The 72,089-nt window shown below is 38.6% G+C and overlaps 1 protein-coding gene across 1 annotated transcript; it reads right to left on the bottom strand.

The window, feature by feature from the left end:
• Positions 1 to 39,616: 39,616 nt before the first annotated feature.
• On the bottom strand, positions 39,617 to 53,370 carry slco4a1 (solute carrier organic anion transporter family, member 4A1). Its single transcript, XM_053317657.1, has 11 exons — positions 52,524 to 53,370; positions 50,498 to 50,588; positions 50,072 to 50,193; positions 49,161 to 49,272; positions 48,446 to 48,600; positions 46,577 to 46,841; positions 44,520 to 44,682; positions 42,714 to 42,889; positions 41,379 to 41,443; positions 41,094 to 41,242; positions 39,617 to 39,787 (listed from the first exon to the last, which is right to left on the bottom strand). The coding sequence occupies exons 1-11, from the start codon at positions 53,368 to 53,370 to the stop codon at positions 39,617 to 39,619; spliced, it is 2,316 nt and encodes a 771-aa protein (XP_053173632.1).
• Positions 53,371 to 72,089: the final 18,719 nt, after the last annotated feature.

Genomic DNA, 72,089 nt, shown 5'->3' with positions numbered 1-72,089 from the left:
GTGATGAACATACCAAAGTTGTACAGATACATACACAAGGGTTGTCATTTAAAAATAAATACTTCCACACATGGCTCGTTAAATGTTTTGATGTCATGATTGTCTGCTCAGGATGATTCTGCTTGCTATTGTCCTCTGCTTTAACAAAGCATCGATATATTAACGTTAGCTTAGTTTACTGCTAGGTCAATAAGGCAAGCTAGTGAAGTTTTAGGCCGCCCTCTGCTGGATCACAAGGATAACTACTTCAAATTGTCTGTCAGCCTGCAGCATATATTTCAAACAGCTTGAATATGAACTTTACATCCCACGTTCAAAGAATGTTGAATTTCAAATAAAAAGTGACAGCCCTAACACACACACACAAATATTATGTTTTTGTTAGTAATAGTTATTATTCTTTAAGATTCTTTGTAATATGGTGCATTGTTTACTCATAAAATGTTACTCATCAGTTTTGACTAGGAACAACAGATATGTTGGAAGTGATGGAGGACTAAATCCACAGTCCTCCTTCCATGTAAACATGTATTTAAAAGTTTATCTGAAGCTAAAAAGAAGCTTCAGTCATCCAAATGAGTACTACGTACACGTATCAAAGCTGTAGAATCTTGTCTGTGAGAATGACCAATACCTCTCACTTTTTACAGATAGATAGATACTTTATTGATCAGAACAGCTTGAATGCTTGTCATATATCTTTAAGTATGTGGAACTGGTCAGAACATGTCAGTTTTTAAATCTATTTTCCCACCCTCACTCAGTGTTTTAAAGACATAATTCTTTAAGTTAATTTGGGAAATGTTAATCATTTTACTGTTTTTTGTAATGTTGCTGTTTTATCTCTGTTGTCTTTTGGTCCTCTTCTTTTTTTTGTTCTTGCGATCTTTATTGTCTCTACTCTTTTATCCAGGTGTCTCCATTGATCTGTATATTTTTAGATGGTGAAAATCAGTTTCTGTGGAGCGGGCTGGTGGCTGTAAGTTAACACCCAGGTGTCTATTCAAGGTAAAGAGGTTAAATATGAATACACTGGATTTCCTGCAGATGAAAGCACCATTCACAACAGTTCCCCTCTCACTTTTAAGTTGGAGCAAAATATCGCACATCGACAATCTACTTAAAAGAGCTCAGGTTTCCAGGGAACAAAGACCTTTTGGGTAAGAGGAAGTCATGTGGACACAGATGGCTTATTTAAAAAAGGAAGCAAATTATGTTTTTTTGAGAAATCAGTGAGTTCATAACCGATGGTGATTGACAAATCAAGTCCTGGGTCAAAGAACAGGAAACAGATGTCTTTATGTCAGCAAATTCTAAGTCACAGGGTTTGTCATGTTAACCTGTAGGATGTAACGATATATAAGTTGGATTTGTCGGCAGTTTAGGAGTTTAGATTTGGGGGAAAATGAGTTTTATATTATAGTATTCACTAGGCTCTGTCTCCTAACATTACCTGTTTTTTTGTCTGTTCAATCATTCATTTCAACCCAATTTTCAGTTGAAAGTTTAACAGATTTATGTACATTTTATAGTTTGTGTTTCAATTTCTATTGAAATGTGTCAGTCCTGCTGTGATAATGGTTTTTGTTTTGTTTTAGGTTTTATTCTAGATCATCTGCTTCATCAGTGATAGTGAAAACAGGTGTGCTGCATTTGGTGCTCTATTCAAGCTGAAAGGAGGAAAAAAAACTGTTAAATTTGGTACTTGGTGTTTGTGCCTGTAGATGAATTATAACAGTTAATATTAACTGAGGAGTCCTGAATGATTTTTTATAGTCTTTCTGTATTCTTTAGAAATCTTTGCATAGGTCAGTCCAGTTAGGTAAGGCTGGGAAGGTTAACAAATTACATCACTAAGGTGCGTTTCCTTCCACCTCTTTTTTATTTACACTCTTTTTTTGTTGCATTTATAGAAAGTGGAATGGAAAAACAGATTTTTTTTATTTAAAGAATATTGTGAACACTGCACTGGACTTAATACACTAAACACACATGAATGTCATATTTCCATCATATTCTATGCATTTTTATTACTGTTTGAATTTTGACTGGTGCTCCTTTAATTACATAATTCTCTGGAAATTTAGTTAAAAATATGCTACATTTGGATGGAAACCTGGATTGGATAGAACTGCTGCACAGGCTTCACTGTTTTCGCTGATTTCTTTTTTTTCATCAGCTTTCAGTTATTTTTGTTTTTGTTGAATTTCCTGGGGTTCATTTTTGCCACTGTTTCATTTAAAACTATTAAAAAAGGTTCAACTTTGAATAATAAGTTCTGATACTATACATAAAAGTTTAATTATGTAGTTAGAAATTATTAAACTGATATCTACCCCTTCTGGCTCATTGGGGGGGGGGGGGGGGGGGGGGAATCCAGAGTTTATGAATATGTGCAAATTTTTTTTTATTTCAAAAGTTTAACTGCTGGAGACAAGATGTCTCCTTCTTCATGGCTCCAAACTAGTTATGCTGTCAGAAATCTTGCTCAAATGTACACACATACTCAGATTTCTGGTGAGTCTTTCCACTTTTAGATGAATGTGAACGAACTCTACATATACAGTATTCTGCACATTGAGTGGAAGAGGACTTGAGTATTTTTGTTAATAAATTCCACCTTTTTACTAACTCCTGCATGCAGACCTTTTTCTTTAACATCCCCTTCAAAATTCTGCAGTACTAAGCAACATCTTCTGCCTTTTCTCATGCAGTCAATAACACAAAATTATGCAATCAGCTCAGACAGAACAGACTTTATTCATTGCCTTCAAGGCAAGTCGACAGGCAGGCTGTCAGAGAAGTTTCTCTCACACTGAAATGTACTGCACTGATGCTCCCTGAGATTCTTCAGTGTGAAGACTTCAGAGGCTTGAACTTACATTCATATAACTCTATTACTGTCAGGGTTTTTTCCCCCATTATTGGAGGTAGTCATACTGAGCCATGAGGTGGTGCAACTCGACTGTTGAAGAGGGGAAACAACATGCAGTATGACAGCGGGCAGCACAGCTACCTTCTGCTGTGAGTCTGGAGTGGAGTCGCAGCTAAAGTGGAACATAACATATGAGTCACAACAATAAAGTATAGATACAGAGAAAGTCCAGTTTGAGTGCTTACATTGTGGTACCATGGACATTCCAGCGGCTAATATTATTACGGAATTGTTATTGTATTATTTTGTGTCATTATCTTGGTCCCTCCACCATTATTTTTCGGCTATTATTATTTCAAACACTTTGTGTCACTTTTAAACAAGAGAAAACCTGATTTCACCTTAGTACGTTTGTTGAGCGATATTCATTTTCTCCAATAGAGTGCAGTAGCAGCTTTGTTACATTAGTGACTGGCACTGTAATCCTTTGTTGAAGGAAATTAACCATTCAGGCATTGAAGACTTTCAAAGTAGCAGCAGCAACAGAGAATATTCATTTTACACTATATTGGTTGTATTTTTAGGCGAGACAAGTGCACAAGCGCCAAATATAGCTTTGTTAAGTTTATTCACATTTTACGCGTGAGGAACAGTTGAAGATAAGGAAGCTAACAAAGGCTATAGCTTTAACCGTTAATGTTAGCATGCTAACGTTAGTGACCTGACCTGATCATTGTTTTGTTCTTGTGTAAGCCGATGTATAGAAAAATGCTTGTTTCAGTCCATATTATCAGTAAATAGTGATGTAGTTAGTGAACAGCCTGCACATTTCATTTTGTATTATCATTCATTCCTTTCATATGTATTTACATTGACAGTTTTATTCACATTGAGTTATTTTCAGCTGTTATATGTTTACGGTAGAAGGAAGTTAGTAGCTAAAGTCAGAGTAGCAGCCACGGGAGACAATACGACTGTCTTTTTGTTGTTTTTGTCGGTACAATAAAATCATCTGGCACCTGGATGAAAAGTATCTTCGTTCAAATCCATTCATCAATTTACTTTTTCAATTTTATTCATTTAATTTTCAAGTAAAAAGGCTAAAACAACTCCTAGATGTCTTATGACCTTTTGGCAGAAATGCTGCGGTTTTTAGCGGCAGCCTGAACCTGAAAATAAGATGAGCTGCATTAACATATGAAAATGTTCAGTACAGTTAATGTATCTGACATGTGCAGTGTTTATATATTGAAGGCCCTGAGTCAGAACTATAAACTGAGCAGATTAAAATGGATACAAATCAAGTTTTAGATTTCAGTTCTTAAATTGATATAATCAGTTGATGCATTGACCACATTAACCACCGTTGACCTGCAGTTTGTTTGTTAATTTAACCAGTGTTCAGCTACAAATGAGAAATAGCTAAGTTTTCATTACCCTTTCCTTATGAAAAAGAGTGAGGGAAGATAAAAGAAAGATAGATTTTTTGGCGACAGATTTTAAGGAATCCCGGTATCTTGTTGAGCACGAACCAGAACCAGCTATGTGTATTGTTGTGGTGTTATGGTGGTGTTTCTCCTCCATTATCTCCTCACAGTTAGAGGAGACACCATGCCACACAAATAAATGACCCTGGAGATGAACCACTTTCTACTCTGCTGATCTGTCAGACACACAATACACCAAAAATCATTTCTCCCTTTTATTCTACCTATTTCAAGCATTTCACGTATTTCTGGACTGGAGCCTAAATGATGCTGTGAAGGTGGATTGAATCCTCCTCATGATAATGGTCAGCTTTGTTAGCAGACAAGGACATGTAGCTTTCAAGAATACCCACCTGGAGTGCTATACATGTGCAATTGAAAACAATGTTTCTTGTCTGGGTTTGTGCAGAAGATCTTGCTCCTAAGAAATTTCTTTTTTTATCAGTGACAACTGTGTGAATGGCCCCCTATTCATATGGATTTCCTCCTGCAGTCAATCTAACAGGCAGATCAGATAGCTCAAAGGCTCTACCAGGAGTGAGTGGGTTACATCGGTATTGACTGGTGAGCTGTCAAGGGTCTTTTCCTGCTTTCTGTGTGCTAGGATGAGATCAATTCCTGTGTGCTCCTGAATGAGAGTGAAGATAATGAATGGATATATGTGCACTCTGGTTTGATGTGTTTCCTGACTTAAATAAAAAAAACAGATCACATTTGTACTGATTTAAAATTGGAGCTGGTTAGAAAACGTGAATGCTGTGTTTAAAGAGAACAATCTAGATCAGGAAACTCGAGTCCTTCAACATCAGTAAGGAGCTTTATTGGATTTATTGAATGAAATTAGTTTTGTGGCCAGTGTGTTGATTTGTGCCGGTGTAATAAACAGGTGTAATATAATTGGTGTGACTCTTTGTGGTGTGCACAATGATGTATGTGCTAAGTGTGATTTCACATCCATCTGCAGTTACAAAGTGCTTCACAGGGCAATAAAACTGAACAGATTACATAAGAGTGGAGACAGCAAGAATAACTACACAGAACAGTGCTGAGATAGATCAAGAATAAATTAATATTGAACAGAATAATGCAAAGATCTAATTAAAATAAAATCAATTAAAAACAATACTGTAAACTCCTTTAAAAAGTGGTATATATATATATATACATATACACACACACACACACACACACACACACACACACACACACACACACCATTAATATATTACAAGAATGCCTAAAAAAGTCAGACAATCTAATGTGCATTCCAGAGTTTGAGGGCCCTGATGGCAAATGCCTGACTCACTCTGGTCACAAAGGATCTAAGAACAATTTCAATCAGGAGAGACAAGTAATAGAAAGATATTTATTGTGAATATATGAGAGAACAAAGTCTTAGTAAATGGACAAAGTCTTTAGTGCTTGAACTCCATGAGGAATCATCCTGGAACGGCCGCAAAAATATATAGATCCCCCATGAAGTCCAGACCCTGGTGGTGGTGATTGCTGATGAGTCTAATGCGAAGATGGCAGGATGGAACATGGACTGCAGATCCTGTGGTGAATGGCAGAGATGGGGAGGTACAGGCTCATAGAATGTTAAGACGTCTGTTATATATTCTGGGGCCAGGTCAAGTTTGACTTTAAAAGTAAGTAGTAAAATGTTTAATTAAATTCTAAAATGCAAAGGGAGCTAGTGCAATGAGACTAAAACAGGTGTAATGTGGTCCCTTTTCAAATAACCGATTCAAAGCCTGGCAGCTGAATTTTGAAACAGTTGAAAGTGTGACAGCTGCTTCTGCCTAAGACAAGAGTACAGAGAGTTGAGAGTTATAAAAAATAAAAAGGATCTATGACTTTCTCCAAAGTATTTTATAGGGCAAAAGAGTTCTCATTTTGGTTCTCAATTGTTGTTTCGACAACCCTCTTGACTTGTTCCTCAAAAGTGAGGTTTGAGTCAAATATAACACCTGAATTTCTAGCAGAGTGTGGTTACATAGGGAGCTAGAGGTCCCTGCTGGTGTTTGAGTTTGAGCTGCTCAGTTGTGGAATGTGGACTAGTTAGTAGAATCTCTGTTTTTATTATTTTTAAGCAGCAGGTAGTTTTGATGCATCTAATCAAGGCTGATACTGTGAGAAAGAACAAGGTCCAAAGGGTATGACCGTTGGAGTGTTGGGGCACATTAATGGCTTCTGGAAGATGGAGTTGATAGTAAGAGGATCTGAGGGACAACAAATGTGAATATTAAAATCACCAAGTATCACAACTGTGTCATATTTATGTATGATTAAAGATTTGTGATCACCATAGACAATAATAGAACAGTTAAAATAATTCCTATATATGACAGCTATCTGAGGATCTGGGTTTTATTAAAGAATTGAAAGTTTGGGGGTGTGGATTCAGTGACAGGGATGACACCTTCAGTAAGCCAGCCACCTTCAGCAGAAAGAAAATCAATTTTGTTTGAACTAATAATGTCATGTCGGATAAGGATTTGTTTGAGAGGGAACTTGTAGTGAGTAGACCAAAGATGGCACCACCATGTATATAAGAACCATTTATAAGTTTCTGATAGTTCTGTGATTATGCTTCACTACATTTTGGTCAGATAAAAGATTAGTATGAATGGTGTCTTTCCTGTTTTGTAGGATTCCATCTATTCTGTACAAGTCAGTTCTGGTAACGAGGAGTGAGAGAGAGTGGAGACACACTGCTGCCTCTAGTACATGTATACCTAATAATTTTCTTATTCAGTAGCATCTGTGCTGCTGAAAACATCCCACCAGACCAAGTCACCACTGTAGCAACACATTTTGGGGACATATGACTAAAGATATGGTTTTAACTATAGTTGTTTGGTGTAACGTTCCTTTATTAGTTCCACGATGGGGAAATTTACAATAACATACAAATATATAATCCTAACCCTAGTTTTAGCATTAAGTTCTAGGACCATCCAGGTTTGGCTTTCTGCCACTATGACTGAGATTTTAAAACAAAAAATAAAAAGATCAGTCTGACAGTCTGCAATTGGACTGTCTAGAAGTGTGTGAATAGTAATATCCCTCAGGCTATGTGTCACAGAGAGTGGAGCAGGAGGACCCAAATGCAGAAACTGAAACGAAACCAGGGCTGCAGAATGAAGTCTTTATTCCTGGGATGTGCATACAAGCAAAAGTACACAGCTGAACAGAAAACCAAGACTTAAATACTAACTGAACTAATGAGGGAATGAGGAACAGGTGCTGAGACAAGGGCAGGCTGGGAGTTGATACTTACTGGAAACCAAGAGAACACAGTCCACAATCAAAAGAGTCCAAAACTATGATACCATGTGTTAAAATGAAAATATATGTCATGTGTAATAGGAGCATTGATTTTTATAATTCAATGACAAATGAAATGAAATGACAAAATGATTCCAATGCGTAATAGATAATGATGGTTTATTATCTTGACTGGAGGAATATAAGAAGTCAGGTGAGAAGGTCAGAGCAAAATGTGTTGGAGGTGCAGCGAGGCTCAGGGTACCCTCCTCCATTTCCTGAGTGATTACATCATCAACCATTGTGTGGCAGGGTGTTACACTAAATGCAGGATGGCTTTAAACAGCTAATATCCAGAAACCCTGGAGTTACACTACTATACTGCATGATGCATTACAATTAAAAAGGAATGAGACAGTGTTACGTATGGGAATTGTTGCAGTGGTTACTGAAACAATTATTACTATAATTCTGTCATGTATTGTATTATTAATGACACATTGCCATCTTAACATACAGAACTGACCCAACTAATTATTTGTATTGTATGTTGAACACTGTGGAAAACAAGATGTGTAATGATAATACAGCAGAGAGTGATTGACAGTGACATGGAGAAGTCTTGATAAATTTAATCACCTCCCCCTGGAACAAACTGGACTTATGAACAGCACTTTATACATGATCACTGAACTCTATGCTCTTTGTTGATGGTTTGATCCTTGGCACTGGTCGCACTTTATTGTTAAATGTAGGCAACTTTTTCTTTTTGTAAACCACACATCTTTTTTCCTTACAGTGAGTCCCCAGGATATATTGTATGTAATGATATGGCAGCTTTACGTTAGCGTGAATCCCTTTATGGCATTAAGTCTGTAAAAGAATGAATATGAAGTGTTCCCATATATGTACTGGGTTTACATGCACATAACAATATTACAACTTTTTCATTTGCTCATAAAAAGTGCGGGTTCACTGTGTTACACAAAACATGAAAAACCCCATAAAAAGACAGAAACTGATAAATAATAACACAACTCTACAGATCTACAGATGTAAGACACCAAATGCCCCCCCCTTCCCCAGAGTGTAGGGGTCCATGACAGGGAATTCATAATCTGTAGTTTAAAGACTAGATTGAGCAAGCAGAATTTTGTTGCAAGATCTGACGTTGAGTGCAGTTACATATGAGCACACAAGGTCACAAATGTATGATTCAGCATGCTCCTTAGCTGACGTACAGTACATCTCTGTATTGATGTACTACACATCAGGAGCAGCAGCAGAAATACCACTTGATGCCTCATTTCACTCAGCGTCACATCCTGTAGCTGTTATGTTTGATCTGTAATTGTACAAAGTACATACTGTGAAAGCTTTTCAGTATATTTTTACCTGATATGTTCTCTACCCAGGGACATATAGTTTCTTTTTCTATTCCCAGCTGTGTCAGGAGTTGTTTGCCCACTGTACTGATGACTCTCAGATAAATACAGAGCAGCTTATTGTTGTAGAACACTTAACAGATGATGAGCGTCAATGCAACTGGGTGCGCTATAGTATCTGTCACAACAGTGAGAGGGAAGCAGTCTGCTACTGCACAACAACTGTCAGAGCTGCCTTTGATTTTTGGCGCTCTTCTTTTTACAATTGGTAACACGTTCTTTGTACAATTTCTCTGTACTTACTAGAGTTATATTAGAGTTCACTTTTTAAAAACTTTTTTTTGTTTTTTTACAGCTCGGCATGGCAGTTAATCTGACATCTAAAATTCACTAATGTAAACACAGCACTTAAAGGATCAATGTGTAGCATTTAGTGGCATCTAGTGGTAAGTTTGCAGATTGCAGTCAACCCTCATTTACCATACTGTACATGGTAATGGTAATCTGGAAATGATTAAGTCTAGCATAATAACACTGAATAAATATGTGATATACGTGCACACATACCTATCATAGGTTTTTTTTTTAAATATAGCTGAATGGTAAAAGCCAGAAGTAGTAATTAATGAAGAGCCATTTCGGTGCACTGAGCCAAATGATCTGACTCACTCAAAAGAGCTGGAATTCCCATCACTCCAAGAAGGACATCAGATCATGTGACTGGTGGTCATAAACCTCCTCTGTAGGGTTGAAGAATGGTGAATGAGGTCGAAGGAAAAGGTAACACCATCCTTGAATAAACCAAAGTGTGACTGGAACCAGGAAATGATAGGAGGCCCTCAGTATTGTGTGTCCCAATTCCCCTGAGGTTTGGTGCTGGTTGAGTTTGAGTGAAAAAAACAGCTGATGACCTTTGAAAGATGTCATTGAATGCATTTTTGCGTCAAAGCAATGAAAAATGATATACACACCACAGTTTAGTCCACATTGACCTCAGTTGCACTGACTGCATTCAGTTTTTAAAAAGTGAACTCAGTATTGAGAAATTATTTTGAGTGCAATTGTAGACAAGACAGCAGCACCTTATAGAGACAATCAAGATGCTGCAACCACAGAATGTGCGTATATATATCCATTAACTCATCCAGTAACAGTGGACCACTAGGGGCTACATACAGTGCTTCTCCAAAAAGGGAATTGTATATGAGCAGGAACAATTTAGCTTGGACATCTGCTCTGTGAAAGAAAACTTCTTTTTTTCATACTTTGAAGTTTTTCCCTATCTTTGAAGTTCTCACTTTCAGTTTTAGTCTTTACTTGCTGAGTGCATATAAAGTAGTCCGTGGTGTTGTTTCCTGAAGCATGCATGCTGTCTTTGTTCTCTGGCAGATCTTCTGAGGATAACAAAAAACTTGTTGTCTTCCCCCTGGTATCTCTAAATGTCTGAAGTTGTGCGAGCTCTGTGTATTAGCTGGCCCACACATTTATACTTTCTGAGAAGAAATGTCTCTTTCTTTTTTACCTTTTAGGTATTAATCTCTGATATTGTCTATGTTAAATGTTTGGTTATCATGTCACTCTTTGTTCCAGTCAATCTAGACTCATCACCGACTCTTTGCTCTCTCAAATGCCAGGTGTTAGAAGTGTTAATGTCAAACGCAGAACAAAAATGTGGTGACTCAGAGCTTAACACACTGTAGCTTCATAAAACTTGAAGAAGAAATCATGTTTCTCAATCTGACAACCCACAACAATACGAAACACACTGATATACTGAAAACACAACTAAATATGTAAGCGTGCTGTAAATACTAACAACACAGACAAATACAGAACAAGCAAATATTGCCATGTGCTTTTTCATTGGGAGATGTTGTGTCTGGGACAGTGGATCGAGGAGAAGCCATTGAGAAGAAGTGCTTCAACATTCAGCTCTAGAGGTCTTTAAGAGTCTAGAATTGTGGACCTGATCCAAAGCACACCCGTGGAAAACCTACACAGACCTGACATGCATGGATTCATTTTCACAAAAGAGAAACCTGATCAGAGGAGGACCTGATCCTGGACCAGAACAGAGAAAGAATATAAACACTGACATGATACCAAGGTGAATCGCTATCAATTAATTTTATTAATTAAGAAGCAACCATTGTGTGAAAGAGCAGTAAAGTAATATAATAATAACAATAATTGTAGTAATGCCATAAGATTGAATGTAAAGTCATAGAACTGAAAATAATTAGTATTTTCCTCCAGCGTATTTCCTTCAATTCCCTTGTCAGAACTTTTTTCTTCTTTGTCGACAAGGCCTTTAAAACAGGAGCAAACAGCTGATATGCCTGTTGGTTTGATCTCCTTCTTCTCCTTTCATGTTGTTTCTCATGTCGACAAAGAACACCTCCATTCTCAGACCTCCGTCCTCTCACCTTGAAACATACAGTTTTCTCCTGTAGTGATTGATGTGCATATGGGGTCCATTCAGATCCACTAAGGCACTGACCTGATATACAGACCAAGATCTGCCTCAGTAAGAGGAGTCCAGCATTGAATCTAGGTTCCTCAAAACCAAGTGGACCCATGAAGACTTCTATGCAGTACCATGTTCTACCTGACACTAATACCACAAGAATTACAGGTGCATGAAGTAAAACAAGCCTAACAGAAACATTGTTTTTGGAGCAAGAGTCTAAATGGACTAAGACTAAGGGCCCCATTTTATCAATCTATAGCGCACGGCTTAAAGCGCATGGCTCAAAGCGCCTTCAGGGCGTGTCCAAATCCACTTTTGCTATTTTTTGTCAATTGTCAATTTTGGTCAGTAGTGCAATCACTTTCCACTTTGCCCCTGACCACACCTCATTTTGAGATCAACACGCCTATGTGCGCACAGACAGGTGCAAGTGCATTTGCTATTTAGACAATGTGGGCGCATGGCGAGAAAATGATAACTGCTTCGGGGCAAACTAATAAAGACACGTGTTACATCTGCCATCCACTGTGCGCTGACTGCAAGTTGGGGCCCTAAGTCTTGGAAGACGGGAGGAATTCTGCAGACTGAATCAAATTTAGCAGCTTGTTCTCACCACCAAGGACCCGCACAAGATAAGAGTTTGGATTAACATTTCCTGCCTTGCAGTAACGGAGGGATTAGTTCTCGTTTGTTTGCAGATTGTAGAAAGTCATATAACCATGAATGACATACTTCAGGTAGGTGGGTATTACAGCTGACATTCTGTGGATGAACGTAAGTGACTTTAACGTAATAGGAACAGCAACGAGGGGGAGAGATGTGAGCTGGTGGAAAACTACACATGCTAATATGCAGAAATGCACTAAAAATACATATAAAACAGTACATATAAAAACACGCTGCAAATACAAGCAAACACTGCAAATCTCAAAGACGGACTTACACAAGCAAACACTCAAAACAATAGCAAATACAAAAGATATAACCAAATACACAAAAACACAAGAAAAATACATGTTTAGTGATCCCTAATGTGAGAAAACCTTTGGGTTATTGCCATGGTTTACAGCTCATAAAGTTAAGTCAATTACCAGTTAATGGAGTTTGAAATTGAACAATGTAAGTTTATTATAGTTTAAACATTTGACATATCCACTTTCTGTCTGCACAATACAATTTCCTTCAGTTTAATATATCCATTCCTAGCATTCTTAAAGATTTGACGTTCTATCTGTACATTTCCACAAATTACAGTTTTCCAGTAATGGGCTCCGAGCTCAGACGACACACTTCACTTCACTTTTGATAAACCATTCTCTCTCATCATAAACATGCAGAGAGAAACATATTCATACTTGAGCTTCATTGTCAGAGCTTATATGAACGACTTCTCCACGACGGTCTCTCAACAACTCAATCATCCTTTCCCAGCACCCCCCCCCCCCCCCCCGAACCAAATCACTTGACATTCTATTATATTTCTCTGCCTCTCTTTCTCCAACTTCTACATAGTGAGTTTTCATTTGTCTTTTTGATTTCTGCCTGCTCCAAACACTCCATTTTCATCACATTGTTTTGTACCTTCTGATATTTTTCTTTCAATTTCTTCTTTTTTGAAAAACCACTCATTTTTCCTCATAACTATCAAACTCCCCTTTTCTTCTGACACTCTTAGCCTTGTTCAAGTGTGGCCAGGTTGCCAAAATATCCCATTCACACAAACCTGGTGTTGATTTGCTCCAAATAAGCAAGGCCTTCAAATTGGTCATGAGTTGATTGCTAGTGGAAGAGAGATGTTGCAGACAAAGGTAAATTCACTAAGAAAGACCACGCCAATTTAGAAATGCGTTTAAAGATTTATTGCAACAATAGTAGAAGGGTTAGGGATGAAGGGATGGGGTTGTAGAGTAAGGGATGAAGGAATGAGGTCAGAATCAGGGTGCCAACTGGGTGGATGGAGGCGTGGGATGCTGTACCGATCTCGTGATGGATATAGGGAGGAAACCCATGTGGGGTGAGTCTCTTGGTGTCTCTTCTTCCTGTCCTGGATGGAGACCCAATGGTTCCATAAGTCAAACTTAAGAGAGAGAATGCTAGAAAGGGTTTGGGAAGGAGGGATGTGAGAACTGAGACAAAGGTGTGACTTAAATACTACTTATACAGAAATAAGGGAAGTATGAGGCATGGTCTTTGTTCCCCAACTCAGTTATAAAACTTCATTACTGGACGTAGAAACAACTATAGGAGCAGAGCAAAAATAGTAGAACTAAGTATTTCAGTTGTATAGATATTAAATATAGAAGTGGTAATGGAAAAGTCTGGTTAATTTAAATGTGTTTTCAGGATTAGAAAAGGCCAAAGTATCGTTTTCTTGGCCTTTTTTAACTTTCTTTATGGTTATGGTTATACATTATAGCAATGAGGCTTTTAAGCATTCCTCAAGTGCACCCTACTGCCAAGCTGTCAGCATTGGTTAGCTGTGTAATGAGCAGGCTGACAGGTTGCTCTGGTTTCTCCCTTCTCTCTCCCTCGATCTCCATATAATCTATGCTGATTTCTACGTTCCTGGATGCTGCATCCCCTCCATTTAGAAGAACGGATTACGTGAAAGCTGGAGTACAAAATAAATTGAACAGGAGGCATTTATCAGTTTAGATAAATGTTTCATAACCTGTCCTTGATCATTCAATTTCATGGTTTCAAATTTGAATTGGTGTGTGTTACTGGTGTATCAAGAAGTGTTAAAGACCCTGGCATTCCCCTAAAGGCAGATTTGCTATAGTTTTCCTCGATGTAGAAAAGGTGACAGACAATAGACATAAATCTATAGAAAATGGTGCAAATGACAAAAGGACTGGGGAAAAGGGGAAATAGCTCACAGAAAAGTTATTAGTGGTCCACGGCAGTGAAGTGATCCTTCCAGTCAAATAGTCTGTTGGACAGAAGCTGCCCAGATGGGGAACTGTGTGAGATGATTCTTTTTTCCACAAAGGTGTCTGATGTGACTAGTGTCCCTCCTCAATGTTCCTATTCAAGCTCCCATCCAAAATGTAGTACACATTCTAACCAAACCTCCATGAAATAAAGAAAGGAATCTCTGCACAGATGAGTAGTGGCAGGTGCGTAGGAGGAAAGTATCACCAAAAAAATGAAAAAAGCTCCTGTGCACCATCTTGCGCACGTATGTTTGTAATATGATCTATAAAAATGTAATCAGTGGTCAAAAACACAACATAAGATGCATACATAATAACACAGACTCCATAAAGACCCTGTATCACAAGAAAACATTAATCTGAGATATTTGTTAATACCCAACTTTAGAATACACCAACTATGATGGGTATTTATCTTATAATATAGTATTCAACATGTCTGGCCTTTAATAAAGACATTCCATATCTTAAATAGTTTTAAAAGCAGCATCAGGTTTGTTGAAATGTACATTTAGTATTTTTGTTGGGTTTATGTCATTTAAAATGACATTTGAACCATTTTTTACCAAAAGTAAGTAATGTCAAATGGTGTAACCACAAAAGAATTATAAATATTAAATATTTGATCCACCTACAGTGTATTTAAGTGTACTTATACAAATAATTACTTCATTTTAAAAAATGTAAATGTTTCCTGATCTCCATGATTCCCCAGATTAAATGTAATATTTAGAACAATTGTATTCCATTTCCTTTATTTAATATAAAAAGTTATAATGTAAGCATGTATGTTACACATTTTTGACATAAAAAGAAACATCATTGACCCTTATATAAGTTAGGCTAATATATAAAGAGCATTACGAAACACAATTTTATTTTACTTATGAAGTTATGTATCTGCACAATTAAGAATAAAAACAAGTTATTGCACTATTTAGTTTTCCTCAAATGTTGGACAATATGTTCAAAAGCACTGAAAATACTTATCTGTTAATCACTGTGATGCCTCTTGGAAGCCTTTACACTTATGTTAAGCATCAGCAGGCGAGGGGGGAGAACAGCTTCCATCAAACATGCCATTTGTGGGTTGTTGTTATCATAATAATAGAAATGGAAATCATATATTTTTAAAGAAGAAAATGCTTTTCTTTCTGTTCCATTTACTTTAACCATTTCCGTCATGTTCATTAGTTTTACGAGGTGCAATGCAGCGTTCCCATTTCTTCAGAGCGGTTTCATTTTAGTGCAGTGCAAAAAAAAAGAAAAAAGGACATGTTAAAACACTTTCCCTTTGCTCTTTACCCCCATGTAGTTGCAAAATAACTTTAATTATATTACATGTGTTTGAAAGGGCTTATTAACAAAGAGGGTCAATGAGGTGATGGCTAAGAGAAATATTCCATTTGGCTAATCAGCCAGGTCATGACAAATCATCACAGCAGACACACTGCAACTATCTCACTTTTCACACTACTGAATTGAATAATAGTCTGTCCCTCTCAAATCATATTAATTGGGAGGAAAAGCAATATGCTGTCCCTTTGAACTCTTGCTCTTTGAACAGCACAGTCGTAATTATCCCCCCCCCCCCTTTTTTGTGCACTCAATTGTGAACATTGCCCTTCTATGTGGCTCTCTGACTCTCTCTTGCTAATCCTCATAATGTCCTCCAGGAGAAGCTTTCACTGCTGCCACTTCAATAATAAGAAACAATCATTTGTGTTGATTCACCAAAGATTCATAAAATTTGTGTGTGAGGAAATCTACACACATACTTCTACATACACTATATAGCTTCTACCTCTTCCTTTCCAGAACAGGTTTTCATCATAACTCTTCATCTCCTTCCTTATCTTCCTCATCATGCACCTCACTTGGCCCCCTACTGTTCTTTTCCGCTGCTCCTTTCCTTCATTCTTCCATTGTAAAGTTCAAATTGACCTTCAGTCCTCACACAGTGACAGTTCCTTCAGTAAGAGGGAACCCAGCAGGTGGTTGGTAGTTTCTTTGGAAGGTGACCATTGAGCACTTCAGGCCCTCTCTGAATAACTGCTACAGCTACCACGGTTTCCTTCTTTCATGGCACATATGTAGTTTGCAATTTCACATGCATTATGCATATTATATATGGTTCTGAAAAATAGATTCAGATGTGAATATGGACTGTTCTCTTTCTGAACCTTGGAAACAATCTTTAGTGCATTTTTTCCCATGTTCTCCCTTTGAGGGTTAATAGTATTTATCTACATTAGATTTCTTTTTAGATGCAACTGCTATTTAATATATCTGATTTGATTTATCTCATTATAAATATAGGTTAATGACATATTCATACATATGAGTGGAAAGCTACCAATCCATAATTCCGTTATGTTTAGGATTTATTTTCATAAAAAAATAAAAATCAAATCACAAAACTTTGGAATATACAAGAACACAAACTTAAATTATAACCATCTTACTATTTGTTACCCGTGCCTCTATCTCCACCTCCTTCCTTCTTCCACTCTGAATTGCAGATTTACCCCACCTTGTTTAGTTTTAGTTCCATGGGTTCAAAACCATGAAACACTAGTACCAATCCTAGTGGATAAAACAAGTGGATGTTTTATTTAAACATTATATTATAGAGTAGCTATACTCTGGCCTGGAGTAATGGTCTGTACCGTAGCAGCAGGCCAAACATGGAGTGTATTTATTTTTTGTAGAATTTTGTTTGTCAGCCAGTACCTGATGTTTTTAATTATTAGGGCTGTCAATCGATTAGAATATTTAATCAGGTTCAAGTTTTTATTACTCATTAATTCCAAACTACAGCCCGGGACAAGGCTCAAACACAACATATGTGCATTAATTGTGCGTTTTAAAAAAAAGCTGTTAAAATGAATTTGCTTTAACACATTAACGTGTTGACAGCCCTAGTCATTTTTATTATTTATAGACCTGCAATACCAAGGAGATTAACCCTGAAGAGTACGTCCTTCAAGGTTCAAGTGATCAAAGTGGCAATAGCATCATCTGACTGACTTCCTGTGTTGAAATAGATTATGTTGCCTGTTTAATAGACACTCATCATGAAACACTGACTGCGTCAATCTATCATGGTCTTCCTCACAGTTGTGGCCTGCTGGCAACAAACCATTCACTTGCTCTTAAAATAGCTCTGTATTAGTGTTATAGAATCCTAAAGTATCCACCCATTATGCTTTAAAGTTGTGGTTAAGGGCTGGTGTGTTTGTGTCAATGAGGCAGGGGTGCTGGATTATCTGCAGTCTGGTTGTGATGGTCTGCTCTGGGTTAAAAAAAAAGAAAGAAAAAGAAGAAAAGTCTAGGACCATGTTTTAGTCCCAGTGTGTCCCTGTTGTCAGCTGAAATGTTACTGTTGCTGGCAGATTTCATCAGCTAGCTGGCTAGCGTTAGCTCTGTGAGCTACTTGAAAATGCTGTCTCCAGCTGACTTTAACATTTCAAGCTGACTCCTGTAAGAATAAGAATCTTGTAAAAGTGGTCTGAAATATGCAGTTGTTGGCTTCATACCGACACTGTACTGTACTGATACACGGAAATAAAGAAACTCAACCTTTCCTTGCATTGTCGTGTGGAGCTAGTAAATCCAAGTATGGCAGGCATGTGAAAGAAAAATGCTAAATTAGAGTGATATTTTATTCTAAAATAATACTGTTTAGCTTCTTAGGGCCTCATTTTAACGATCTATAGCGCATGGCATGAATTGCATAGCGCAAGTGCCTTTGGGGCGTGTCCGAATCCACTTTTTCTATTTTAATGGCAGAAAAATGGTCAATGCGAGGGTGGGCGTAACATGCGGTAAACCAATCAGAGTGTCATCTCCCATTCCCTTCAAAAGCCAGGAACGCTGTCACTTTAGCGGATTGCTATTATAACGGCGCATTTACCAAGCAATGCGCTTTAATAATAAAACATGAGTTGCTTTTGCTTAAAAGTTGTCTGATGAGCTGCTAACTCACATTTAATTCATAAAAATGAAGTATATGGAGTTTTAACGACCAGTCTGATGAGTGTAGAGATGTGTGTGGTTATACTGCAGCAGCCTGGTGTCATCAGCTGATTTACATATCAGTCCTGCAGTATAACCAGCTGTGGATAAGAGACTCTGTAAGAATCGCCCACATTCTTTAACAGATCAATACAGATGTTTTAACCACAGATGTTTAGATGCTTTTCTTGTTGGTAAAATCACTGAGTGGAAGTGGACCAGCTTTCCTCTAGAAGCAGACGTGGTTCTGAGAAAAAGAGCAATAACTCACTTTGTGCTGCATATTTTCGAGTCTCCTCCCGCTTATTTACTTAGGAAGCTAGTGAGCTGTACATGCTGATATAGGCTCTTGATTTAGAGTAGATAAACACATTATTTAATCAATTATTCCTTGCTCACACCTGTGTTCTTTGTTTTGGAAGAGTTATTTAAAAAAAACAAGATCTTACAAAAACTCTTCTACAGTCTCATAAACACCATTGTGGCGTTTGACAGGTCTGCAGACTCTAGTTATGAAGCACAGCCGCTGTTCAAAAGGTTTAGCAAAAAAATCAGTTGTTCAGACTGCCTCAGATGTGAATTTGTGTGTTTGTCTAATCATTCAGGGGAAATAGCCTGGTGATTTAATTTCATAGAATGACAATGTCTTCTTTTTTTAGATCTACTCACTGTGAACTCGTCTTTGTTGTCACACCACTGTAATATTAATCTAAAACAAATACAGCAATCTTTCTGCTCTACGTGAGGTCTGCTGTCCTTTCTATGTTATAAATTACTAAACAAAGTCTTCAGGCAGAACTTTTTGCAGGCACTGAAAGACAGTGAATATACTTATTGCAGCACGACTGTTTGTGGATGAGGTTATGGAGTGAGGGTTTGGTCCAGAGGGAGTTCACTGATGTGTTTAAAATGTCACAAGCTGCTATGTGTGGATCCTCACAATATAATAACCTTTGCTTGTGCACTCCTGACAATTTGGACTGAAAACCAGCAGACTGAAAACCCAAACCTGAACAATATCATAGCTTCTTATTTTCTTATTAGAGAATGTACACATGTACAATTTGCTTGATATTATTGTTGTATTACCCTTATTTCTGTCTACAAATGAACACAGATGAGAGTCACAGTCAACATTATGACAAAATATTCATAGAAGACAAACATTTTTATCCATTTGGCATTCATCAGTGTCACTTATATCAATTATATCATCATTTGCGCATGTCAAACAAACATGTCAAACATTTAAAAAGGTGCAATGTATGACATTTGGTCCCACTAGATGTGGCACTAGAACATCTCGTGTTCCCAGCAAAGGGCAAAGCAGTTCTTTCATTACACAATCAATCATTCAAGTTGATTCACATGAATGATTCATTCCCAGAGCTGAGAGGAAGACAAACAGCTCAACCACATTTAAATGAGCCGCAGGTCAATTTTAAATAAACCTGTCTGTGTTTAACATGTTTGTTTCTTCATGTGAAGATAGTTTTAGCTTCTGGATTTAAAAGCAGCCAACAGCAGCAGATGCCAAGTCTCAGAGGAAATCTCTCTGTCTGTGTCCATGGGAGGAAAAGTTGTTGGCAGCCACAAAAAAAAACCAAATCCTCTTTGCGGTTCGTCTGTTCCTTCAGTTATCAGCTGCTAAAACTGAGCAGTGGAGCAGCGCTGCTCTGAGCAGCACCAAGGAGCAGCAGAGCAGCTCAGCAACAGCAGAGCTCCGGCTTCACTGCAATTTAGATTTTAAATCAAGATTTTAGCAGCTGATAACTGCAGTAACAGACGCTTTGAGAGTTACAGGATGAACCATGAAGAGTACTTCTGGTCTTTATAAGGCTGCCAGCAGCTTTTCCTCCTGTGGACGCAGACGGAAAGTTTTCCCGCAGCAGTCCAGTCTGAACCTCGGCATCTGTCGCGGTTAGCCGCTGAAGCTAAAACTCCTACATGTGAAAACCAAGTTAATCCCAAACAGGTTTATTTAAAAAATGACTTTTGCCACACTGTTTGTCTTCCTCTCAGTTGTGTGTTGGCTGTCACTGCAGAGGCTATACAGTTAGCCAGGTGTATCACGGTTTCAGACCGCCAGTAGCTCTTTATAGATGTGGGGAGGGTCAACAGTTTCACAGGGAGGGACTCACATTCACTAACATGCAAGCGAGGTCAGACCAGCTACACACGGAGCGGGAATGTGACTTCATTCTCTACTCAAGAAGCCATTACTCCACTATATCTATACATTGCACATTTTTCTGACATCTCATTGAGCTGAATGTTGTATATTGCAGCTTTAAGCGTAGGATAAATGTTTTCATGTCATGTGCTTGAGGAGAATTGTCACTGACTGGACACTGGACAACAGGTTATTTGTTTTCGCAGACAAAAACTTGAATGTCACGTGAAGTGAACGCAGTCCTATAGAAAAGAATAGGGCAAAAAAAGGTAACCATCTCACAATTTATGACCCCGAATTTGTGAGATGGCTATGTTTTGTACTGTGGACCAACGTTGGATTTTGCCAGGTGGTTGTTGTTGTCCGGATGTGTAACCCTCCTGTTGTCTTCCTGTCAATCATGCAAAACTGACCTAATCTAGTTTGACTGTTTAGCATAGGGTATAAAATAGACCTTTTTACCTAACTTCAGTCCAAATTATTACCACAGACCACTGGTTTAGAAATGATGGTCATTTAAATGATATTATGCCTTAATTTTGAGTTAACATCTGTTGTCCTCTGATCAATTTTGACCCGAGGACAACAGGCAACAATGTCAACTTTTTGAGATGATACTATGTCAGTGTTGTGTTTCCAGCTTCCAGTAAGTTGTCAAAGTAAATAAGTGGCCAAAAATATTAATTAAATTAGATTAAATGCAGGTTCAAACCATAACACAATATAATCTACTGGTCTGTAATTTCTATTCAAATGAATGCGTTTCCTGCTCTGTATCTGATGTCTATAGTATGAACTGTCTTTGAATCTTCCCCACTTCTTTTTTTCCACATACCCTGATACATTTAAAGTGGCCATAGCAGTACAAGCACAGGTGAAACTAATGTATCATTGATAACAATAGTTGTGAGTAATGACACATAGGGGTGGGAATTGATAAGATTTTATTGATATCAATGCCATTATCGATTCCCTTATCGATTCCTGTGGATTTTCTGTGTGGAAAAAGTAGGCCTTACAGGTTTTCAGTGTCAACAACACACATTTTATTGACTTATTATGCTTGAGAAGAGACTGACAATGTGTTAAAATAAATGAAAGTGTAAATGTTAAAACAAATATAAATCTGGATATAAAAATAATAATAAATAATAATCTGGATCCCAGATCTCTTACAGTATTAAGTAAATATGTATTTAAAATAAGTAATAATAAAAAATAACTGAATTCTTTCTAAATAAAAAATAATAATAATAAGTGCAGTGCTTAATGCAGTCCTTTAACTGAGGCTAAACCTGCAACTCAAGTCATGACATAAACAAATTATTTTTAGTGGGAAAAAAACAACCTTCTTCCTCCAAGCCGCGGCCGTCTGTCTTTTTACGCTAGCGGAAGTATTCCCATACAGCTGACTTGGTCCGTTCGGACGGGAGGAGAAGTTCGTGGAGCTCGCCTCCTTCAGCCATCATACAGCCTGCAGAGCTACCTGCTTGTAACAGCAACCGGAGGTGCGTGGGGGGAGGGGTACTTTACGCTGCAGCTGCACACGACCTGAGGGACCTCCGCTTTCTCTCTGAAGAGCTGTGAGCATCCTTCTTAGTGAAATGAAGCCACACTTTGGACCGCTTCTGTCTCTCCGCCATGGTGTCGCTTGCGCTGCTGATTGACTCTGGTGCAAGTGTGACGTCATTATTTTGCAAGGCACGTGAAAGAAAGGCATCAATAAGAGAATCGTTAAGCATAAAGGCAAATGATGTCGATGGATTGAACCAACTGGAACCGATTCTCGATTCCCACCCCTAGTGACAAGTAACCCACGTTTCACATAATATCTATAATATGCATATTCATTTTTTACCTAATTTCTTTTTCTGCAAACAAAAAATGCTGTATTAAACCACTACATATAATGGCTTTAATTAAGGTATTTGAGGTGTGGGCTGAATGTTGGTTTAAAGTAGCTTTTATCTATTATTTTGGTGATAATTAATAATCAAATGTTTGATTATTTACTAGCACTACTGCCCGTTATCTTAATTGGATGCTCCAGTGTTCCTTTGTTATTTAAGTCTACATTACACACTTTTCATACTGATTTTCTGAGGTGTGTTTGGTTGAGCCCATGTCTACAAAAGTCAATGAAATAGTACAGGACAGGAGTCATGTGTCATTACACTCAGCAGGTGGGTGAATCAAGGGCAGATTCTTGCTCACTCTCATCAATATATCAATCTCTTGTTGCAAAAATGACATATTTGAGGTTAACAGTGATGGTCCAGAACAAATTGGCGCACATTCATGGTCAACTCCGACTGAATTGTATTGATCGTGTTTAGCATCTTGGCTCTGACCCGTGCCACTCCCCACAACAAAACATCAATCTTAGAACTGCAGGGAGTGAGGATTGACAATAGTAACCTCCTCCTGGGAGAAGGTAGACTCAGAGCCTGCTGATGTGTAGGTGGCGTTTTTAAAATACTTTATAAACAGCAGCCATAGCAACAAGTGACAGCTTTCAGGTGAGTGTTGGAATGAGAAGCTGGTCATGATGGAGACAGCTATAATCTTTTAAATGTTGGTATTAGAGCTCAGTTTCTCCTGGAAGGCATTTGTAGTGTTGCGATTGATCTTTCAAAATAAAACAAATGAAAGACGCAAGCTTGAGAGAGAAGTTCAATGTTGTTAAAGTCTGTGTAAAGCAACAATAAATATGTGTTCTGAGTTTGACATCCCATATGGGGTAAATGCGGGCTATGTGGGTACTGAGTGGACATGGGCTTGAACTGGGGAAATTGTATGGGCCCGATGAAGTCACTATTAATTCAGACACATGGGCCCGATTTAAGGTCCATTCTGATCCCACTTAGACCCCATATGGGCAAACATATGGGGCCTACATGGGTCTCACCCAGTTGGGGCCCACCTGAAACCCAGTCAGAACCCACTTAAAGCCCATATGGGCAAACACAGGTGGGGTCACCATGGAAACTGCAAACAAACCCACTTGGGACCCATATTTGTAGCCCAAATGTGGGCCCACATGGACATGCTGGCTGGGATTCCACAGAAAAGTGTGTTAACCACCCTGTCAAATTTGAATTCTATAAAAAAAATTAAGTATATGAAGTTAGGCTTCATATTTGTGTTCGACGAATGTGCAAAAACCTCACCCATTTAAAATGTCAACTGTCAATTGTACCACCACGACCTGGAAAATGGATGCTACGTGTTACAGTTTTCTTCTGCCAACTGTGTTTAGAAATAAATCAGTTCATTCACTTTACACTTTGGTTTTGGACGAGAAATTCTGGCGAGATGAGTTTTTTCCAAAAGCATGTCGACCATCCTACAAACAATTCTGACAGAGAATATTGGCACCTTTTTATCACACAGTCCATTTGCAGTTGTACGGTGGTGTTACAGAATGTTCCTGTCCTATGGAGTTAGATTTGTTTCATAATGTTGTGTGTGTGCAGATCGACAATCTGTGTGTAAATGTGTAATCTGTAAATATAAACACCTTCCACAAATACAAAAAAAAGATTTGTATATTCACAAAAATATTTTGCAAATATAAAACGGATCTGCAAATACACAAACAAATTCCACAAATATAAAAAATGCATTAAATTAATTTTGTGAACTCGGTTTTTATTTGTGAATCGAAAAAACATTTGTGGATCTCAGTTCTACGCTTGTGGATTTTCTTTTTACACACACGGAGTTTTGAAACAAACTTTCCGCCGGTCCGAACGAAAATCCACTCGTATCACTCGGCTATTTTCGGATAGCAAGTGATCGCCTACTGGTGACGTCATTTCCGCATATCAAAGTAAGAGCACGCAGTCTTTCTATGAGCTTTTTTTAAATGTTTATCAGCGATAAGTGACGTGCATTCATGGTTTCATGTTAATGTCATACAGTGATTATTAGTGTGTGTTTATTTGTTCTATGTATATTATCTAGCACACACTTTCATATACATTTCTGTGTGAGTATGAAAGGCACCAGGATGCTTGTGGGCAATGTTCAGACAATTTTTATCGTTAAACAATAATAAAAAATAAATAAATAAATAAACACAGCTATTCATAAAACAGAATGAATACAAATGCAAAATATATTATCATTATTATTATTATTTTTATTATTGTTTAACGATAAAAAATGTCTTTTAAATGCTGTGCTGAAAATGTCTAAATCTTAAACCCCATAATTTTCTACTGATTACACTAGTATTGAAAGGTTGTGAAGAGATGTCTGGATGTCAGTCACCAGCATCTTCTACAGGGGCCCTCTTTACAGGTTGGATTGTTATGACTTCTGGTCTATTTACAATGCATCTTAATCATATTTGCAATGTATAAAATCCTGCACCCTGTTCGTTCTCCCAGCCCGCAACATGAATGCTTACACATAGACATTAGAACTACATTAGTAAGAGTACACTACTAATAAGATGAAGTGCGTTGTGACTTTTACCCATCTGAAAGAATACATGAAAAATATAAAGGATGAGGTGGCTGATAACTGCTTACTGAAGAAGCAGCCAAGCCACCGCTTTAGAGAGCTGAACGTTGCCCACAAGCATCCTGGTGCCTTTCATACTCACACAGAAATGTATATGAAAGTGTGTGCTAGATAATATACATAGAACAAATAAACACACACTAATAATCACTGTATGACATTAACATGAAACCATGAATGCACGTCACTTATCGCTGATAAACATTTAAAAAAAGCTCATAGAAAGACTGCGTGCTCTTACTTTGATATGCGGAAATGACGTCACCAGTAGGCGATCACTTGCTATCCGAAAATAGCCGAGTGATACGAGTGGATTTTCGTTCGGACCGGCGGAAAGTTTGTTTCAAAACTCCGTGTGTGTAAAAAGCAAATCCACAAGCGTAGAACTGAGATCCACAAATGTTTTTTCGATTCACAAATAAAAACTGAGTTCACAAAATTAATTTAATGCATTTTTTATATTTGTGGAATTTGTTTGTGTATTTGCAGATCCGTTTTATATTTGCAAAATATTTTTGTGAATATACAAATCTTTTTTTTGTATTTGTGGAAGGTGTTTATATTTACAGATTACACATTTACACACAGATTGTCGATCTGCACACACACAACATTATGAAACAAATCTAACTCCATACTGTCCTCATAAATGCTCTTTGGCCAAGCACAGACACCACAGCTACCAAAGAGCACATAAATGCAACTACTGATGAACCCCGCCCCATGTGCCCTGGTGATAACAAGTGCTCTGAAAAAATGTTTTCTAATTAAAACAGCACATTACGGTGTAGTGTAGGGAGAATGATTCTGGAACTTTGGTGGCTAATCAGTGATGCATGGGTAAAGACGAGGTTAATGAGACTGAATGCGACGCACAACAATTAATCACTGATGATGCATCTCGTCTCAACAGCAGTGCACATTACATTAACAAGCCCGCTGGATCTTGGTGTTGGAGGATGTTACAGAATCATGAGTGATGCTTCTCAGTCTGATTTAGGGAATTGTACCATTTCACATTTCTGGTCACATTCCTTGCCCTCTGGTATCACTCAATTATATGGGAACTGCACATGAATACTCTGTGATTTCTGTTATGAGCTTTTTCTTTAATTAAACTTTTTTCACCCTCTTCTTCTGCCCAGCACATGTTATTGGATTAACTGGATTTTGATAATCATATTCAAACATCTGGACATACATATCTATGAAAGTGATCTTGATTCTTTCTCATCTGATCTGTGAGTGTATGATAGTCAAGAATGACATAATATTGATTTTGTCAGATGATACAATTTTATATGTTGTGTGTGAATGCCAATAAACATGACACAGCTCTAAAAGAAACCATCAGAGGATGAGAAGAACATAGTGTCTGACTGAGCAAACATTTGATCAGTGCAGAGCTCAAAGCTCTGATTATTTCTCCCCTCTCTGTTTGTGTGTGTGTGACTAGAGCAGATATAGGGCATAATGAAAGAACGAGTGAGAAAGATTGAGATAGATAGACATGTTGAAGCTTTAACTGGTTATATTTGGGATTTAACACGCATGCCTTTCCACCAGGGGATTTGACTGTGTTTGTGGCAGCAACTGAAGCTCGGTCAAAGGCAGAAATCCACATGCTTAAGTCTGATAGTCAGAGCAAACGGTCCAAAGAGAGGTAAGAAAAGGCAGGGAAAGTAAAGGATGCTTTTGCGGGATTTACTTCAATAACATGTGGGAGGTGATGAGCAAGAAAACAGTATAGAAGTAATAACAGTGGCTGTCAGTGTGCTATGTCTTTATAGTTGTAGTGCCAGTTAATTAGGAAAACAAAGCTATACACTACATGTTGTTTGAGAGTTTAAATAAAATAAAATAATGAATATAAAATAGGTGACAGAAAGCTTTCTTCAAGAAAATGAATATGAGGTAATAGATCACAAGTTTACCAGCCAGTGTGTGTGGCATGCTCACTTGCGCCCCCTTATGTAAACGTTAGTTAAACTTGATGTTGACGGAGGACAAAGGTGGAACCAAATAGCGCATCAGCTAGATAGCAAGACTGCATTGAAACAATGTTGATTTTCCATCTGAATCATCAGAATGGTTGAAAGTGAAATCTCAACGCTAGATCAATGTTGAACAACCGTTACAATAGCGATGAAACTCAACGTTGATAACAGCAACATTGAAATAACATTGATTCATAGTTATGATTATAATTGATTGAGCGTCGATTCCTGGTTGACAAGGTGATGTTGAATAGTCATTGATTGAGAGTTGGCCGTGAAATTACATGTTGTCGAAAAACCATCAATTTATAGTTGACTGGGAAAGATGATTGAAAAGTCATTGAATTATAGTTGACGGGGGGACCATCGTGTGTTAAACGTTTCTGCACTCAGCACATCTCATTTCTGAATCCATATCAGGTAAGCATACATTTATCTACATTTATCTAATCTTTGAATACTGAATTGTACCCAATTGATGTTCGTAAACATGTAATATTATAGTTTATTTACATAATGCAGCGTCATTTGCGTGCTGTCAGAACTTCGACCATTAATTTATAAGTTAATATACTAATACACTGTTCATAGTTTTCAGTCATTGTTGTGGTTTATTATTATTATATTTATATTGAAATATCATTGAAAGCTCGTTGATCTTTAATTAGAAAATCAATGTTGTTTCAATATTAATTGAGGGTGAAAACTGCTGTAGAATTAACATTGCAGTTCAACGTTTCAATGACTTAACGTTGACAATTAAATGTTGATTTAACATTGTTTCAATGACTCTTTGCTATCTGGACAGTCTTATAGGGTGCACACACTAGAGTTGAGATGTAGTTCATTTTAAAAAAGAAGCAGCTGCAGCATTTTTTGATTGAATAACTAAATAATTACCTTTCTGAGACAATTATGAAGTTTACTGTTAACTTTCAACGCTGTCACTCAGCTAACGGTAACATTAGCGGCGCAGCTAACGAGAGCAGCTGACCAACACACACTGCAGCACGAAACAATGTAAACTCTGAGGAGAAGAAAATAACTCAGTGTTCAGTCTGTCTCACCTCTACAACACTGGAGCTGTTCTGTACTCTGTAGAGCTAACAGTGAAGCAGAGAGGATGCTCTGCACTGCTGGAGACATGATAACAAACAGCTGCACTCAGCCCACAGTGTGTTCATCTCATACAGGCAGCTGAGCTTCACCCCTACTTGTTGTATACTATTGACTTATTTTGGTTTACTTATTTTAATGTGGAGACAGGTATGTTGAATGTTGACATCCAAGTCTGGTGTACGTTGGCATGCATTTCATCTTAGAGTTTTTGTCTAAACAAGTTTGTTTCTACTCTGACTACTTCAAGGTAAAGCTACCCAGAAGAAACAAACCCCCCTGCTAGCAGACAGAGATGCAGGTTGGTGGAGAGGCACCTAAATATATTCATCACATGTATTGTACCTGCAAAAAGTGACTGTGAGAAGTGTGTAAAGGCTGAACCAGAAGCAGATCTGGCAGAACCTGACATTCTATGCTACATAACTGCATTATGGACTACAAAAGGAAATTGCAATGGAAATAATGTAAATAATTAACTACTCTTTCAATCCTTACGTGAATAGAGATATAATATTAACGTTGATTCTAAACCTGCCTTTTGACCAAGTAAAAACGTCTTTTATCTTACATCTGTGTCAGCTTTGCATTTAAGTCCTTCCTCTGGAGCCCAGTTTTCCTCATTTTTACATGGTGAATTCATGACAACCTGTCGCTCTTGGCTTCTTCACAACTTTTTCCCCCACTCCTGCCAAAATGAAAATCTCCAGGGTCTCGACACACCAAACTGACAGTTGGCTGTTTGGTGCTGTTGGGCCATTGTAAGTGTCTGTGGATGACCATTGCCTATAGCTTTATGGGTTAAGTCCAGTAGCGTTGGCAGTAAGGATCAGTGGACATTTGGCTGGTGGAGTGGTGAAAGCAGTCAGCTGGCCTTCTGATCAAGTAAAAATCTGTTGGCAGTCTTTGCATGGTGTTCAAGTGAAACTTTAACAGAAAACACTTACTGTCTTGAATAAACTTGTCATTTGTCCACGGCATAAGCACTACTTTATGTTGACAACCCCACAATGCTATGTTCCACAATTATCAATGAAAAATTACTGGTGTGCAACTCTACAGCTGTCAAGCACGACATTAAATAATAAAGATTAATGCCTGAAGTCTTACCTCTCACTATTGAGTTAAGAGCCTGTTCTCCCAAATGAAAAACGACCTAATAGATCATGATGTCATTCGCCAAAAATGAGATATAGATGTTTGAGTGATGGATGCCATCTATCAGCCTTAATAATTATGACCTGGAGACGTGGCACAGTTTAGATGACGTCTGTATAACATTAATCCTACTGACTGGGGTATCCGCAGACCCCAGAGGTTTACTTTGTCATATGTCACTCATTCATGATTTTCTCAATTTATTCCTAATGACCAGGAGTGTAGGGTTAGGGTTAGGGTTAGTCTGCCCACTTTTTGCAGTTCAATTAAAAAATAAAAAGATAATTATAATAAGTAGCAGAAAAAATAAGACAGGAGACGAGACCTGCAACCAATCACTGCAATGACCATTCTGACACTCTGATTATTGTTGGACTTAACCCACTTCAGATTTAACATTGTGCATAGGCTATATACAGTGCGTGTGACTTGTGTGTGTGTGTGAGTGTGTGTGTGTGTGTGTGTGTGTGTGAATCTAGGCCTATGATTTGTGGTTATGAGAAAGAGGCAATGCAGCAATACACTGGTGTTTTTTTTTTATGGCAATGCTGTCTGCTGTGATTATTTTGGATTTGTCCTACAAACTTAAATTAAAATGTAGCATTGTGTAATCGAAATATGTTGCAAGTAATTTTGATTAAATGATATATGACGTTCAATTAACTTTGTTTATGTAGACAATGCGATTGGTATGATTTGTGTGTGTGTGTGTGTGTGTGTGTGTGTGTGTGTGTGTGTGGTCATGAGAAAGAAGCAGAACAGCACACATTATAATTGTTGTTGGTGATGTTGATTTTTATAAGTGATTAGCTATAGTTTCCTTATATCTGGCAAACTTTTATCCTTGTGTGTGTGTGTACAGTATTTTTTTTGATGACGTCATTAAAACAGCGCCCCCCCCCCCCCCCCCCCACTCAAAAAAATCCCACTACACCACTGATAATGACTTCACAGCATTGTTTTCTGTTTCTGTTTGAATGTGCAGTGACGCCATGTCAGTCATATTGAAGGCTTTTGTGGATTGCACACATACTGGATAAAAGCTGTAATTTGTATTAAAGAAAAAAAAATGTAACTGTGACTTTATTTAAGTCTGCCTAATTATACTAATGAAGCAAAAGACTGGAGGCTGCTCTAGGCTTCAATTGGACTGCTTTTTGACATCCCATCTGGCAGCTTTGTTTCTAGTATGACCAGGGCTTTCGAGTTAATTTAACTGACCCCCCTCTAAGAGAGGGCCTGCCCATTGTGGTTTTAATGGGCCAGAACCAACACTTCTTCAAACATGATATCATCCTAATGCAGCAAATATAAGTCAACAGACCAGATCATCATTTTTGTGCCATGGCTCAGAGCTTCATGATTTGCTTCTTTCAATTGGTTCCATGTCCTTGTGATTTGGCCTTGGGATGGTAGTGCAGCAATGAATAACAAAAATTGCTTTAATTCATCTCTCGACATATTTGAGTCCCCTGCGTAGATGTGAATTGTTTCAATAGTTTGCTCAGTGCATGCATACATTCACACCATTATTTGCAATGTATAGGAAAGGTTATACAAATATTTCCCGGTATATTTTATGATACAGAACATTTTAGAAAAGAAAGTAGAGCTGATGGGTTTAGTATGTGAATGTGTGGACATGTAAAACCATCATAACCTGTAAGGCTTTAATAATTATGCAGCCGCTGAATAATTAACAAACGTAAGGCTTCAGTCTCTCTCGCCCCCTCGCTCTTTTTGTCTCCGTCTCCCCTTCAACAACGCAATTGGTTTTCCACATGAATGGAGAGCAGCTGATTAACATTTCCTATGCCATAAGATACTGACACACACACACACACGCACACACAATCTGTTGTCTAAACCTGCATGATTGCCTCTGATTTACATTTACCAACCTTAACCTACACTGTTAAGGAACTAATGACAATATATATCCTCATTATGACAGTATAGATTAATAGTCATGTTGCACTCTATTGTTGTGACTGTGTGTGGCGGTCCAGGCGCCAGACTACTCATGTCATGTTGGTCAGAATGTAAACAGCTAAATGTTGAGTTCAAAGTGTGTTGGCTGACTCATGTAAGGTCAAACACTATATGCTAGAGGGATGATCGAGTACACTGTGCTGAGAGAGAGAGACAGATGGGGGGGGGGTGGAGTATATACACTCAAAGACCTTTTGAGTGGACATGACACTTGTGGTTACTCAACTGTAGTTATGTGTAATTTCCAGCAGTTGTGTGTGACAGAGGGAGTGATAAGGTCTTGACACATAGCAGTCTAAAACCCAAAGATGCTCAATTTACAATGATAGAAAACAGTGGGTGGCAAAAAAAGAAATAAATCACATTTTAGAGGCTGGAACCAGTTGTCTGGCATGGCTGCTTTTCTTAAAATCGGTAAATGATTATCATAATTGGTGTTGATTAATTTCGTTTTGATCATCTGGTCGATTTAAGTGTGCCTGCAGCACATTCGGCTAACATGACCTGTCACTTCTTCATGAGAGAAATGCGAAGAAGAGACACAAGGACATCCTCACTCTGCATCCTGACTCTCACCTGTCAAGTGTGTTAAAATAATTACCGGTAAGTAAAAACGCCAAAGGACAGTTTTTCCAGCTGTCTTAAAACAGTCAGGTGTCTGTATAAACACTGTACAAAATGCTTTTAAAAGTTGATGTGAAGCTTATATGAGGCTGCAGCAGTCTGAGTTAGTCATATCAAGTGGATATGTGACACATTTACTGTGTTTTTAGCATCAAATTCACTTTTAACCATTTTCAAAGATGCTTTACAGAAGCAGGGTCAATTAAAAACAATAAAACCATACAGAATAAATAAAAACAGAAATCAATCAATCAATCAATCAAACATAAAAAAGGGTGGGTTTGAGGAGTGATTTGAATTAGACAGCACAGTCACAGAGGGGTTTAGGGAGTGAGTACCAGAACTGTAGAAATTCAGATCTGTTGCAGTATAGAAAGACATGAATTAACAATGCTTAATGTGCTTTGCATGTAGCCTAACAGACAGGAGTCCTTACAATAATATCAACACTTTGTAGATGCTTCCGTCTTCTGCACGCAGCTATCCTTGCCTCTCAAAAAACCTGAACTAGCATAATGCCATGGTGACAGCAACTTCCTTACATCTGGTAGGGAAGCATGGATGTCCCATTCATTTGGCTATCCATTTATACCCTTCCCCTTGATTAGAAGTGCCCTCCACTGCTGTGAGTGTAACTTGATTTGGAGTGACACTTGGTAGTGAGGTGGTAGTGGGTAGGAAGTGGTTTGGGATTTGGTTGTGGTTTCACTGCCTGATCTTTCTCCATCTGTTGTGATGGAGGTTTGGGTGAAGAATAAAAGAGCTCATTCATCTCTGACTGATTTGTGGAATCAAGCTTTGTCGGTAGTAATAATAAGAGAATGTGACACATAGATACTATGTCCAGGTGAGTTTTCAGGTTGCTGTTTGACCATTAAAATGAGCACTGCCGGTATAGCCCTGTTGAGGACGTTCTAGCTGTAACCTCTAATGCTGTAACCCCCCCCCCCACCCCCCACCCCAGGAACATCTGGCACTGGTGTTCCCAGGTGATAAAGCCTGGTTGCAGTTGACTGCTGCCCTCTGGCACTCTGCTGTTGCTCCTGCTCTCCCCTCTTCCCCACAGGCAACTTTTTGATTTGATTATGTTCATTTCATTCTTTGTTTTTTCACCACATAACACCCCCCACACACACATTTTCCACTGATGCACATTACACTGGTGATTATACAGTACTTCTTTTGTTTGTCCTGTTCTATGTATCTCCTATTTAGTTGTTGTCATTGAAAGTGGAGCAGGTGGACCTGAATAAAATCTATAGACTTCTTAGGTCAAAGTTGAATTTATTCTCATTCTAGAACTAATAATCAACATTTGACTGTTTTCTGTGTAGCTATACATTTTTCCATAATGAGCCAAAGATGGAGTTGGACTAAAATAAGAACAGAGGAAGAAGAAGAATAGAAACACAGAAACATGAAGGAAAAGCTGGAAAAGTTGTGAGAGTATTTATTTTTATGAATAACTATAGCAACTATTGGTGCTACTTCGGATCCACAGGTACTTTGACCAACCTTGTGCTACAATCATGTTATAGTAGTGCTTTTACTGTCCCTGCAGATCAGCTGATCAATCACATATTATATTCAAAAGTGCTGCAGCCCAATAAAAACCCTCCACATACTATCTCACATATCTGTGGTTCCTCCGTCCAATGTCAGTTTAAAATACTTTATTTATCCCTCAAGGACCAATGTGACGCAAACAAGTTTGCAAACAGAAGTACACAGACAATTTACACACATAAAAACAATCTAAAAATATAAATATAACAATGTTGGAAAGTGTTGAGCTACACAAGTGATTAATGTGAGTGGACAAGAAGAACTGATCATTTCTTCTCATGTTGGCTATTCACAAGTCTTGAGGCTTCTCCAGAAGCCGTAAGACACATTTAAGGGATTGTAAAATCCTTGATGATGAAAGACCTCGATCCATTTCTAGGTCACGGGCTAGAGGACGGGAGAATGCATCATTAGCAGAAGGGAAAGCAACTATAGAACAGCTAAATGTCTGTTTGTGTTTGCTTGCACAAGAAATAACAGAGCGAGAAAGAGAGAGCGGCAATCAAATCTACCAATATTCCAGAGAAAAGGTCAATGTCTTATTTAAAGTGCAGGTCGGGTGCAGCCACTTCTAGATGTTCACATGCTCTTTTAAGTCTTTTATATTCATTCAACATTATCGTTGTCTGTATAGTGGAAGTAAAAAGGATATTCAGATTATTACCATGGTAACTGGGTCTGCGCCAGCCATACACATCCCTGTTCTTCCAGGTTTCTGATGATGTATACTTTCTATGTTTCTGTTTCATCTTTTTGTTAATCAAGATTAGAGGTTGCATGGGTTGCTGTAATTGCTGCCACGTTCGTTTGAAGTTTGCATGCATGAGTACCCTTTGTGACAACTCAATTATAATGCCATTATAATTGTATGTCAGATGATATGATGTCACAGTCCATTTGAAAAAGCCATTGTCCTGCCTTAGAAGATCTTCCATGTTTTTATTTAATACTGGGGGAAAAAACAGTTCTATAAACACAAATGTGTTCTATTTGCCCATATTTAAAGATCAGTGCAAACAGGGCTCAAAAATCTATCAGCAAACAGTTGCGCACTCACTGCTGAAACACTAGGACTTGGCTCCATCTAGTGGTTGGGACTGGGTAATGAAGACAACAGTTTTTTTTTGTATGAGGGAAATGAGCAGTTTTCATAAAAGAAAACCCTCAAGACATTAAGTGTTCTCTTTAAATTAACACACTTCGAATTCAAATTTTTGACAATCTAAGAACTTAACATTTTCAGTGGAAGAAGTATTCACATCAGTAAATGTAATAATGCTGCAATATAAAATACTTATAAGTTGCAAGTAAAAGTATAATGTTAAAATGTTACAAAATAATCAGTGTTATACCTTTTATACTTATATCTTTTTTACTGATGTATGTAAGCATTTTTACTGTTATATGGCTGAGGCTATGTTAATTTAGACTATATCATTCACTGCTGGGTAGTTAAATTAGTCACATTTTATAAGCTCATCATAAGTTGTGAGTGTAAAATCTTAACACTATAAAGTAATTACTAACTACAGCTGCTAAATGAATGGAGTGTAGATAAAAGTATGATATTGACCTCTTAAATGTAGTGGATTAGAAGTATAAAGGGCTACTTTTGTAGAGCAGTGATGGAATATAACTTAGTACATTTATTTCAGTATTGTAATTAACTTGATTATTTACACTTGATCCCAATTTTTACTTCTACTACTACTACATTCATAGTTTGACCTAGTTTGCAATGACTACATGGACTCTTGTTTATTACATTTTTGAATATTTATACTTACGTTGAATTGCACGGTGTAGCAAAACTGTTCATCACTGGCTAATTAAAGCACATTTGAATTGAAAGATTTGAGAGATTCTTCTTCTGTCGTGTAGAAGAAGAGAGAGAGACAGAGCGAGAGAGTGCATGTGTTAATGGTGCCTGTGTGTTTGTGGTGATCACTGTTCTGTGTGTGTGTGAGTCGAAGACAGGCTTCATAAAACATGTCAGCCCGAGACTCAAGGAGAGACCGTGGAACTTAACAAGTCGTGATCTGACGGTAGCCATGGAAACGCATCCTCTGCATCCAGTCTTCCCTTGTTTCTGAGTATTATTAGGTTGCTGGTAGACGAGGCAATATTGTGGCCAATTTAGATGGGCAATGATCCAAGCTATAGAACAGGGCAGGGAGTGAGATTATTATTGACCATTAAAGTATAGAACATGTCATCCATTTAAATAGACTTTTTAGCAAATGATTTCTTCTTTACATAACACTTTAATATCAGTAATAAAAACGAAACTTTTTCCAGTGCATGATAACAGTTTTCTTTATCTATTCTGTATCAACTTGACCCAACATTTGATTGAAGCTATGACATGTTCTATTTATGCTTATATTATCATGTTAATAATTGGAACAAAGGAAGGAAATAATTTTTGTGGGCTTGAACCCATAGAACCCATCAGTTTTGTTCTCAAGATCACACAGATGCACACAACATGATAAAAAGAGACACACAAAAAATGATCCGCTGTTCAAGCTTCTGTAATTAGAAAACACTTGACATCTTTAAATCATCCCATACAAAGATAATTAATTTCAGGTCCACTGTTTCTTCTTTTTCTTTCTTTTTTTTAAACATACAGTACCAAAAACAAAATTAAAAAAGAATAAAAATCAATTTACAGAGTGGTTCATCAAAGCTCGGGAGGATGGGGATTGACTGGAAAGCACTCCTCAAAGGACTGCATTCACACATTCACATGGAGATCAAACCCCTCAGCATTAGCTGGAGCATGTCAAGGTCAATTCTTACATGAGCAAAGTACATGACAACAACACAGGCAACAGAAAGTAGGTTGTCAACTTGTGTTTCCACATAAAAAGTACAAGACAAGGAGTTTTTTATATGGACAAAGGATGGCAGGAGGAGAGCCGGGGCAGCATTCCTTTTTTTATATATCATCAATGCACACTAAATACAAAAAAACCAAATATAAGTGCTGGAATACTATAAATAAATAATTTGCATAAATAAAGTAAGTGATTAAAAAAATCAAATACAAGAGTTGTTAGGCAAAGCTGCTTTGGCACATCTGTGGACTCACAGAACTATGATAATTAGGTCCAAGTATCTGCTGATTTGTTGTACTGCATGTCAGCCCAAATGTGTGTCATCCATCAACCCAGTTGTCGTAATATATAATAATATAACATTTGCATTTATGTTTATGCAAACCATGTACCAGCCAATAACGTAATAATGGCTGATAACGTTTTAATGTAATAAAGCCAATAACGTAATAACAATGTAACAAGCTATTTGTATGTTTTGTATGTGTTTGGTCAGGTCTTAAAGCACATATTAGAAAGAAACAATAGTAAGACTAAATGCCATAGAAGGTTTCTTGTTTTTTTAACCTAATCAATGAACAAAGAGCCAATAAAGCCAATAAAGTAATACTTAAACTTAAAAAAGTTATTACGTTATTGGTTCAAAAATGTTCATTACATTAATGGCAAGTTATTACTTTATCTGCTCTATTACATTTAAAACGGGCAAAATGATCATGTTATTGGCCGATATTACGTTATCAGTTGTTATTATGTCATTGGCTGTAACGCCATGGATATGTTGAATCTCTGCATTTCAATCCTGATCACATTTTAAGTTTTTTATTCTGATGTAACCGCATAAAATGGTCGTTTTCACGTGAATAATTACGTTTTATGGTGAGACTACGCTGAGGTTAAAGTCTGGTTAGGTTTAGGCACAAAAACCACATGGTTAAGGTTAGGTAAAGATAATCGTTTGGGTTAAAACACCTGGTTTTCTTGCCAGTAAAATGGCTGCAAATGTTCTGACGTCTGGTTTTGTCGGTTGAAACTAGACCTGAGCAGTGGTCTTAAGCAGCTACTTTGATGCTTTTGTACTTTTCTAGCTAACCACCCAACCAACTTCCTGCTAACATGGATGTGAGCTTGTATAGATAACACCTCACGTTTGATACACATTGTAGAATTTTTTATGTGATATGTATTAAACATAATGAAACTCAGAGATTCAATGTATCCGTGGTTTGCAGAAAGGTACAGTGCCAACATTTTATTCACTTCAAATTTACAAGCTAGGCCTCCTTCCTCAAATAACCCGTTTGAAGGCTTGGTCATGCCAGAACTCACTACGGTGAAGCTTCATTTTTATGGTTTCTCTAATCAAATAAGCGCAAATGTCAACCTTGTGAACTTTGACACACAAATGTGCGTTGCTAATAGCAAGTTTGGGCTCACAGTGCTGATCTTTGATAGAGCAGAGAGTCCAACAGGAGGAAGCAATCATAGCTTATTGGCTGTGTTGCAACGCCATCTTGTTGAAGTATAAAGTGCTCCACAACAGAGACATGGTTCACAGACAGTTATGAGACAGAAATTGGTGACTAGATTTTTCTTCTCTCTTCAATAACTTTACTGAATTAAATGATGTACAATCCTGAGAACAAAACACCAGGAGTAAACAACACAGAGAAAGTGGACAAGCTATTGTGACTGGCTAGCATTAGCATGTTTCTGGTTAGCTAGTGTGTTTGCGGTTTATTTTCATTTATAACTTTAGCTGGCTAGCTGCATTTGGTTACTTAGCCTTGCGAGTAGTCACTACATCACTGTGCTTGATTTGTGGAGAAATTTATACTCAAACAGAGGAGGATTAAATAAAAGTGGATGGTGCAACTCAAGCTGTAGATTCCTCTATTTTGGACTCTCCGGTTCCTGTTCCCTCAAATGTCTTCCCAATTTGAAGCATGAAACTGAATGTGAGGCAACAATTTTGCACGTATACTTCACCCCTGTGAGCGAATGCACTGTTCGCAGCAATCCTATATAGGAATGAAATTATTTCTCTGCAAAAATGTGCCTTGTTAAAAAAAATGCTTATCATTTTCCCAAGCTTTTCAGTGCTTTTTCTTTTTAAAGTGCAGCTATGCGATTTCTATGGAGAAGAAGCTACAAAGCTCTTAATACTAAACTCTCAATCCAACCAATGTTTGTGTGTTTATATAAATATATTTCATATAGATATATCACACAACATCATTGTGGTTTTCTTCCTTTCTGTATTACTACCTTTAAATACAAGCCAATGACTGCTGATACATGTGTTCCAGTAGCTATGAAAAATGCAAGTGCTTTAATTAATTCAAATCTAATTGAAAATATTTGTGCAGCTTTACTGTGAGCAATAATGTGCACATTATATTAATATAAGTGCCTTAAGATACTCTACTTAAAATATGACATATGATATGAAAAAATGATTTGGCTTTGTTATTACTGGCCTGGAGATCTTGTACAGTATATAAGACCATGGCTTTATCTGTGGGTAGAAAATAAAACTATCTCCTAGTGATGGGAAAAGAAGATACACTGTAAATGTCGTTTTTTCCACATGGTAAATGCTTCATTCACATGGTATATATAATATACACCATATAAGTCACAGCTGTTTTGTTGTCTGTTAAAGGAAAACGGCATAAAACATGAAACAAAAATGTCATCAGGCATACATTCTAAAAAGTCAATTGAACTTATCTGACATTTGACAATATTTGTAGAAATGTTGCACCGTCCTGTGAATCATACACTCAGATGCAAACACATGCACACACATGCGGTCACGGCAGGATTTTCTTTCCAGAGAGCAGCATGTTAAAAGTTGAAAGTTTTGTGTGTGTATGTATGTGTGTGACTGTGACTGTGTGTGTGTGTAAATGTGCATGAAGGCATCGTGGGTCGTTTTTGAGTTTGTAATTTGTGTGTCTGGATTTACTTTGTCCATCATTGTGATTGCATGTGTTTGCACGCACGCATGTGTATGTTGGAAGGGGGAGGGAGGTGGCATTATGGCTGAGGAAAGGCTGTTGGCATAAAGGAAGCACCCATTCCATCACCACCAACACACACATTCACACATTCTGCATTAAGCAGCGCTCACACACGTGCACTCAGAGACTCAGCAGCCGAGGATCTCTGACGTCATAACCTGGCGTGTGGGTTGACGATGACGCCGTCTTCGGGCAGGTCTTTCACGGGTAGGTCGCTCATGTCTCCTACTCCGTGGTCTGTGCTTTCGCAGCTGCTTTGAGGCGACTCTGGGGGCGGCTGGTACAGGATGCTGGCTAACAGGAAAAAGATTGTCCCCAAAACCTGGAGAGGAGGACGACGATTAAAGTGTATTGTCTAATGCATAACGTAATTATTAACATCATCATGTCTATAAATCGACTTATCGTATGATACATGGACTGGACCTTGATCATTTCTTGACCTCAATATTGCCACACTTCACATTAGCAGCTAAGAGGCTATTCATGTCACATTGGCTAAACAAGTAGTGTCCTCCATTCCTCACTGTGTATGTGCTGAGTGGAGACTGTAGAAGAATTAAAGGTAAATAATTCTGTCCCCAACCATAATGACAGTCTCTGTTTTTACAGAAGTTTAGCACCCACTCTCCAATCCCACCCCCCTTTGCATTATTATACTATTATATTATCATTATATCAGTGGTATAAAATGATTTTCAAATAACAATAACATCATTCATCAGGATTATTTCTGAGACAATATATCCTCCAACAAATAAGTTATTGTGACAGACCTTAGGTACAGGTATAGTTTAATTGTTCATCTTTTTTATAATTTTAGAAATACACCTATTTGCTTTCTTACAAAGAGTAAGATGAATAGACTGATATCACTACGCACATACATGTAGCCAGTATTAAGACTGGAAACACATAAATAGCTTGTCTTGCTGGTCCAGAACTGAACTATTGTGGATTTACATGCATTACATTCTGTAACTCAGTAACCTTTAGTAAGTCACTGCACCCAGCCACTGTTCACAAAGCACTAATTACAACACCTAAAACCACAGATTCTCATTTTTATGTTTCTGTTTGTGTTTTCAGACTAAAGAAACAAATCATTTTTGATATATTTGCCAGTATATTTTTATACTTTGGAGAGAACCAGGCTAGTAGTTTCCCCCTTGCTTCCAGTCTTTATGCTAAGCTAAGCTAATCACCTCCTGTATCAAGCATACTACATTTTCTTTTCTAACAGCTGGTCAACACAGGCCCTGTTTCAGGTTAATTTGTCCATTTCAAATATGCCTGATGGAACAGATATACTTCTATTTTAATCAGTACAGCTGTTCATGTGGTCTTTTACATGTGTAACATGTATGATTGTATGTTGAGTCCTGAGTGCTGCCAAAACATGCGTCAACTACACTCACTATGGTAAAAAAATAAAGTTAAAATCAAAACTATTTTGAACATCCATAAATTGTATCGAAATAAGAAATCCCATGAATTTCGTTTGCCAACTCTTCCATGAATAAATGTATATGTTGAGCATACAGTGACTTCTGTACCCCACCAGCATCATTTTGTATACAAACTAGGCTCTGGAGCCTGAATGTGAGATTATAGTGTATTACTATTACCTTATATATGATGCCAGCTACTAGTGTGTACCGGCTCATGGCTGAATTCTGATAGAGGTAGCAGGAGCCCTGCTCACCACACTGATCCTGCCACAGTAAGCAGGAGATGTCAATCACAGAGCCAAAAGCTATAGGTCCTGGAATACCACCTGTGAGGAAGCAATTACACACATATTAGATCATGGCATCTGCATTGGTAAGAATGATGTTTAAATGAGAGAATTAACAATGGGTGATTGAGATGTTAAAAGTAAACTTTGTGAGAAAAAAATCCTGTTTGCCTACCAAGTGTGCGCACCACAATCCACTGAATGCCAAGTCCAAAGGATCTCTGGCTGTCTGGCACACACCTACACAAACACAGCACAGACAGCAGTGGTCAGATATGAAGGCATACTGATATCTCAGACTTCATTACATAACAGTTTGACACTTTTCCTGAGCTGCATTTAGTGCATTGTTTTTGCTGTCACAAACCATCCACTGGGATCATTCCTGAGCTGTTGTTACCAGACAACATGAGTGGTGATGATCCCACAGGATTCTTTCCTTCTGCAGCAAAGAGAGTGACTGATGTGTAGCATTTTCACAGCATGCTATAAATGGTTTCACCTACAGCTACAGTGGAAGGATCCTAGATTATAGTTTTCGGAATTTCTTCTTCATAGATAAAAGGATTGTAGACAGTGTAGATAACATTACAGATAATATTCATGGGCTGATTGCTCTCTTTCTCACTCTTGCTCTCTGACACAGCGTTCACACATTAGCAAAAAAATGACAGTTTTCCCTTTATCTTATGTATTTACTGCAGCATTAGTTGGATATAATGCATGAATGAAAAGTAGAAATGCAGAAGAGGAAAATTAAACATAAAAAAGAGAGTCTGAGAGTCTTTCTCCACAGTAAATCAGCTGTTGAGAGTTTGGTGGTTGTTTTTTTGTACTTTAGAACTTAACATTCAAAGAGTAATGTTTTATTTCTGTTATTTATGGGCTTTCTCTGTCTCAAAGAAAGCTTTCCATCACTGTCTCTTCTCACCAGTCTGTCTATTTACTGCTGGCTGACACAGTCAGAGTTCAGAAGCCCTGCTGCTGCAGAGCGGAGCGGCTCACTGTTCACTTGTTTATTCAAAGTTTATTAATATTGATTGTGTCGTGTGTCCAAATTGCATCAGATTCGACACTGCAGCGATCTACTCCAAGTGTGAAGTAGATTGGATGAACACTTCTCGAGATACACCACATACATAAATACAGACAGAGATTTCTTGCTTTATAGTTAGATTTTCAATTTTTCACAGCACTGCACCATCAGTGTTAGGCCTATATTGTTGTAAATTGGAGGTTGAAAACATTGAATTTGACAGAGATGAAGCCCAGGACAGGTTTTATAAGTGACCCAATTGTAATTGGACAGTTATCCTAATTTTTCAATATGAAGAGACAGTTAATAGCTGGTTATGTGTAGTGAAAAACTAAAAACAACCAAAAAGCAACACCATTAATGTAATATTAGCTCTATTAAATGGTAACAATAGTGAGTGAGTAGTATTTTTACTGTTTAGTCAACGACAATCTATAGTACAGGCATTTTTTCGATTTTACTCTGACCACTCACCTGAGAGTGGCAGTGAGTGCTGGGATGCTACAGAGAAAGGTGAAGGAGATGATGATGAAGAGGAACGAGAGGAAGGCTGGCATGTGGTGGCATGTGCTCCCGCACTTCCCTGTCAGAGCGAAGCCCTCCTCGCCCCAGGACACATTACCCACCACACAACTACATCCAGAGTACACCTACAGTAAAAAAACAAAAACACAGGAAAGAAAGTAGGTTTGAGAAAATATTCTGCCTCATTAATGTGCATATTTACTGTATGCAGGTTCAGGTTCATCAACTTGTAGTGTTACTGTGTGTCTGCTTTTGCATTCTGCTACTTAGACAGATTTGGTCTGACTGTGAAAGGTTGATCTAGCATTTTCCTTGCAAACCTTTGAGACTTGGGTGGCATACAACAAAAAAGGTCAGACTCAACAACACAGAGCCTGGGTGTAAGTATGTGTCAAATAGTTTATAATCACCTGAAAATAAGAATAATTGTATTTCTGTTAGCTTATAATGAGCCTGTTATATCTATAGATGAAGAGCCTGACATCTTGCTATAGCCCAGAACAAATAATTCAAACACTGGTTCTAAAGAGTTACTTTTGCAATCACCATAGGTTCACCTACATGTTTAGAAGGCGGGGAGGAGGGGAGATGTATTCAGTTGTTTGCAATCTGCAACGTCACCACTAGATGGAACTAAATCTTACACACTAGTCCTTTAAATTCTGTGGTGTCTTTAAGGCAGATCATATTTTGAGCCTAGCCCCAGGTTTTATTTTTCAGTCTTAATAAACTGGTGTTTTAATATAGAAGAGCTGAACTTTATTTGGATTATCAGAGCAGAGGGAGGGTGACGGTGAGTAATACAGTGCTGCATGACGAGCAGCTATGTTATACAGGCAGGCAGTAAAGTTACTTTCAGACGGTTGGCCCTGCTGACTCCAGTGTTGCAGGCGTGTCGCCACCTTTCCATATAACATTATAGAAAGCACAAAAAACCATAATCTTCATGGCTGCAGTAGGCAGAGACACATACAGAGCTCTCCATTATCACAAAACATCTTTTATGCATGTTGAGTTTTTCTATCACTTTTCCTTACAGCTTTGCATCTATAAAATATCCTATTGAAATGGTTAATTACTGCTATTAATGTCATCAGAGTATCTGTAATGAGTTAGATTAATAAATCTAACCAACAATTATCAATACACACATATATTGATTGTTTATGTAATTTCCATTTAGTCACTGTGCATTGCAATTCAACTATTCCGATGTGAGCTATCATTTCCAATTTCCCTCACATGGAGAAACAACCACATTTAAGAGTAGTCATGTGAGAGTACAGACTAATATTATTATGAAAAACTGATATGCCTCAAATACATTTGATTTTGCTCAAAAAAAGCTTCTGCATATCAGTGCCTCTACTGCAGTATTTAGCATTTTCAGTTTTTATTAACACTGTAAATGGCCATAACTGGATATGAGTTCATTTTAAATACACTGCTTTGTCTGATGCTAGGATGTTTGGCACGTCTTGCAACATCCGCTCATCCTACAGCCTACACACTGTAGAAGAGTGTATGTTTTCAGCTACTGAGCTTGAAATATGGGTTGAGGAAACCAGTAATCAGGAATGCATATATGGTACCATATCGAACATAATGCCGTCAGCTGTATTTACAGGCTTTCTATCGATGGCTTTTACTTGGAATTACTCTTCAGCACCTTGAAACACTTCCCCCGACCCTTAAATCAAATCTAAATTTGCCTCGAGTCAGAGTGCAATGACAGGAACAGTGGGTGTACTGTACCTGTTTGCCAGTGGAGCGCTCAGTGTGGTTGATAGAGGTGCAGCCAGCGTGGCAGGGAGAGTAATACATCACACCATCCGCCCCACACACTGGGTTGTACAGCTCTCTGACACAGCCACAGCCAGCATTACAGCTGACTGTCAGGTCCTCCTCTAAAGAAGAGCTGCAGACATGGGGACAAAGACAGAAGTGAGAGGGATGGAAGCGACGAAGAAAAGACAGCCAAAGAACAGAATAAAAGGATGAAGAAGGAAGAGAAAAGGAGTGTTATTGCTTTGACTACATAGAGGTTTAATTTACTGAACTGTGACTGAACTTCAAGTTTACATATACAAATGATCCGTACATTGTATGATGAGATGAAAAAGCTGGTTGTACCAGTTTATGACCTTCTGTTTGTTTAATGAGATAGAGATAGAGATATGTGTTCTAGACTACCTGAAACGGCAGCACACACAGAATAAACAACATCTTCTACTTCCCCTCATTGATTTAGTGTGTTCTTCAGTGTGGTAACCCGAGAACTAGCCAGTTGTGGAGGAAGTATTTAGATCCTTTACCAAAACAGTACCAAAACAGTACCAAAACAGCGATGTAAAAATACAACTTTACAAGTCCAACACAATTAGCAGCAAAATGTACATGAAGTATGATGTTGTAGCTGTTGGAGGTGGAGCTAGTTTCAACAACTATATATAGAGTTAGCTAGTTTAGTCCAGTGGTTCCCAGTGGGACCTGATTTCTTCTCCCAAAAAACTATACATAGAAATTTGCAGTTACAATATGTAACTAACGCCCCTTTCGCAAATGCACTCTGAATGGTAACAGATAACATACATCAGTTCACAACTCATAAATGTGAAGCATAATAAGACAGAGAGGTACCGGCTGTGCCATGGTTAACACCATGCCAGCCCAGTGTGGAAAAGGGGCTGAGTGATATTACTGTACACTCACTCCACACAGTACTGCTGCTGCAGAAGGGTGAGACATTGATTAGTTCCCCTAATGGTTCCCCATGCAGCCTACTAATCCGTGATGACAGGATTAGAGGCACACTGTTTGACATGTGTGTAAAAGCGCTAGATTTGACAATGTGTCATCTGCCATTTAGCATGTTAAAACTGAATGAGTCAGGGAGGACTCAAACTCATCACACGCATACAAACTAATGAAAGGGTCTACCGCCGCCATCCCTCTACAGAGAGCCGTGAATGATGATAAAGCTCTCATGTTGTGCACCCGGATGGCCTGCGGAGGATCCACTTCCACTGCTGTGTAGACTTGTATGATAGCATCACACAGCCAATGAGACAGACACTGTTTTGATGGAGTCACATCTTGTGAATGCCCTCTATAATGAATGAACAGCTGCTATGTCTGCTGCAAAATAAATGTACATTGGTAATTATAGTGCAAGGAAAAGGAAAAAAAAGTAGTAGTAGTAGTATATATAATAGAGGTTAGGGTGGATAGGTGAAGAATTTGCCCTGGTAGAGGGGCTAGAGGTAAAGTAATACAACCCCGGAATAATTAAGTCTAAAGTCATTAGTATGTATCTTCTGGGAATATAAATTAATGTACCACAGATAATTCTCTTAATTCCCCCAACCTCATGGTGGCACTAGAGGTAAAGCACAGTGGAGGTTTCTGGCAGTACTTCTCCCACTTCCAAGGTGCATGGAAAAGGGGAAAAATGTCTAAAAAGGTCAAAGCTCCAGTAACACTTGTAGTATACAGAACAACATTTGAGATAGTAGCCTTCATCAGAGCCACTTTGTGGTTGGATGACACTGATGAAGGCTGCAAACTGAAACGCATTGGTCTAACAATAGTTATTCTGTATGCTACAAGTGTTGCTGGTGCTCGATGTAAAGTAAGGAAATAATCAATGTCAAATTAGGTTTCATCCTTTGGGGACCATGAATGTCTGTATCACCACTTCTCGTAATGGGAATCCTGAAAAAGGAATTTCTTTGGCACAACAAAATGGTCTAATATTATTGACTATAATGATTTACAACGGGTGTTATAAAACATAAAGAAGACATTCCCACCTGTTTCTAAGGCGTAGCTTGCTGGGCTTGTCATACAGATGTTTGTACTGATCCAGTTGGTGCGCTGGACTGGACTGGTATGGTGCTGTGACACCAGCCATGGGCACATTGGGGCAGTGGATGAGAAAGATGAAAATGGTGACTAGGCTGACAATTGCACACATCATGCAGAAGCGGATGATGCCTCGACAGCGCAGGTTCAATCTCTTAACGATATAGCCGCCAAGGAAGGTGCCACCGCCTCCTGCTGGTACCACCATGTATCCTGAGAAGGGTGAAGAGTAGCATACAGTCACATGTAGTCAGGCTGATAGATACAACACATGTGTTATGTGTCAGATAAGGGATTTATTGTCAACATGAATTAACATTATTGACATCATTTTATCAATAATATAATTTGGATTATGGTTGGGGGTTATAATGAGCTTGAGCAAATATATGTCCATGTCTAAGAAGACTGGACTCATGTTGTTTCTGTTTGATTTACTGAAACTTATTCAGGCATCTGGTGGTATGACAATGAATCTTTCCCCAAACAGTCTGGAAACGGTTTTATGGATTATAAAAATGTCCTAATCCTTGATAAAATTAAAGAAGTTCATATGAAAACCGATAGAAATAGACAGAAAAACACAAATACCAACACATTCTGACAGTCAACATGACCATTTATGTTAATAACATGACATCTGATTGTGGGACTATGAGGAACAACTGTTCTAATTGATGCTTCTATGGCCACAAACAGTGGCTAGTGTTTGTAAGACTATATTTTGCTAGATATGAGGGCTCCATCATTTTATATGTTATATTGCAGCAGATGTTGATCTACACAAAACAACACATTCCCACCTTCTGCGTAGACATAAAGTTAAAAGATAACATATTCCATTTTCTTGTCACAAACAACCGCCATGTCCTGCATTGATGACATATTTTCCTGTTCCGTCCTTTCCAGGGACGCATCAGGACACATTAGTGTTTACAGTACAAAAGATATGTGGTCAAATGTGTTCCAGACCACCTTGGCAAGTGGTTGTTTAGAGCTTTTTAGAGCTGTCCACTTGTTGTCAGATCACCCAAGATGCGTGTTAATGCCAGGTTTAAACAGGGCAATACTGTAGTGGGTCATCTGGCCCACAGAAGCCTTGCTCAGCTCCCATCTACTCCAGCTGGGACTAGTTGGCAGCAGTTTTATCACTGTCATGTCCTGAGGTCATAAGCCTGAAGATGCTTACTAATTAGCCAGCCAAGTGGTGAGAGTGTCCAGGAGTGAACGGACAGGGAAAAGAAAAGGTTGGTGCATTGAGTTCTGAGTTGGAAGTGATGAGATACTGTGTTCACATTACATTTTTAAGAGTCCACACATGAATGTGAACCATCAACAAAAGAAGATAGGATCTGACAAAAAAATTGAGCATTAAGGCTTGTAAAATGAACCTTACTTTGGAGTATACTGTAGTGCTACAACTGTAGTGCTGCAAAAACAGGACGGAGTGGATTTGTGACCACCCCGAAGAGTATATCCCATTCCAAGAGGAATTTCATTTTTTCCATCCCCACTTGATAAAGTTATTTTGTGTTTGTTTAAATGCCATCAATAGAAATACAGTCAAATACAACTATTAGCATGGTTTGATTACATAAAATAGTGAGAAGGTGTTGAATTCTAGACTAGATAATTTATTTCTCCAGTATCCCCATTGGACAGCTCAGAGTCCAGTTATGACTGTAACAATGAATGAGTAATAAGAATAATACAGAGCTAAAGCAGCTTTGTAAGTATGAACAATTTGACAATTTGACTGATCTTTTAGGTTGACACAAAATCCATCATATGATTTGATTTTTTTTCTGGTCACTCACCAAACCATGTAGCAGCCTCTGACGCACTGAGACTGAACTGTGACTCCAAGAACTTTGGACCAAACGTGGACATGCCAGCGATGAGGGTGGCCTCAGTAGCCCCAGCCAAGCACAAAAACAGAAAGGTGGGATTCTTTAAAAGGAGCAGCACAGATCTAGAAAGGCAAAGTGAAAAAGACAAACGGAGAGTGGTTATTTTTCTTCTTCTTCATGTTGACATGTTTCCTCAATAGGATATGCTTTTGTAAATTTTCCTAAAATTGCCACAGAAATTGGTAGGTATGATGTTCAACTATTTGTTGTCATATTCCATCTTTGTAGTTCTGTAATGAAAGTGAACCTGAAAGGGTCAGAGAGAGAGCAGAAGAAAGCAGAGGGCGTTAATAACTGTCCTTTTTAATTAAGCCAGTCTGCACTAATCTCAAAAGCCTGAAGACATTTCTAACATAGCAAAGATAAACACTGTGCTACGTCCAAAGTTATTGTTACACTCTATCTCATGTTACATAATATGTTGTGATTATTGTTACACCCTATCTCCGTAATCCCCTGCGCTGGAGAGATGAAATCACACTGTGGTTGTTGAGTTTGTAGTTTGTATTTTATATTTGTAATTGTTGATGGAAGGATTTTTGTTCCTGACGTTATCAGGCAAAAGTACATGAGTGTGCCGCCTGCCTTAATTCATTAGTAGAATACACAGTGATTGCTCTACCTTGGCATGTCTTTGACTGATTTCCCAAACTGAGGGTCTGAGGCTGTGGTGTGGCTGCCATCTTTAAGCTGGTGGGCCTCAGACACCCGCATGGCCACGTACTCCTGAGAGCCTGCAAGGAGATGCGAGGAGCAAGTGAGCAGTGAAGAAATGTTAAATTAAATCATTGATTTTCCAACTGATGTCTGATCATCACTCCATGGTTACTTTTCAAAAGCACTACAATTATAGACACTGGGTGTTTAGATGTTTTGGTTATGAAAAGAGTGAATCAGAAGGTCTGCAGGACACAAGGCCTGACCAGTCTGGGAAGTATTTGATAATAAGGTTTCCTTGGAAAATGATGACAATGTAAAAGTTAGTTAGTGTTTGAATAATCAGTCGATAACATTGGTATGTAAGAGAGGATCGAGGTAACGTTTGTCTACGATAAGTACATGATTGGGTTATTTAACATTATATGAATGTAAGTATCAATTGATTTTTGAGTACATGGTGCATAAAGGGTGTTGGGTCTTCATTGACATCTTTTCTAGGTATCAAGTCAAATCTTTGCAGTAGATGGTTCATTGCTAATTTACATTGAAATCATCAATCTTTTTGAGCAACATTCCACACAACGACATAACCTACAATATAGGTCTATTCAATTTGTTTTGTAGTAGTAGTTTAGGGGCAAGGGTTGATGAATGGGGACACCAGGTACACATTGCTGTATGTAGCTGTAGTTACATGAAGAAGTAGCTGCTAGGCAAATGAAAAGTACATCTTGACATGACCTACATCTTCTGTTTTCCCTAACCTCTTACTGTAACTACTGTCATTTCCGAAAAAAGTCTCATTGTCAGAGTACAAATATAATATAATAGTGTGTGTGTGGGTGGGTGTTTTGCACACATGCAGAGTGGTACCTGGTAGCTGTCGTGGGTAGCCCAGGATCGGGAATGCTACCAGCAGAGCTGCTGCTCCTCCTGCCAGGAAGCCGATCCACCAAGCCCCGACCCACAGAGGGTTCTCTGGAGTAACGTCTGTCCTGTGATAACACATACATACACACACACTGTATGAATCACTTGACATTCACTAACATTGACCACTAAACACTCGACAATGACATATCTGCTGTATGAATTTTTCTCTTCTATTCTGTCCTACATGTTTCAATTCTGTTCTATCTATTTTATACAGTTCTATTTTACATTTTGCTACTTGATTCCATTCAACAGTCTTCTGGCCTGTTGTAGTTCATGAGTTTATACATATTCTACTAAATTCTGTGTTATTCTAAACTTCTCTAGTCTATTCAAGTCCATTCTGTCCTCAAAAAACAGACTCACGTCAGGTGGATCTCAGTGTAAATGTTGAGGAAATAGCCTCCCAGCAGGTAGCCCGCTGCCGGACCCACAATGGCCGCTGTGTAAAAGATCCCTGGAGACGGAGACAGACCACAGACACAGAGAGAGGACATGGGTGTGTCAGTACAACGACTACTTCCCGTTTCCCTCTCGCCACTTCCTGTCGCACAGGTTAAAAGGGTCCCATTGTTATTTGCAGGCCTGTTTGTCCAAAAAATAAAAGTTAATGTTTTATAAATAAATAAAAAGGAGCTTGATATGTTTGGTTGCTTGACTCACACTGTGGTCTGCTGCTGTTTGGGCAAAGGGGACAAGGCATGATTTATTGACAATTGTACTATTATTGATGTACAGAGTGAATGCTGAGTGGTGGTTATGGGAGCCACAGAGGGTCATAGTTGCAGGGGAGGAGACATTGATCAATACTGATGGAAACACAAGAGATTCAGCATCATTACTGACTGTATGCCTGCGTTTGCAAAAGTATGCACGGGCCCATTCGATTATTTCTACCCAATAACCTCTTTCATATGTAAACTATTCTTAGTAATAGAGGAAGAAACAGTGCTATGATTGTCCTCTGGATGGCTGCTGCTAATTGGAATCATTACACAGTGAGTGTCATTAGGGAGACACATATGGTACCTTGTCTAATTGTGGAGGGAACACACAACACACATTCAACCAAATTACAACATAAACACTTTGATTAAACTTCCAAACAATGAAAAAAAAAAAAAAAAAAAATTAAAACACATCTGTCATTGTGAGTCGACCCATTCACCTCGTATTCTATGTTCTCGTTCATGTAAACAATCCAAATGATCACTTGCACATCATTTAATGGCATGGACTATTGCAGAAGGCCTGCTATTTGCAAATGTGTTCTCATTATTCTACACTATGAAAACAATTAGAATACAGAGGCTGAAAGTCCTGTCAATATGAGCTGAGAATGAACAGAAGCTTGCTAGACACCCAGCTCAAGCCTATAGCATTCATACTGTATTCTAAACCACTTGTTAGTGTTGAGAATATTAAGCAGGTGTAATATTGATGAAATATTGAGTTAAACCCTCGGGACATAGGTTAATATGACAATTTGGCAAAGCTAATGTGAGATCAATGTAGGACTGAATGATTAGAGTAAATATCTGATTGTGATTATTATGACCAATATTGCAATTAAAAAATCATTTAATTTGTATGAATTAAATGCCACAGTCTACATAGTTTTAATGAAGATTTGTGCTAAATACAGTCGTGCAACATCATGCATGTCAAACCTATTTCTCTCCCCCCTTGTTTCCTGTCAGCCTCTGTGTCACAAACTGTCAAACAAAGGCAAAAAAACCCCAAAAATAATATATATCTGTTTTTTTCTTCTTTTTTTATGACAGGGTGAAACTAAAGTTATGTAAAGAGTGTCAGACAATGTTTGACACAGATCATACACATCACAGCTCTGCATTTACACTAATAACAGCTGTGATACCTGGAGGTCCTGTTTCAGAGGTGATACATTTAAATAATGTCATCCTGAAAAGAGGAGATTTATGCAATCCATTTACCTGCTGTCTCAAGGTTCACCACTCTGTTGATGTTTTTGTACAGTAATAACATTTAGATCACTGTCTATGTTCTCTATGTTTTCTAACACTGAAGTTACACAGAGAGGTACATCTGCTTTGCTTAAATTATCTTTGGTTAACCAGACAACTAACTAGACACCAGCCAGGAGTTCCTTTTTTGTTGTTCTGCTAAACCACACTTTCTATATCTTTTAGCTGCAGCTGTGCAAATTTGCCTGAGACAAGTGTGACTGACTAAAACTGTCTACAGCATGTTAAGATAATGTTAAATATAAATTCTAAAATGGTTTAATTTGCAATTTGCGAGTTTGACTTTAAAAAGATTGTTCCACTTTATTTTGACTTCAGAAAATTTGGAACACAGCAAAACCCAACAGTAATATGCTGTACTGGATGAATTACTGAGTGTGACTCACCAATATAAACAGGCGCATAGTTGGATTTGACGTTCTCATCCAGGTATGTGACTCCTAATGTGTAGAGAGGCGTAGCACCCACGCCATGTAGAAACTGTCCCAGCATGAAAACAAAACGGTAGCTGGACAATCCTCCTCCCTCCTTGTCCCGGCATGGGCTGGTACGGTTGGTAGAGCACATTCCTATTCGCTCAGGCACGCTGACCTGGTAGGGGGGTGTGGTGAAGTGTGGCAAGGCAAACACCAGAGAACCTACCGCCATGATCAGCACCCCCCATCCCAACCATCGAGGCTTGTGTCCCGTCCCTCCGAAGTAGCTGACAAAGGCCAGGCAGACGCAGGCGGCGATGTCGTAGGAGCTGGCGATGAGGCCGGCCTGGTAGCTGCGCAGGTCGAAGCGCCTCTCAATGGAGGTGACTACTGTGTTAATGAAGCCGTTGATTATCATTCCCTGGAGGAAAGAGGCAACGCACAGGAAGAACAGCACCCAACGATGGGTGTTGAAAACCTGGATAGCTTTGGGCTTCAGAGCCCCCCAGCCACATAGCTGATCCGAGTCCGTGGAGATCAGCTTTAACCCCATCGGTGACTCTGCATGGGGTGTTGTTTGAACCCCATATAGCTGCCCGGGGAGTGTTGAAGCCCCGGTGAAAATTTGGGGCCGAACAGGGCCATCAGCTCCAGAGCTGCCAGGGCTTCTAGGCCCTGAGCCTATGGGGCTACCTGTCTGAGAGTCCACAGGGCTGGGGGTGTCCAGAGAGGGACCTCCGCTGAGAGGGCAGTCCTGCAGGTCCAGGAGCTCCTGCTTGGAGCTGAAGGAGGCATCGGCATTGAGCAAGATTGGCATCGCCCCTCTGAGGGGCACTGTAAGGCTCCGGTGGCACAGATAGAGGCTAGATGTTGAAGGTGTTTGAACGAGGGAGATATGTGTGATAAGTGTTCACGACCATAAGGTAGAAAACAGGGAATGTGAATCAGCTGAGGCTCAGGGTGAATAAATACATTGTGGTCTGGGCTGTCGTGTTTTAGTTGGGCTTGTCTCTAAAATTATCTGTTCTTGGCTTGTGTTGTGCGCTCCATCTGTCCACAGCGCTGAATGTTTTTAAGGCTCTTCAGGTGTTCCTGTTTAACTATGTGTGCAAGGTTGTGCTGCTTGGACGGACTGTTTCATATTGGCTTAGAGTAATGGCGTCCTGCGGAGAGAAAACACAGAGGGAGACGGAATTAATTCATATGAACTTATCACTTTTAATAACACACTAAAGCTTTTAATCGTTGCCGGAATGAATGATGCATGAAAATCTGAATGGATGACTCAGCTGTTAAAATACATCAAGATTGAGTGAAAATCGAGTCGAGTCTCCCATGCCCTTTTTTTTTTTATAGAACAATGCAATCCACAGAGAATCACTCCAAATATGTCAACACAGCAGATTTTCTGGAAAACTGACAGTGTGGAATCTGTCATTGGTGCTCACCAATACATGTGTAGCCTGCTGCTACCTTTGCTGCTGCCTACATACAGTACGTGGATACCAGGGTATGCAACCTCATACACCTACTGGATATTAAATCAGTCTTTTTGGCTCCTGTGCACAAAACCACAGATGATCTAAAGTGGATTCATCCTCCTACAGGCATGCTGGGAGCATCAAACTATTTTAATTATCAAAACAATCTACAAAGAAAAAATGATCATAAGATGCACAAAAACACACAAACCTACACATCTTCAAATCTCACACACCGCTAATGAGCCGTAAGAAGCTCTGTCTGCTCCAGCGAGATCACAGCTTTCATTAACACAATCGTAAAAAAAACGATGTGCAGATCTGGCTGTTGTGGAACTAAATTTCATTTGACTAATTGCTGCAGCTTGAGACATAATATCCACATTATCATCACATTATCACTCCAAAACAGTCACATAATATTACACTGTACAACCATACATTTTGACTCATCATTGCAAATTTAGGCATGAACATGAGAGAGTACAAAATGATGCTGCTTAATGTTGCTAACAGTATTTTTTACAGTGTGTAACTAATTCCTTTCACGCTGGATATGACTTTGGTGACAGTTGGAGAACTGACACGTTGTCCACTGTACATCAACGGCTCTTATTCTGCTACCATCTGCTGTCAGTAAGAAGCTGACACAGAAGCTGGATAATCTTCATAGATAACCCTTCAACAATCCAACAGCAACTAATTAACTAAGTATGTGACGAGCACACGCACCACAACACACGGGTGTACGATGATGTGAGAGATAAGGAATGTTATGCGTAGAGACCTCTGTACTATATTTTAGCACAAGTTAGGGCTGTTAATGTTAATGTTTGCCTCATTAACAGACTGTGCATAATGAGCTGTGACAATGTTCAACTTAAAGAAGAAGAATAAAAAAAAGAGTCCTTCATCCGTGACCAAATTTTTCATGAAATTGGTTACAAGTTAACATGTATCATCTATCTAAAACAACATCTAACTGGCTTCATGTTAAACAAAACAAAAACAAGGACATCCAGCAAACCCAATACATCACCTGACCTCAATGATGCCCTTACAAAATAATCAAGTTTTATGGAAGTAAAATTGCTTTCAAGTTGCACCAGCCAACATTTGTGTTTTAAAACCACTGCCTCCAAAGCAGCTCTCTATTCCAACTTCACTGATGAGAACTACTCGTCTCTCTACAAAAGAAAGCAACATCCGTACATAACAATAGATTTTACACTAACAGTAGCATTCAGACTTTGGAAATGAAATGTAATAATGGCCTATTAAAATTCAACTCATACATGAACACATATATAACAAATATATAAAAAGAAATCAAATTTTAAACATACTGTATTTAGCCTCCTCCATTTTTCCGCTTATGATAATCAGCAGGTCTGGTGACATTTGTTGACAGATGAAAAGATGAGACACAGTGAGAGAGACGGACTAACATAAAGATGGAGAGTCAGTGAGAGATACCCATGCTAGGTCGTAAGCCTGTCTCTCAAAGCCTCTTATAGTCTGGCGCTGAAGCAGCACATCAGCACATCAGCACACTCACACGCCCCATCAGCAGAGGGCGGGGAGGGCTACCAGGCCAGATAATCCACCTGAGAGATAACTTACTGATACTGAGGCTTTGCTGCCTCTCACTGGAGGTTAACTGTATTGTTTGGTCCCCTCTGTCTTTACGCACTTGTGCACACAACAAGGTTTGGAAGGAAGTAAAGAAATCTGCATTTGTATCAGTCTGCTTTGTATCTGATTTCCACTCTACAGCTTCTGCAGCCATCCATTACATGTCACTGCTTTTAAGTCCAAGTGCACAGGAAATTGTATCAGTAATTTGTTTATTGAGACCATGTACAGTGTTAAACATAAATGTTACCAGTTGATGTCCTGTACCACAGTTAGCTTATACCTGCACTGCACTCAGTCGGTCAATATTAAAACATATAACAACACAATAACAAACAGTGTAAAGCAAAAAACACATACAAGGACACATACAAAACACAAATCTACACACAATTGTACATCACATACCATGTAGAGTCAGTGGTTGCAGAGCTGAGAAGCTTTTAGCAGACTTTTTAATTTAATTTTAAATGTTCTCCTCACATCATCATCATCATCAGGTAGGGCACTCCACTGAGTTATGGTTTTCACAGAGAATGCTGACTTTTCAAATGTAGTGCGACAAAATGGTGTGGTACAATCTCTTATAGAGGATATTCTAGAGAATCTAATATAATATACACTAATAGAGTATACACAAAGTGACATAATGGAGGAGGGGCCCAAACTTTAAAAAAAAAAAAAATGCTATAAACCAGGTAAAGCTCAGTAAATTGTATTCCTCCAGCATCCTACAGTGATAGAAATGCATTGGTTTTTGTCTAGAGTTTTTAGAGTTGGTTTGTATAAGGACTCCCCCAACATGTAATACATCAGTTTCTAATATGTCTAAAACTTGCCAAGTTGTAGTTCACGGTTTCAACCATTTTCTTAAAATGTTTCTTAAAATTCAAATGTGGATCTAGTGTCACAGCAAATTATTTAAAACAGTGACAGTGTGTGAACCACTCCAGCGCAATTGTTAGCTTAGCAACTGCTAACTCAGCTGTTTTTGCATGTTTGTTCACTACAGCGTCATCTGCATACATTTGTTGGTTTACATCATGATACAGTTGAAGGAGATCATTAATATATAGGCTAACTGATAGGGGATCCAACACTGACCCATGTAGAACACCCATTGTGCACTTTGTGTTACTGGACAGTGCGTCACAAACTTTAACACACTGTATCCTGTTAGATCAATAGAAAGAGTGCTCTAGATGAATGCTGGTTTATCAGTGTAGACTTAACTTGTGTTTTTGGTATCAAAACTGAATGAAATGACTTTACAGGCAGCTTACAGACATTTATAAACTCTGTATTGGGCAAGTTGAAAATGAACACTACATGTATAACAAGTAGCCTACTCAACAGCAAAAGTTATTTGGTTACATCGCTTATTATGTTACTATCATTCCAAAACACAGCTCCATCAAACAACTCTGATGTCTCCACACACAAGGTGAATCTTCTGTAACACATATAGGACTGAAAAAGCATATTCCAAAAACTAGCTTAGATAAATTGACTGTACTCGACCTCCACGGCACCAAATGATAGACAGCAACTAGCAAATTACAAGGGCTTTCAGGAGTTGGTGACAAAAACAGAGATACAGGGGAATAATTTGTCAAGTGCTGATGATGATCCTAAATGAATGTTAATACTAATGTGTACGTAGCTAAATTGTAAGTAGACATCTGTTTGCTAACAGCTAACTTAGCTAGCTTTTCTCAATCATTTGGCAAAAAACGGATTAACTGAGCTTTACCTAAATGACTACCATATATCACGTATCAGCTAAAATGTATTACTGAAAATATATACATACATAATTGAATTTTTGGCACTGAAATTAAACAGTGTGTAAAAAGGTTGGTGCCAAGCTCATTATTCTGCATGAACTTCACAGAGTCCAGAATACCAGAAAGTCGTGACAAGCAAAACTGTTTGCTGAACAACACTAAATGAATAGGACCATCCAACCATGCTGCTGTGAGCTGTTGTCTATTCTGCTGATCGCTCGTGATAAGATGGAATAATACGGTTTGGGAGGAAAGCCAGAGCATGAAAACCAATTAAAATCTTATTATCTTTAACTGACACGTTGATGAATAGCCAAATGAAGTTAGAGCTTGTTGTTTCCTGTGGGGTGGGGGTATATTTTTCAGTATACAGTTTGTGAGGTGAGAGATTAGGAGGAGGTCTTGTGAGGCATCAGGAGAGGCAGGCTTGAGGGGGAGTGAGTGGATCATTATCAGGTGATGATGAGATGACTGGAGGTGGGAGTGTCCTGAAAGTTGAATCAGGGCACTCTGTTAACAATGCACAAGAGGATGTAATACCCTCCTGCCCCACTGTTTGTTATTCTGTCCCTGACTACTTATGAATCAAAAGAGGCAACAACTGGAAAAGTTCTCACCGTTTTTTTTGTTTTTTTTTGGGATTTATATCCAATTCTCTCTCTTGCCTTTTCATTTCTATTTTCAAAGTGAGATCAGAGCGAAGAGTTGTAATATTAATAAGCAACAGTTTCTGCCCTACCTACTGGGTCCTTTATCTCACAGCAGAAACGTATTTGCTTTGGACTGAGAAGTCTTTCCTCCTCTGTGGTAAACAAAGGCTTTTGAAGTATCAAGAGGAAGTCTCTCCTGTGGTTATTACACATCTAAGAAACAAAAGACTTGGATGCAGTCTCAAACTGTCACTTTTACTTAAAGACACCACAGTGGTAGCATACACTGCTATGAGATGCAACTACAATCAAGTGCAATCCCTCTCTTTGCTGGAAAGAAAACAATATTTTGCAGAATTTACCAAATTTATAACTGTATTATAGGACAAATGGCAGTGATTTAGAGAGAGTTGACTGTGAGAACAAGTAACCCTGTTTGAACCAAGCACTGATGCAATTCCAGGAACCAGCTCTTTGAACCTCAAATTAGCAAAGCATACATCCCGAAATTGCATTGTGCATTTGGCCTTGTTGACCCTGTTCATGTTGTGAGGCTAATATAACTACATTACATTTGACCATTGTTTGTCAGAGACATGAAAAGCCTTGATACCAACCTGAGAGCTCTTGAGTCTCCTTCTGTAAACTACTGATTAATACAGTTCAGCTTCATTCATCCCTTTCTGGGCTTGTAAAAGACTATTTCTATTCAATTTTCTCTACTTGTAAGTCAGACGAGAAACAGAGATGTTTGATTACTAGGACAAGATATGGTACATTTTGAATAGGCTGTATTTATGCAGCACATTTCTAGTCTGATAAACCACTCAAAGTGCTTTACACTACATGCCAACATTCACCGATTCACATTCATACTATGACTGCACAGGCTGCCATCCAAGGTGCTGACCTGCTCATCCTGAAGAGAATCTAATGCTCATTCATACACATACACACCAATGGCACAGTCTGCGGTAGCAATATGCAGTTCAGTATTTTACACAAGAACACTTCAACATGCGGACTGGAGGAGCTGGGGAACAAACTGGAATCTTCCAATGCTTCTCCAACGTTGCTGTAATCTCTACACAGTATAATCCTTCCTGTCCTGTTGTCTGAAATAGCAGCCCCTTTACTTAGTAATGGCCGTGTCTTGGATTGGATTCTCAAGCATATATTGGTGTCATGGTTTTGTATCTTAGTCATTCATTCTTTTGATTGACTGTTTCTTTATCCATGATCTAATTCTACTGTCATTCCAGAGACTGCAACTCCAACCTGCAAGCCTTCCCATTCCACATGCTCACATGCCATCTATCTCCACTCACCTGTTCCCCATTGCCTCATTAGCCCACTAGTCTACTGGTCTAGTTCTACTTAGTCTCTACCAGACTGCATTTGTGCCATGTGCTGTAGCTTTCCAGGGTATTGTTTGCCTGTAAGATTAGTTCTGAGGCCTGTACTACGAAGCTGTTTTTTTTCTTATCGAGGTAACTTCAGGGTTAACCCTGGGTTTTCCGTCCTACAACGCTGGTTCACTTCTTACCGGGGTAAATCACCATGGTAACTTATGCTGAACGGCTAACCTGCTCCGGAGCAGGTTATGTTCTGGATAAGAGTTTTTAGGGAGATGAAATCCTTTAGATGTCCCCAATGACATCCTATATGAAAGGTACAGAATGATTTTCAAGCAACATTGAGTTAGTTTAATATTCAACATTCATTTGACTTTCCTAAACCTATTATGCGCTTTAGCCATTTGAGTGAATGATGTCAAACCAACTGTATGACATTCAGACTAATATCCCTCATGTGCAACCAGGCTTATTTTTCAAAAAATCTTTTCGTCAATTTTTTACATATACAATAAATAAATAACCTCCAGTTTCAGAACTTGTGTCAGGAAACCTGACAAAAAGTCTCAATAAGAACATCTTGAGAGTAATCGCTGCAAAAGTGCAGAAAAGTCAGAATGTTATTCATATTTTTTAATTGTAAAAATTGACCAAAATATATATTTTAAAAAGAATCCTTGTGGCACATGAGGGATATTAGTCTGTACTGTATGTTATACAGTTGGTTTGACATCATTCACTCAAATGGTTGAAGCGCATAATAGGTTTGTATTTTGAATGTCAAATGAATGTTGAATATTAAACTAACTTAAACATTCCTTCCTGGCTTTTGCTGCAGCAACAGTGTTGCTTTTGGCCTGGATGATGTTTGAATTCTTCATATTTATGAAGAATAATTGTCTGCTCCTCCATGGTAAAGTAGGCTGCTCTGCAGGGTTTGTCGTTTGTGATTGGTCAGACGCTGCCAACACCACCCCTTTTATGTGAGCGCGCACCGATCCAGATTGGAAAACCCTGGGTTTAATTACCGAGTTGATTTCCAGCTTCGTAGTACCGCTTATCCTAGATTGCGAATGTCTGGGTAAATCAACCCAGGTAACGGAAAGATATCCGGGGGAAGGTTAATCCAGCTTCGTAGTACAGGGGCCTGTTTCAGGAAGCAGGTTTAACTAACTCTGAGTTAAAACCTCTAGGTTGACCAACTCTGAGCTGTCAAACTCAGAGTTTTCGGTTTCAGAACAAGTGTTAACAATTAGTTCAATCAACTCTGAGTCAAAGTAACTCTGAGTAAAGCTTCTGCATGAGGAGATACCAAGCCCTCATCAATGGTGCACAGATAACATGATTCACCATGACAACAGGAGAAACAAAGGGCTCAGTCCTCCCACTTCTCCCCAAAGGATTTAGAAATATTAATGAATACATGCAGACGATGAGTATATTTAAGAAAAGTATTAATGAAAAAAAGAGAAACATTTTGTCTCGAGTGGTTGACTTATTCAACATTTATATTCTGTGTGTGTGTGCGTGGCACATTTAACATTCATGCAGACCCCAACAGGTACAAAACATAGGCCTACTTGGCAGCAACTGAATATGAAAAATAAAAATATAGCTCAAACAAGTAAGGTATTGATTACAAACAATTGTGGTGTTGTTTAGCCTGCCCTACCTCATTAAACAGCATTTAAATGCTACATTCAACATGTTATATATATTTCAGTAGTTGATGAAATCTTCTAAGCAAAGAAGAAAGTCAATTTTTCAGCCATCCCAACACTGCCAGTATTTAATATTGTCTATTTGAAAGCAACACCTACATGCCTTTATACATACAACACTAAAAAAGTAAACGTTTCAGTGAAATAGTCAAATTTAGTTTTATGTTTGGGCACTTGGCACTTTCACCGTAATTTAACAGTAGCTGGTATAGAGAGAGAGTGGTGTCGTACAGACGATACGAGGGCTGAGAATATTGTTCAGATAAATTATCGATTGTACAAAAAAATGGAAACACTCAAACAGAACATCATCAGAGAATGATAAAACATCCCAGCGGGGTCTGATCACCCTCTGACGGAGATTCATGCTTCGTATTTGTGCTTCAATATTAACTGACTCTTTAAGAAAAGGACACACCATGTCTGACAGCTCCTTCAGTCTGCAGGCTTCAACTAAAAAGGAGGAGAAACTCAGGGTTAGTTGAAGAAAACCTGCTAGCGAGCAGGTTAGGTTCACGGAGTATGTTGCCAGAGTAACTGACTCAGAGTTAAGCTGAACTGGCTTTGTGAAACCGAAAAACCAGAGTTTCCCTCATTTTAGGGTTAACTAACTCAGAGTTCTCACTAAACCTGCTTTCTGAAATGGGCCCCAGGCCTCTGATTTTGTGTTTTGACCCAACCTTTACTATTTAGATTTTACCATTGTCTAGCTATGTTTAAACCAGTTTGCCTGCCTGGAATTTTCAAAGGAAAGACTAAACTTTCTGTCTGAGTTGTTTTAGTGGGTTCACTTGTGTTTTTTGGGAACTGTGACAAAGTCTCTAAAAGCAACAAATACTGAATAAAATGTGACACTTTTAAATTACTGTCCTCATCTAAACACGTGGGATGAAGGTTATGTTCAAGGCCTGGATTTTTAGTTATTTGCAACATTACAAATGTTAGTGTGAAACTGGTATTCTTGAAGTTACTGTTTCACTTTGGCTTTCTATATTGCATCATCAATGACAGAAGAAGTCTGGTCTTACTGTGATTTACAGATCTATTGTATACCATGTTACAGATTGCATTGTGGGACTGTTTTTTAGTGTATATTTATTCCATTGTGGGATATTTAGGGCACAGTATAGAACATAAACTTCACACTTATATAGATATAGAAAATACTAAATATAGAGCACTATAAAGTACAGAGGTAGTGATTTTATACATAGTTGTTCTCATAAATTAATACTCATAATTCACTGCCACAGAGAAGTAAAACGTGTGTGTGGGTATCACATTTGTTGCCATGCATTGAGCTGACATTACAACATACTAAAATACAACTTTTCAAATCTAATGCAGACTCGATTTCCTATTTTAGGCCTACATGCATGCACAGTGAGAACAGAGCTACAGGGACCCTGTAAAACAAGAGGCAAAGTAGATTTACTGATAAAAAACTCCCTGAAGCAGGGAAAAATAGTGACAGCAGGGGAAATGGTGTAGTCAACCAGACGCACAGACTGATCCTCAGTTGGTGGGCGTCAGACTCTTACTGCAGGCTGAATGTCTCAGTCAGTGAAGCACTTGACCTCGCTAAAACCAGAAAGAAAAACAGACATCCAAACTCAGGCTGCATCATGTCGGCCTGATGCTCCATATGCCCATTGGTCTGTCTTTCTCTCTGTTTCTCTGTCTGTCTGTTTGTGCCCACTGCCTCACAGTGTGTGGTACCCGTTTCTTAACAGCATGTGGTACTGACTGCTGTGGGTTTGTCCACAGTATGTTGACTGTATTGACAGGGGCAAAGTGAGGAAATATATTAATTGTCCTTGAACTGCAGTGTGAATTGGTGACATGCATTTCCGGGCTAGTTTTAAAGGGCTTATTTTACACAGTCAAAATAAACTCTACATTGAGTGTGTTGCCATGTGCACTAGTATCCTGGTTTTCGTTGTATTTGGGATATGATGTTACACGGAATATGAAAAACACTGTTTTATATGTTCCAGTTTACACAATTCTAACAATATCCAGGTTCCTGATCATCTGTGTCCTGTTGTATATTGATTTCCCACCATCTCAGCTACTATATTTTGTACCAACAAAGAATGTTCCAAAAACCTGGATCAGGTGTTTACACGCAAGTGTATCCTGTTTTCTATTGGAGCACTCCAGGTAGTATATCCAGGATCTCAAAACAGGAATAAAGCCTTACCCATGTTTCTAAAACCAGGATAAGATGTTTACATGCACAACAAATAACCAGGACACTTTAAAAACCTGATGATCACCAGGGCACTAGTGCGCATGTAAAGACACTCATTGTCTCCATCTTCCATAACATACACTGCCTGTTTCCATGACTACATAGCGTCTCTAGCCACTAGCTCGTCACACTAATGCATAACTTCCTCTCATTTACTCCAATACACAATGCATCTGCTGTTTTCATGGTAGTTACCCCATGTAGGATTCTTAATTTCCCTGGGTTTTAAAGGCCAAATTTAAATTTAAATGTTCCTCTTGGGTGTGATTCATCTGCCTTAGTGCCTTTTATTCCTGAAGTCTCTGTAATTGCTTGCTGGGATATGCCCAGAATGATGGTAGAGGGCTACACAGGACCTTGACAAACCTCCCAGTCAGCCGACACATCCTAATGAAATGACCAAATAAATATGTTGTGCCTGCACTCCAGAACGACCCATAGAAGTGTTTCTGATATACCACCTCTATTAGCGATCATTAAAAAAAAAAGGCGTGACAATGCTGTGGTTAAGGTCTGGTTAGGTTTAGGCAGGAATACCACCTGGGCAAAATTATTTGTGTTGAAATAATCACTTGAAACATAGTGTGGATTAAAGTTACTTTAAAGTTACACAATTTTCGTCATCGTGGCAACGGTAACTACCTAGACAATTGAAGTTGGATTGGAAATGTGACAGTCATGGATGAAAATGGGAAGTGAAGAATGGTCTCTCGTTCAGTAAAGGACACTTTTTGCCATCTCTCTATCTACCATCCAACCAACCTGCCATTTCCTAAAATGAAAATGTGTCACCTTATATTGACATCATCTGAACTGCACCGGCTCTTAATTATTACAGCCACTAGATGGCATGTGTCACTCAGTTGTAACTGCAGATAATTTTTGCTGTCATTTTCCACCTATACTGTTGTTTTGCTTGTGAGTTAGCGAATGGTAGCATGCCTACAGGGGTGGAGACGGTTCAATTTCCCGAGTTTTGTTAGCTACACATCAAACACTAAAAATATAACAAGCAATCTTTTGGTAATAACCTTCTCAAAAAAAACATCAATCATACTTGTGTATACGTTCAAATATTTATGACAAAAATTTCAAATAAAATGCAAATGGTGAAGCTGTCAAATTTGAATAGACACACACACAGTATGCAAGGATAGCCATTAGAGGGACATTTCATTACCATTTACTGTGGTCAAACTAAAGGCCTGTATAAATTCCAAAAATATAACATTAAAGACTGCAGAAAGCTGTCATATTAATCATCATCTCCTGTGATATCCTGTGAATGGTTTCTGGTGACACTGAACAATTTGTCATTTTGTTCACACCCTCAATACATCAATACACACTTGGGAACTAGTGCAGTGCAAAGCCAGTACTTGCACCCAGGCAAGCTCCTATCTGTAGCTCTAGCCAATTCCAGTCTTCCCAGTACAGTGGTTGCCCATCTTACAGTAGGCGGGGTAATCCAACCCTCCGGGGCCTCACTGTCACTGTGGGGAATTAATGGGACGGGACAAAGTAGGCACTGACCCAATAATGGTCTTCTGCTTGGCTGCAGCTTCATAGAACAAACATCAACTAGCCCAACAGGCAACATAGTGCACTGCACTGCTCATTTACTCCTCACCTCTGTGGCAATGAAATATCTCGTCTGCTCTGCTCCTCTTCTCTTCTCCCCTTGCCTGATTCCACAAAAACAGAATAACAGGGCAGACACAGAAGGAGACAGGAGTACAGACACTATGTGCTCTACCACTACTTGAACTATGGCTTAAAATATATTTGCATAACACGTGAAACATTCTGTGCCCGTTTGAATAAATATCATGAGGAAGTAAGTCCAATGCGGCGTGACATCTTGTTAAAGACAACAGGATGCTTTAAAATGTGTGGTGAGGCTGATGTGACTGCAGAAAGATGAGGTAAACTCACATGATACAATGCAGAGCAAGTTAAGCTTCTTTTTAAAGGTAGAGTCAGTCATTTTGGAGAAAGCTTATTGATATTTGAGCTAAATACCCAGACAAATACAGCTCTCGTTTTGTGCTCCTTCAAAAGCTCTGCCTTCCAAATTAAAGGCAACAACTAAAAGATAAATATTGCGGTATCCAGAGCAATGCATCAGCTGTAGTCTTTTCACTCCCCCTCCCTCTCATGTGAGCACAACAGTCCATCCTCTACCCTGGGTCAGTGACACTTTCGCGGATTCAGTGTAAACTGATACGTTTAATAAAATTGAAGCATATTCCTATCCTGCCATTCAAGTTGGAGACAGGAGATTGTCATGTCCTCACATAGATAGCTGCTCTAAGCACTTCCTCCTGTCCTGTTTAAGAGAGAACTAAATTATTAACATCAAATCATGTATCAACAGAAATTGTATGTGATAAATGTAAATCAAATATTTAATAAGGAAAATCACTTGCAGGATGCACACAACATAGCTGAGGTAAAAAAAAATTGTACCTGAAGGGGACATTCTTTTCCAGGCAGGAATGTCTGTTTCATCCTCCCAGACTCATGTGACTCTCACCTGCAGTAGATTTGGATTGACATGCTCCCAGTTTGAAGAAGCAGATAGCAGATAAGAGTACCAGCACAGAAGCTAAGAACTGTACTGTTGTACGGTCAGCAGAAAAATGTATTTTAGCCACTTAAAAGCCTACCTAAAAAAATAAGTCACTTTATTTTACTGTATCATATATTTGCAGACAAAGACACACACACACACACCCCTGCCCTACATCTTACAGACATGCCAGCACATGCGACCTTGCTGCCTCCTGTTGGCGGTGAAACCAACTGGAAGATATGACCTAGAGAACCAGCCAATCAGGGGCTTACATTTCAGACATGTTAGCATAGTCTAACAAGTCTCTTAAGGGCAACTTCAAGATGAGCTGCATGAATGTAAGATGAGGTGTTGGAAGCTGCTGGCGGAGCATGGTGCTTTCTGCCTGTGGGCAGCACCTGAAGCTGCACAGCCTCAACACCTTTGGCTTTCAAGGAATAATGGAGGCTAAGAAGGCACAGGAGGGAATTTACCATATGAATATTTGCATTGGAAATCACTTAAGAAAAGAAGAAAGAATAATAAAGAGTGACTGGAACAGTCCTATAGTCCTAGTAACAGATATGGACAGACATTCTCATTCAAGTGAACGGGAAGTGTGTTCAAACTTTTGACTGGTGCTGTACATGTATGTTTAATCAGAAATCCTGATCTCCAAGGAACAAAGCTGTGTCTGGCTCTGTAGGTTAAGACTGAACAGAGAAATACAAATTCACACACTTTCCAGGAAGCTGCTTGAGCATGCGTGTACATTTAGAACCTAACAAAACAACCCACAACCCACCCGAACAGGTGCCTAAATGAGCATTGAAATAAGTTTTTCTTGCCATACTAACCTTTAGAAGACCCCTTCATAATGCATTTACAATGTAAGTGATGGAGGACAAAATCTACAGTCCTCCTTCTATGCAAAAATGTATTTAAAAGTTGAGCTAATTGAGCTAATATGAAGCTTCAGCCATCCAAATGAGTCAAATCAAGTAGATACATTTCAGTGTTACAGTGTTTTTTAGTGCCAAAGTCTTTTTATTACTATACTTCCACCACAGCTCAACAGGGAAACACTAAGAGGAAATTTGATGCTAAAAAGACTGTAAATGTGTCAGATATCACTTGATATCACACCATCATGGCACAAGTCGTACGTGGCAGCAGTGTCACAGTTACGTTCATACTGAAACTTTGAACAGTCATCTCTGTCGAGTAAGTGACAAGTGACAAGTATGATGCAATCTGAAGCTGTATTGCTGTTCATCCCATTGTTGCCAGATTAATAGCTGCCAATTTTTTCACCAACTTAGAACATAGGTGTATTAATTTCAGCCTTCCCTAGTAAGTGTATTTAAACACAAAAATAAAAGATGAAATAGTTCCAAGACAGGGATTACTTTTATCTACATGGGTCATAAAGTTGATTTTGGCCATTTATGAGGACAGCAATACTGTGTCTGAGTCAGGGCTTTAGTTTCCTCTTTCAAAATCAACTGGTAGATAACAGAATGAATGTGAGTTTTGAGCACATGAATTGATGTGAATCTTTATGATTATTAATGATTGAATGCTATATCTCCAGTAGGTACTGTAACTAAAGGTTATTTCAACTAATTCATTTTCCAGTTATTGCCCCTATTAATTGATTAAACATTCAGAAAACGGAAAATGATTTCATGACAGGTCCTAGAGCCAAAGGTGATGTAATCAACTATTGCAGACAGGAGAGGAAGAGTAGACCTAGATAGACTGCCAAACCAAGTACAAGCAGTGCATTGAGGACAGCTTCAAAGGAAACAACCCCCGCACCATGTGGCAAGGAGTCAGGAACATTACAGACTACATACAAAGCCACAGTACTCCCAGCCCCACCAACACCTCTCTCCCTGATCACCTCAACACATTCTTTGCCTGCTTTGAGGACACCAACTCCAACAAGAGTCCAGCCACACTTATCAAACCATCAGAGAGTGACCACCCACTCACTCAGTCCTACCAGGTTCAGCGGGCATTTCACAACATCAATGGCAGCAAGACAACAGGGCCGGATGGCGTAGTAGGTCATGTATTGAAGGCTTGTGCCAACCAGCTTGCTGCAGTTTTCACTAAAATCTTCAAACCACTTCTTAAAACAAGCTACACTTCTTGCCTGAAAAGTGCAGTTGGGATCAAAGATTTCCTCTCCAGTTGACCCCAGCATGTCAGGCTGGGAAACCACATATCCTCCACCATCACCCTCAGCACCAGTGTTCCCAAAAGTAGTGTCCTCAGTCTGCTCCTCTATTCCTTGTATACCCACGACTACACTCCCACCCACAGCTCCACCAGCTTCATTAAATTTAGCGGATGACACGACCATCATTGGTCTGATCTCCAACAGCAATGATGTAGCTTACAGGGAGGAGATCCAGACATTCTCCATGTAGTGCAGGAACAACCACAGGCACCTCAACACAAAGAAGACAAAGGAGATGATCATCGAATTCAGGAAAACAAAAAATAAACATCACAATGAACTGAGCATCAATGGAGTGGAGGTAGAAAGGGTTGCCAGCTTCGAATTCCTCTGTGTACACATATCAGAGCATCTGAGCTCGAGCCTGAACACCTCATCAGATCTATCTATCTATTGTTTTGTCTGACCAACAGTCAGAAATCCAAAAAGAAAATGCATGTCTATGTAATTCTATGTATTGTTTTGAGTGTTGTGCATGTTTCCCTCAAAGACCACTATGGAAATTATGCTTTTCAGTGCTATCCATTGGAATTTTTGGCGTCATGATAATCCTTTGAGTTGTTACGCTTTTAAATTCCTAATAAAAATCCAATCAAATTCTCACATTTGAGAACCGGGAAACAGAATTTTTGGCATTTTTGCTTGAAAAATAACTTCCGATATATCCTCTTTAAAAAAGTTACTGAAACTTACTTAAAATAATAATCGCAGCTCTAGAATATATTAATAATGCTACAAAGATTATTTTTTTTAACAATGTGAAATACAAGATTCAGCCCCCCTCCCCACACAAATAACTTTCATACAGTCCCTAACTAGTTTGTCTAATCATTTCAGCATCACTGACCAAGGCTGATGAAACAGTCCTGAACTCAAATCCTGAACTCAACAGGCTATTCTGATGAAACAGACGTGGAAAGCTGACTTGGCAGATAAAACAATGCAAAGATGCCTCCAGATATTAAAGCCTGTGTGGTACGTTAAACACATGACAGGTGCCGTGAAGAGCTTATAAGGGCTTAAAAAGTTGCATAACTCAATTGCCACTTTAATGTCTAACACTGTGTGTGTGTGGAGCACTGGTGAATCCTTTATCCTGCTCTGGCCCCATCTGCTTCTGTGAACTGGGTCAGACAATCTCTTCAAATTAAACTGCATTAGTTCTGCGCTGTGCTTATCACCACAGAGACAGAACTCACTGAAATCAGAATGTGCTGTTATTACAAAAAAAAAAGAATCTTGATGATCCATATTAGGTACACCCTGTGATTTTTACACCATACATCGCACAAAACTGATTGAAATCAGTGTAATATAACATAATACGATTCCTTTTGTCGGAAGGTTAAATCTCTGACAGTAAGCAGCTGTGGAAATGTGGCAGGAGTAGAAAAGTGAAAAGGACGTTCGACCTTTTGACGAGGAGACAGAGAGGTCGTCACGAGTTGACAGGAAATGCTGAGTCACTGCTCTGACAGCCTACACAGACACACTCTGACTACTCATGATAAGACCTCAACTCACATCTGCACAGCATGGTCTGAAGTGTACAGTGCCATGGTTTTAGTTCAAGCTTAAAACGTGGCAGTGGACAGCTTACAGCATCTAATTATAAATAAGAAGTGGAAAACAAGGTAGAACTAGGTGTTTCCTCATATTTTGAGCAACTTAGTCAGATAAATCAGATTAAACACTGATCTTAAAGCTACAGCTGGTCATACACACATACAATCAGACTCCGATTTTCCTCCCGCTCACACACACAGCAGCCTTTATCAACCACTCGTGCCTGGCAGCTGGATCTCAACACTTTATCTTCTATTCAGAACCACGCTGCCTGCTGATACACTCATCTGTTCCACAATATGTTTTTGGGAGTACCTTTTTGTTGCAACATACTTGGAAGGAAAAGTTCAACATTTTTTAGAGATATGCCTATTAGCTTTCTTGCCAGGAGTTAAATAAGAAGACCGATACCACAGTACAGAAGTATGTAATTTGAGACACAGAATGGTACAGACTGACTTGATAGTGTGATAAAATGACTGTACACATATTTGACAAACACACACAAAAAATTCCAGAGTGTAAAAATACAATATTCCATGTTTTTCATACAGAATGCTATTCCATAAGGGAAACACTTATACTCTGTAAGTAACTTCTTGTAAGCACACCCCCAATTAGGAAAGCTAAAATAAATGTGTTGTGTTTACCAGTATGGCACACAAAAGAACACTTAATTCATGACATGACAGTTAATAATAATAATAATAATAATAATAATGATAATAATAATAATAATAACTCACTCCTTCGAGTAAACAGTGACAAATTGTATTTGTGGGCACAGACTGCTTTGACAGCTGTTTGACAGCAGGGTCATTGTATTTGGTGGTGGTGTCACTCAGCGTGTGTGTGTGTGTGTGTGTGTGTGTGTGTGTGTGTGTGTGTGTGCCAACAGTATAGTCATGGATTCAATTAATGGCAACCTCTCTTTTTGTAGTTAGTGGGATTTATTCCATTTATATAATTAGGATTATAACTTTAAAATCATATTAATTTCACTTCAACTTCCAAATCCAGCTAATCATCTCCACCCCACCTTTCCCAGGACAACTTTTTCTAAGTTTTCAATTAGATTCAAAGCTCCTCTGCAGTGGGAACTGATTGCCACCAGTGTAAAATCTTTTTTCTTTTCTGAAGATTTATTTTGGGCTTTTTTTGCCTTTATTTTGATAGTAACTGGCAGAGAGGCTGACAGAAAACATGGAGAGAGAGAGAGAGAGAGAGAGAGAGAGAGAGAGAGAGAGAGAGAGAGAGAGAGAGAGAGAGAGAGAGAGAGAGAGAGAGAGAGAACCATACTCTTCTTGCTGGATCAGTTAAGAAATATAATATCATAACTGCTCTCACTATCATATTCTATGCTTAGATAAATTGTCACCTTTCTTGTTACACTTGAAAAACCTTTGTGTTTGTTTAGCTTTTGTATGTATTTGTCTGTATTTCTTTACTCTTACGTTTTTATGTTGTATATGTCTCAGCATAGGAGAAACACCCAACCAGACATTATGGGTTTTATTGGCTCCTTCTACACATTTCTCTCTTGTTAATTATAGTTTTTTTTATATTGTGTATTTTTTTTCTTTATGTGCAATAAATAAACATAACATGTAAATGTAAACTATCATACCTCTCTATCCTCTCTGTGCGTATAAGTGAATCAAACCAGATCCTATGGAAGTATAATAAATGCAAACTCTCTGCTGAGTATAATTATTATGATTGTTATCATTAGTCAGTTTTGCTCTCTTGCATCTATCTCTTAAAATAGAAAGAGGAAGAGGCTCATAGACAGGGAATCCCCCTATGAACTTAAAGCACTGCGTGTCTCCTGGAGCGCAGGTGTGGGTGTCTGACCATGCAGCGCACAATCATAGGCCTGTGTGTGTATTTTTATCACAGTATTTTTTTTTTTATTGTTCTGAAACAAAGCATCGGTGCAGACAGCAGGATATAACAACATTTTTTTCCGTGTGGGCTATGCAGCGATTGCCACACGCTCTCAGGAAACACATGCATGTCACATATAGACTATCTACGAACCGAAGATTTGGCCCTGAATTTAATAATCGATTGATAAAGAAATATAAACGTATGATCACACAATTAAGGGATGATTCGTCTCCTGATCTGATTTCGACACCGTGGTGTAAGGTCCCTCCCTGCATGGGAACCCCTCCACTGACACACAAGGAGAAATGCTGTACACTCTGTAATAGCTGGGGCATTATAATCGATTTAAATGATCAATTCCCTCTTTTAATAAATCAAAGACACGTGGCAGCGGC

This window comes from Scomber japonicus, chromosome 4 (genome assembly GCF_027409825.1).
Source record: "Scomber japonicus isolate fScoJap1 chromosome 4, fScoJap1.pri, whole genome shotgun sequence".
Taxonomy (NCBI): Eukaryota; Metazoa; Chordata; class Actinopteri; order Scombriformes; family Scombridae; genus Scomber; species Scomber japonicus.
This window is presented reverse-complemented; position numbering and strand designations above follow the sequence as displayed.

What these genes read in the sequence shown, in the direction of transcription:
- slco4a1 (XM_053317657.1), bottom strand. Translation starts at nt 53,370, where the DNA reads ATGCCAATCTTGCTCAATGCCGATGCCTCCTTCAGCTCCAAGCAGGAG. An exon ending in AGAGGCTGCTACATGGTTTG is followed by an intron (nt 46,842 to 48,445) that starts GTGAGTGACCAG and finishes CACCCTTCTCAG; the next exon opens with GATACATGGTGGTACCAGCA. An exon ending in AGCGCTCCACTGGCAAACAG is followed by an intron (nt 42,890 to 44,519) that starts GTACAGTACACC and finishes TTTTTACTGTAG; the next exon opens with GTGTACTCTGGATGTAGTTG.